The sequence below is a fragment of the Buteo buteo genome, chromosome 21, assembly GCF_964188355.1.
Source record: "Buteo buteo chromosome 21, bButBut1.hap1.1, whole genome shotgun sequence".
Classification (NCBI taxonomy): Eukaryota; Metazoa; Chordata; class Aves; order Accipitriformes; family Accipitridae; genus Buteo; species Buteo buteo.
Window position 1 is genome coordinate 24,771,785 of NC_134191.1, and position 72,089 is coordinate 24,843,873.

The window sequence follows — 72,089 nt, forward strand, 5'->3', positions numbered from 1 at the left end:
CTTGTGTCAGGTCTCAGGGAGGCTTTGTCACCACTAGGCATTCATTCTCCCCTCAAACCAACACAGAAGTAATGCATATATAATGTGCTTCCTGACACATGGTTGCTGGTTACTGCTCCGTAATGGATGGATTCCTAAGGGTGTTACTGCAGAGAGCTACTGCATGTTCCACTAGTGCAGCTAGGAGCAGCTAGCGTGTTCATGCTAATGATCAATATCAATGAGTTTTCAAGGGTTGTGGCAAAGATTTCTTGGTGTCAGGTACTGGATGTTGAAATGCGTGTGTATATGTGTGTGAAAAAATTGGATTCTGACTATAAAATGCAACACTACTCAACTCCCCCAAAATACAAAAGAGCTGGGTTTCACAGATTTTCTTAGCGAGTGTCCTGGTTTCAGCTGGGTTAGAGTTAATTTTCTTTCTAGTAGCTGGTACGGTGTTGTGGTTTGGGTTCAGTATGAGAAGAATGTTGATAACACACTGATGTTTTCTGTTGTTGCAGGGCTGTGTTTAGACTAAGTCAAGGATTTTTCAGCTACTCACGCCCAGCCAGCAAGAAGGCTGAAGGGGCACAAGAAGTTGGGAGGGGACACAGCCAGGGCAGCTGACCCAAACTGGCCAAAGGGGTCTTCCAGACCGTGTGACGTCATGCCCAGTATATAAACTGGGGGGAGTTGGCTGGGGGGGATCACTGCTCAGGAACTAACTGGGCATCAGTCAGCAGGTGGTGAGCAATTGCATTGTGCATCACTTGTTTTGTATATTCCAATTCTTTTATTATTGTTGTTGTCATTTTATTATTATTATTATTAGCATTAGCATTATTAGTTTCTTCCTTTCTGTTCTGTTAAACTGTTCTTATCTCAACCCACAAGTTTTACCTTTCTTTTTCAATTCTTTCCCCCATCCCACTGTGCGGGGGCGCAGTGAGTGAGCGGCTGCTTGGTGCTTGACTGCTGGCTGGGGTTAAACCAAGACAGTGAGGTAGCTGGGTCTCGTGTTTTTGAAGACAAAAATCATGTCCCAGTCCCATTCTCTTGTTAGTGGTATTTATTTATTCAATAGTCCCACTGGATGCGCTGAGCCAGACCAGATTTTATGTGGTGATTCTGTCCACAAATCCTTTCACAGGATTTGAAAGTGATAGCAGCAATAATAGTCACTACAGAGTGCATCTAATTTTGAAAGCATTTTGCCAGAATACCTGTACTAATGCGGTGTTAATGTCTTCATTGCTGCTGGTGTTTCAGAGCATTTGTAATGCACGGCCTGGCTTAAACAGAAGCTCAGTGCAGAAAACTGCTCACAAGAAAGAGCTTGTTGGCTAGATTTCCCCACAAGAAACTCCAAGGTGCCTTTGTAATGTAACCCTTTATTAATGATAGAAATTGAGTCAAAGGACCGTATTGCAAGCCACTGAGGTTAACCAATATGCCACTTAAATATAACTGTAGTTTGTGTTATCTGTAACTGAAGAAGGTCATGGGATCTATCGTTTGCAGTGGGAGTTTGCAGTGCCAACAAATTAGCATCAAAAGCTCTGGCTCGGCATACAGAACAGGGCAATAACTGCAGCCTCTGAAAACTTCTCAAGAGAGCTGCGAATGGAGAGGAACAAGCTCCCTCAAGCTTGTGATCTTACTGTCATTTATTACAACAGCCCCGCTCTTGTTGCCAGCCTTAATGTGCTTGAGAAACTGTCAGCTGAGCCTTAGGAAGCAAATGGCAGAGATGACAATGCCAAGGCGGCCAGGGAGAAACTGAACCCACATGAAGCGCGCATCTTGGAGGAGCCGCGCTGTGGCCGCTTGCGGAGGGGACGCAGCGCTGGGGGTGACCAGACATCTCACCTCTTTTTGCTTTAAGGATGAGGAAGGCAACAATGGCATAAGCCCGGAAGAAAAAGGACTTCTGAGAGGGTAGAAAAGAAAACCAATTTACTTTGAGAGCAATGAATTTAAGTGCTTTTGCCCTTTCTTAACAAGACTGGCTAAGAAGGAGAAAAAAGGAAGAAAGTAAAGTCTCCTTCTTCTTCCCCTCCCCCCTGCAAAATCGTACATGCCCTTTTGGCAGAGATCCATCATTCACTTAATGTGTCCTGCTCAAATCAATTCATGTGTCAGGATTTGGAGAGCTAGAACAAAATTTGTTTGCTGATCCCATCCACAGATCACTCAAAAGGATTCATAAAGGTTAGTAAAAAAGCCCAACAAACCCACATTCAATTTGCTATGTAGTGTAATACATTAGAAAACAACAGATTCCAACAGGGAGGAGAAAAAGTCTGATTGTACAAACCAGTTGGTGAAAGTCCACAAGCCCCTTGAAGCACATGCAATTACACAAAAGGGGATTTGCCTCCTTTGGCAATTGAAAAAAACTGCCCCCTTTATAGTGAAAAACAGTGCACTGTTGAGCAAGAAGGTCGGGACTCGAGGAGACACGTCCCGCAGGGGCAGCTCCGTGGGGTGCGCAGGGGCAGAGCCACGGCCTGCGGAGGAGCCGCACGGCAGCGGGGCAGGATGGTGAGCGTGCGATGGAGCACACGGCAGCGTGACGGGAGGGGTTCCCTCGGCCGCCAAAGCTAGCTCCATCCACTGCTGTCTGCGGGGTTTGGGAGTGTTCCTATCTCCAGATTTCTTCTGGGGCGTGCGTGGAGGGGCTGTGCCATTACATACCCCCATCGGGGCAGGTTGGGAATTTTCTCCTCCAGCTGCTTGTGTTCACAGAGCTTAGGCAACCTATGAAACAACTTGTTTTAGGATTCCCTGGGTCTGTCTGCACTGACATGTTCAACTAACCTAGAGTAAAACTAAGAAACAAAGATTCAGTCCAAGTGTCCATAACTGTCTGGTAACGAGAACTTCTCGGGATACAGGCACGAGCTGACTTGGCCACAGCATGCTACTTTGTCTGCTGATGCGCTGAGAGGGTTCACTTTATGCTGTTGCAACAGATACAAGTAGGACCTTGCTTTTTGAAATTATTCTTAATTAAAATACCATTAAATGCTTTAAATAGAAAGCAGCTTTCTCTAATCTCGCATTTGAATAAAAGGCATTGCTATAGAAGTTATTCAGCAGAGTGTTCAGGAACGTGTAAGCTCGACTAACAACACCCTTCTTGCTTTCCTAGGTTCACACAGTTGCAACTTCATCCAGAATATTAGATTGGGAGAGTAGAATTATTCTAGCTGAAGATCACACCAACTACATTAACCTACTCACAGACTGATGAGCTATTTTATAGCCTCACTGTATGTAGTTCCTCTGGTAAACAGTGTGGGGCATGATGTCACACTTGCTTAAAGCAATTTGTTGAGTTGTAAATATCACTAATCAATTCCTGTGACTGAATCCTGTGACCTTGGGTGTAATCCATGACAGTGCTGACTTTAATGTATTTTCTAGCCTTAGCAGAAGTACTTATAGCTGCCCTTTTCCATTAACTTCCCATCTCGCTAATAAAATACTAAGAGAATTATATTCACCACTTCTGCCAATTTTAACCGGAAACAATTCTGACTAAGGAATATTAAATGGTGCACGTTGACAAATTTGATCTCCTAGCTGTTGCTAGGATTGGCAGCCACCTCCTTGGCCTTTTCTTGAAGCCAGACATATTTTGCAGCCCAGGGTCTCTTGACCATAATTTCAAACTTAAATTTAAGGAGTTTTTATTTATGCCTAAAGCAGCACAGAGTACATGATCTCTGTCTGTGTGAGAGGTTTTATTGTGAGACTCCTCCAAGTTGAGAAGTTACTTCTTCGAGTCCAGAGCCTCCTTCCTGCCTCTCCTCCACTCCACTAAACTTGCACGCAGACACTTTTGAAAATGATTAGTATTTGTTTCCAATTGGTCATCTCCTAAAGCAGGAAAAATACTTTACAGACTGATTTTTTTTTTTTATAGGTTTCTGAAGGGCAGTTTTGGGGAGGATGATTGAGGACAGGACACAACTATCTGACAGGAAGGATATTTGCACTCAGAGGGGTTTTTTTCCTAAATGTCTGAAATGATTCCAGTGATACAGGCCCACATCCTATTAACTGAATTGCCTTCACACTGTAGATCACGGGTCAAAAATCTGTGCAGAGAGGCTGACCTGGCCAGGTTTCTCTGAGTCAGGGCTGCTGAGCTCTGACACTATTGCAATGCTGTGTATGTGCACCCTGTGTCTGAAGTAAGGGCGAGAGCTCAGGAGCAGAATGTGATCTGCCAAAATCTCTCTTGCTGTCTTTCTGTAAGGACATGAGAAATCTCTGCATGTTTGGTTTTTCTTCTAGGCTTGTGATAGGAGTATAGGCGTAGTCAGTAACAGATACAGCCTTGTGGGACTCTACATCTCTGTAGTCCCCATGGAGATTTTACACTTGTAATTCTCAGTTCTGGGCTTTAACTCTCTTGCTGGCTACAGCAAAAATCCTCATTGCTTCACAACATCTTGGTGAGAACTTGATGTTGCAAACTTGTCTTTCATCTTATTCTGTGCTGCTGCACTACCTTCAGCACCTCCAGGCCTCCCAGAAATTTAATTTCAAGTGCCTTGGCACCGTAGGTTTCAGCAGATGCATCAGGCCCGTTTTTGTGTTGTGAATGTGATGGGCAAATCTGCAGCTCTGAGGCTCCCTGTGCGGAGTGACATGGGCATGTGGGTGGCAAGGAACTGCAAGCAAAGGCTGGCAAAGTTGTTGGAAAGTTTGTTCCCTAGAATCTGAACTTCAGATAAATAGTACATACTGGCTGTAATTTAAATTCAATCAATATTCAGTTAAAAAATAAATAGAAAGCTTTTTAGATCAGTGAGGTAAGGGAATGTTGGTTCAAGGAAGTAATTACATATTATGTAGAAAAAGTCAATTTAAGTTCTCAATAATTTACTTAAGTGATTTACTTGACTGATGTGTTGTCTTGACCCAATAGGGCAGAGTAACAGACACTAAGTTATGGCATAGTTCCAGCAAAAACAGCCGTTGTTACTGTCCGACATAAATCATTAGCTACTGTCTTGTTCCAGGTGTACACAGGTGCTATTTAAAAAAAAAAAAAAGTGATAAATTTTATGTTTGTAAACATAACTCTGTCAAAACTAATCCTGTTTCTGGCAGATGAAGATGTTATCCATACCTCTTGGTAAGGCACTATACATTTTCAGGAAATAAAGTTCCTAGTATATAATTAGCTGAAATTGGCAGTCCATAGGGCAGTAGGGATATGTGCTAGTTTTTAACTGGATAGCTGTGAAAGAAACTGCCCTCTTTGCCAATCCTGCACACACACACGGGGGAACAGCCGAAAGAAGGGCCGTTGGTGTGGGCTGTTGGTGGCTGGGTGAGGATGGCACCCGTCGGCCCTGCTTTGCTGAGCAGATTGGCTCCGGGGCTGAGCCATCATGACCGCCTCTGCTTCTCGCTCCGGGCTCTGGACTGTGATCAGATGTTAGTGGCTTTTTAAGGATGCTCTTTGGACTTTTCCCAGATTACATACCGTACATGTGGAAGATAGAGATTTCAATTTGTAGTCATGACAACGACACTGGCCAATACTGCTTTTCTCTTTGCTTGCTGTAACTGTGATACACAGAGTCCTTTTAAAAATTACCTTTTGTGCTGTACTCTTTCTTTAAAGTTGAGAGTGAACTTTAGCCTCTGAAAAGACGAAACCCCCAGTGAATCACTGGTGCATTGGGTAGGTGTGCTGAGCTGCTGAACTTAGTCTTGAACTGCATTAAGTCTAAAAGAACAGCACCGAGTCCCATATGCTCATTCCAGATATACGTGAGACCAACTGAAATCTGAATTTAATCAACTGCTCAGCTACACTAGAATGTCTGCTGGTATTCCTGGATAAAGTTGGGAAGGTATGATCCAACATGTTAAAAAGCTTCAAGCAACCCATGAGTCACCTGTTACACACCTGTTTCCCTGTTTTATATTTACTCTCTTGAGCGCTTATAGCAGCAGTGCTAGAGGTATGTCTCCTCTCGTGCTTCAGAAGTGCCTTCCCTGGGCAATCAGGATAGGCAGTGCTCAGAGAAGCAGGCTCAGATGTGCACAGCAGGTATGGATTCCTGCAGCCATCAATTTCTGAACACAGTTTTCCACTGGCACTTCAGAAGCTCTGATTATACTATGGACTAAACTAAAAAAACACCAAAAAACCAAAATGCCAAAAAAAAAACCCAACAAAAAAAAGCCCCAAACCACTTCCCAGTTGTACTCCCTTGAAAATTAATATTGCATTCAAATATAATTCAACTGGTGCTAATTCAGCACTAGCACTAGTATTCATGATCTCTCTTTCATTCCCATGGACTGAAGATTAACAGTGCTAGAAAGGATCTCTGGAAGAAGCAGAAAGCTCGAGACCGAGGAGGGAAAACAGACATATGGTAATTGGACAGTATGGTGGTGAGCAGCAAAATATAGGCGCATTCTTCATTTAAAAATATGGTTTTGCGATCTTAACGTGAAAATGCCTATTGAAAATAATCAAACTGGGAGTATATACAACCCAGTAAGCCACTTTGGGGACGCAACTATAACAAGTGTTTAGAATGTAGCAAAAATGGTAACTGATGATTTTCCACATATATTCTTCCAGTAATCAGTAGCTTAAAATTTCTGGAGCTTGGTTATGTAACCAGATCATCAGATTAATATTCGGGACCTATTTACAGAAAAACAATACACCTATGATCTATTGTGGGCTGGTTTTAGATTTTGAACTTCAGTGGTAAATAAGGTTGATAAACTGCAGTTAAATTAACGTGATAGCCCTGAAATACTAGTAGTATTTTGTCTTTTACAGATGAGAATAGGTGTTGAAATTAGTTCTCAAAGAATGAACCTGAACTTCAGTCCTTTCAAGTCTTCAGTCTCTTGATAAAGCCTATAAATACCACAGACAGGGCTTATGTCATTAATCTCTTAATGTTATAAACATTTAATGAAGTTAAATTTGAAGTACAACACATTATAAAATCGATCTGATCTTGCTGGGGAGACAAACAGAAGAAAATTGTTTCAGTCATTTGGAAAACAAATTAAGAATTATATTCACTTAACTTTGAGGTGGATGAAAAATTATGACCAAGACAGATAGACCCATTCTATTTCAAAGGAAAGCAGGGATCGGGAGCAGGGGAAACCTCTCTCTGTGTTAGATGCATCCAATGTATATTAACACCACCGTCAGTGGCAGGCAGCCCGACATGAATCACTTGGGAGATGACAAGCAGCGCTTTCCTAGAAATTGGAGGAATTTCACTCTAAACATTGCAGCTTGGACGCCTCTTCCCCAAAGTAGTTACTTTAGCAGCTGGAGATTTCAGTGCTTTTGACCATATGTCTTCACTATGCCATCCCCAGTTAACTTACTAGGGGGACGTTTACCTGCTCCCAGCATCGCTCCTGTTCCCTCAGGCATGACATGCCCTGTTTGGCTCTCAAATGCGATGTTGCATTCTTTGGCTGGAGGACAAAGCTATTCCTCCTACAAATGCCTGCAAATACTTTCCTATAATTGGCTTTCTAAGGAATATGTTGGAGCATGAGGTTCTCTCACCTTCTACTGAAGCGGGAGCAAGGGACTTTGCTGGCAGCCAAATCAGTTTCCTAGCATGGTTTAACAGCACCTAGTGTCTCCTCACAGTGCTAAGTGGGAAGAAAATAAATAAATAAAAATAAATGCAACCCTATTAGCAAAGGATTACTGTGTAAAGATCTAAGACAATGAACAGGAAAAGTGAAGGGGCAACGGACATGTTAAAATGCTGCAGACAGCAAGCAGCTCAGAGGAAAGTGTATTTGTTCTTTCTTTTTAAAACTCGTTATTTATTTTCTCTATTCTTCAGGTCTAATGTCTCACTAATGAATTCCAGGGGGATTTTTGAATCATGGTGATATCATGGGTTAAACCCCTTCTCTACTTTTTGAATGTAAATTCTTTTTGACATTCTTACTTATTGCGGAGCATTGACTTCTTTCCTACAACAAAACCAAACGCTCTTTGGTTTTGCATAGTTAACATTTTGCTAATGGGTAGCCAAGATTCTCTCAGCAGCTCAACAACATTTTCTAAAGCACACTGGCGTTGTTGTAGCAACTGGTGGCTGATCTGTGAATAAAGCAGATGTCATTGTGGAGGGATAAAGGGAGAATAATCTATCACTCGGCCACTACCACTCCTGCCCAAACAAGTCATCAAAATGACAACTTTGGTGTGTAGTCACTAATTAATGTCTGTGTACCACCTTATCTCATCTTGTTATTATATAAACCAATGTTATGTTATAAACATTAAGACTTTCTTAGCCCCTCACTGTCGTCTTTCTCATGGAGGAAACGCAGCTAGGATGTGCTGAGGCACTGACAGTTTGCCAGCTTCCTTTTAGACTTTGATTGATTTTGCACTTTTGTCCAAGCTGGTCTGGCCTAAATAAACACAATATATATTCTGGGAAGTTTTTTTTCTTTACCGTTTAATCTGAATTCAGGTCATGTGGCTTGCAACTAAAGATGGGCAAGCGTCAAAATATTCTGACTGGTACCCCAGCTGAGTACAAAAGCAGAGACAGAAGCAGATAAATTGCCTTTCTAACTTCTCAGAAAGGCTTTAATCCTTTTATTATTTTTTTTTTAGCTTCTATTCTAAATCTCACAATTTCTACTTATTTGGTACAACTCATTGACCCAAGTGAGTCACCTCACATCTCCCTCTTTTGGTGGCAGAAAATACGATGCGGTTTAGCACTGTCCTATTAAACACTTTCCATTAGAATTTTTGCTAACTTTTTTGTATGCTTTCAGTGATGAAGCATCACAGCAACTTGCCCCTGCTTTATGGAGACCCTTAGACTTTGCACTGAGTTTCAGCTTGCCAGAGGCTATTAGTTCCCTCTGTGGAACTGCTGTCCACATCTTCTGACTTTAAAAGCCTACTCTCTGCTACCTCCTTTGCCTCACATCTTTGTTATTCATTTGACTTAAGGAGACAAAACATTAGACCAGGTTTCTACGATTTCCCTGGTGCATGACTCATACTTAATGTGGAGGCTATATTAATTACTGTGTGCTTAGCATTTAATGAGGTTGAGAAGGAGTCTCCTCACTTCAGCTACACAGAACACGCAGTGAACCTACTACATACAGTGAATACATTTCCAAAACACTAAAATCTGGATATGTATTTTATAAAAGGAGGCAAATCAGTCATTGCTTGAGTTCCTTAAAATAGGATGGCAAAAGCTGAGAAATCTGGGCCGTAGTCCTAATTCTCTCACAGACTTCCTTTGTGCCCACTGGCCAACTCTCTTGTGCTTTGTGTCTCCCGATTTCCTGTCTGTTTGTGGGGATAATACTGGCTGACCGAGGCCAAGCTCAGTGCAGAACATTTGCACAACTTGACACCACAGCATTATAGAAGGCCAAATGGAATTATCCTGATATTTTTTTTATATATATATGAAAAAACTTTTTTTTGTAAGAAATTATATCTTCCTGAGTGATGGCATTATGGTCTAACACTACTACCTGTACTGTATCTTCTCTGTCCCTCTTCGTTAACTTGTTTCTCAAGATGCCAGGTATTTAATATCCTCTGTAGTTTAAAACAGTTCAGATAAATTTCAATCGTTTCAAAAATAAGCTATATGTGGACAGATGGGATGCCCATAGCGCACATTTCCATGGGCCCACATGCAAAAGAAAAGTTCTTGGAAAGAAATTAAGTACAAGAAACAACTCATAAAACAGGTTTCTTGTTGATTCAATTGAGTAGATGTTTGGATTTGGCTTGAGCCAAATGAAATTGCTCTATGAGCTGTGTAACAACTAGGCAGGCTTAGCTTTGGCTAAAATCTGTCCATTTAGCCAAGCCCTTTCTGTGTTCCCTGGTAGACTCAGTAGTGTGCCTTCCATGCACTGAGTTTTTCAGGGATTTTCCTCCTTGTGTGCTTTTTCCTCTGTTTTCCAAAGCATTTCTGGGCAGCACCCTATCTGTAATAGGCCATTAGTTTCTTTACTTGTCTCCTAGTTAGACTAGTTCTTGTCTAATGAACTGCTTTTCTCTGACCATACTAAAACGCAGTCTGATGGAGTTCGGTAGAAATCATTTTTCTTCAAGATACTGTTGCCATCACTTGGAGGATCTCTATGCTTCCCAGCTGAAAATGAGTCAAAGTATGTGACAGTAAAATGCAACCCTTGGGACAATACCAGAAACCTCTCTAATGGATTTTGGTTTAACTTTCTAAACTCTATGAGGCCCAAAAATAAGTTTGGGGGTTTTTTTTGTAATCAAGGCATTATGGCCTCTTATTGTGTAAATAATAAAATGTTTTCAGGGTAAAAGGAGAAATGGCATAAAGGATCCAGGAGACAATCTGCCAAACTAATTTGTAAAATATTAATAGGTAAAGCAGTGTTTGCTGACATCATGTGAGTGAAGCAAGCTCAATAACATTGAGAGAATAAGAAAAATTAGTGACTGGAAAAGGGTTGTGAACAATGAGTAAATGTGATTAATGGATAATATTAAGCACTATCTATAGGACTGTTCATGTGAAGTCCCACTTAAATTGGTAAGTCTGCCTGATAAAGAACAAAACTCAGCACTGCCTCTTTACAGGTTTTTGCTACAATTTCTTACGCAAGTTTAACCTATTAGAGAACACCTCTTCCAGTTCACTCTCTTTAACTTTGTTTTAAAAAAACATCAGTGCAGCTTTCCCAATAATATTGAAAAGGTGAGTTAGGAGGACATGGTGTATTAGATGACTGGAGCAATTCTGTATTTCTTGTATTGGTCTGAAAAATTAAAGGTACACTGTGAGAGGATGAGTGTTTTTTTGTGTTGAGTGTCCTCCTCCTCTGTTGTATTGTAGCCCCACATACAGACCAAAAATCAAGACACACAAGCCGTCAGTGACTGGGAATGGATCGGAGAGCTTATAAATACTCTATAGAGAGCTAAAACTCCAAGTGGTTGGAGAGAAGAAAATAAGAAGCACAAACATGTTGCAGGCAGGCATGCTTGTGAAAATCAGAAAGCAAAGCACTGCAGTAACAGAAAGTTGTGCATAATGTGCTGTTCCCAAGAAAAACTTCTGTACATTAGAGGTGCACAGGGTTTTCTACACTGGTAGTATTGGGTTTCTGATGTACTGCTAGTGAATTTTTTCTATTGGCAACCACAAAATCAACTGTGGATCTGGTATGATATATGCCACATGTATTTGGGGGATATAGGGAAAGGATGCGAGCTAGCATAGGAAACACAAAAGCTAGGGTTAAGTTTTCTGTGCTGAGAGAGTTTGGCTATGTGTTAATAATCATAGGTAAGTGGTGCAATTTTGATACCATCCTCTTTACCGCATTTTTTTTTTTTGGGGGGGGGGGCACGTAAAATCCTCAAAACATTTCTCTAAGGTAAATATAATCTCTTCTTCTCCCAGAGATATCAAACCTCTTTACAAAGCCGGCATCTTTCCTAACAAGAGCATGATGCAGTGACTTTGCTAACAAAAATACAAGCAAGGAATTATATGAACCTGAGAGCAACAGTAGTAAATATATTGTGCTACACTTGGAAGTGAGATTTCTCTGCGACTTGTTTCTGACCTCCCAATTGCAAATTACATATGTGCTATTGATGAATCTATGAATATGTAATAACAACAAAATGGAAAAATCAGTGATTTCATAAGACTCCAAAGCATCAAAAGGAGCCTTTAGGGTTTTACAGCACCACCTTTGGAAAAGAGAATCACAAAGTTCTGGTATCCTTCTTCAAACACTTGGAGTCCTTTAGATCCAAGTACATCTCTCCATCATTTTGACCTAATCATATGTTATGAATTGTTTGTTTCCATAGGTAGGATTCCCTTAATTTTTGTTCAAGATTAAAAAGCCCACCTTTGAGGAATTATTGGTATGATTTTGACCAGAAGAACATAAATTATGTTAGCAAATGAGGTCACTTGCTATCATGACAACTATTCAAGTAACGATGAATTAAGAGAGAATGTTTTGGAATCTAGATGAGCTTCATCATCTGAAGTTCTGCTGTGTGATAAAATTCCTGTACTTGGTTCAGTTTTGGACAGTTTTGGAACATTCAAGCCTGACTCAGACTGCACCGCTGTTGGTTGACAGCAACAGTATCTGCCATATTTGGCCAGCCCTGTTAGTCACTGAGCCTGCAGTTTAGTCCTTCTACCAACAACGGAGTTGGAAAGCTTCTTGTTCAGTTGACTTCTTGGGGTTACAAGTTGGGGGCAGGGGGCTGTATTAGTTAATACACTCATTTTGACGTTCAGAGTGCATATTTCCTGGTGTCTATTATAATGATAAATGTAAAAATGTCAGCAATACTTATGCGGAATCTTAATTTGCATATGTGCACCCTGACTGTAGTCTGCAATGTTTCTGTATTCAACAAATTGATTTTGAAGTGTGGTCAGTTAAAAACAGTTTTGTAATCCACAGGATAGTCCATTAAAAGCCTTGTGTAGTATGGTATGTGTCCATTATTTTCCTTTTCTAAGTAACTATGTACCCTTACAATAACTTTACCAAATGAGCCACTTAAGAGTACATTTTAAGGATGTTTTCAGTTTAATTATCACTGTTGAAAGACATATCTCCATTAGATTTGTGCATACATGGCAAAGAAAACTTAATCATTGACTGATTCATGTTTTATGTAGGTACTTCGAGTATTCAAGCTAATTGTATTCAGGTTAGTTGTCCTTTTAAAAAGGCCAAGAGATAAAACCCTTAAAACTTGCTTAGGAATCCCAAGGCAGAACTGCTTCATTTCCATGAATCAGGGTTCTGCTATCAAATGAGGAAGTGAGATTTCATAAATAATAGCTTCCCAACTTGCAATTACGCTTGTTCTCTTATGCTTCCTACTCGTCTTACTCTTCCTGCTTCTTGAATGCATGTTTTCTTTAAAAGCCTCAGCTAGGTTATTAATGTGGACAGCAATCCAGTGCTTCCCTTGGTTAGCAGAGATGAAAAGATGTATTTTCTTTTGAGAGCTGTATTGTTCTGCAGTTGTGTGCATTTCACTCCCATTGTGTGGTTCTTCACCAAGTAAAAACAGAGCTCTTCTATCCCTGAGGACAAAGAACAAACTGTTGTCGGGAGAGGAATATCTACAAAATCATAAATCTTTCTCCTTGCCCTGTTTATTCTTCATGCCATTCAAGCCCATTTAGAGAATGACCAATTAACTCCAGACTCATGGCAGATTCTGATGGGCCAGATTTCTCCTATCTAAGATGACACAGCCAAATTTCCAAATACTGTCTAGCTGAATGTAGTGTTTGGTTTTCCTTGCTCTTTAATTCATAGTTCCCAAACTGTTATTCCAATTATCAAACAAATGGACATTTTCTCTAATTAATGAACTGATCATCAGCAATATTGTAAAATATAGGGAAAATGTGTACCAAATTCATTTCATTGTGCATCCAGTTCTTTATTATTGTGAGTAAAACTGTTTAAAGATATTTGTCCTTCAATAATTAATCTGCTAGCTGTACGTTGCACATCACTGCATACTGAAATATACAGGAAGCAGGAGTTTCACAGATTACTTTTCTATGGTAAAAACATGCTGCAAAAGTAATAATTTTAAAAATAATTCTAATCAGTGAAGAAAACACACTTTTGACTATGATATGGTATCCACTAAGTAAAAATCCAATACAAACTGGGGGGGAATTCCAATATTAAATGTTAGATCTGAATTATTTAACCATAATATAGTGTTGTAATTAACATCCATACTGTATGTACTTCATTGCATTTTATGTCTTATCAATTCTTGATGTGCAGAATTTAGAAGAACTAAAAGCAATGACTCAATTACCCCCCAAAAATTGCTTTTATATTGCTTTATATTGACAAGTCATAAGTTTGAAAGTAAATTACGTTAATCATTTTACTTTGATATCCCATGCTGGTGTCTGAATTGCATAAAAATTCTATTTTGTGTCAAGTGGCAGGTCTGCAAAGAAACTGTATATTTAACCCTAATTATACATTGCTAGGATCAGGTGCTGCATGGGCTTGTGTTCTTACATAAATAACATATATACAAGAAGTGAGTTAAAAAAACCCACCATGCCACATTCAGACAAGTTCTAAAAGGTTAGGTTGTTATAGTGAAACTTCGCAACATCTTTTGTGATACTTCTGTTTACTTTCTCAGAAAACTTTCCCTGTTTTCGCAGTCTTAGGTGGGACCTTTGCCTCAGAAAGATCAATGGACACAAGATGTATCATCTGTATCATCTACTCCTTGTAATGCTTGCTGTTATCAACAGGAGTCAGTGAAATGCACTGCATGCTGGGTGGTGGTTTCTTTCCTTTAGTGGTGCCCCTCTTAGCCTCATTAAAGGCGTGAGATCCTGTAGTCTGGAAGTAGGGAAGATTCTGGTCTGTCCCAGACAGAAAACATGCAGTATCACTAGTAGCGCTGGGCCATTTTTCTTACCCAATGAAAAACAACATTAAAATTAGATTATTTTTTTATCAGTCATAAATGAGTCAAGCAGGAGGAACAGAATGATTCTAACAACAGAGAAATATTTACCACTCAAATATCTGAAGAAATTAGCAGTGATAAAAAGGAAATACCATAAAGAGAACGCAAAATGCCTTAGCTGGGCTCTGAAAAACAAGTGAGTAGTATTTAAATTTGCCTAGAAGCTTTTCTGGATTTTTGAGCTCTGGCCTGTTGGGGGCAAAGAATAATGTAAATGCCAAAAAGAGTTGGACAAAAAGTAAGCTTTGTATCCTATCTATGAGAATCAGACGATGTGTGTCATGCTAGTTTTTACAGTCATAGTCTACAGTCTTCCACTGATTAAAATCAAATTTGACAGTAACACAATATAGAGGTTTAACTGACAGCATACACAGCACATTTGCTAGTCATAACGCCACAGTTTAATGACTGACGCATGTGGGAAGCTAATTCAGATTTTTTTTTCTTGAATGGGATAAATGAGCATCCAGTTAATACCAATCATGAATTCAAGCCATGTGACAAAATTGATGCTACATACCCTGTTCTTGTTTTGCATATTCTGCAAATTGAGCTGCAGGAAAAGAGCCAGTTTGTACACACATCCGGAGAGAAAGTTCATTCTGCTTTCTGACACATCCACCAGTTGCAGCTGAATGTATCCAGCTTGCTGCTGTTGTGTCCACAAACTAATTACCCTTTCTCTGTTAAATAGTGTACGAATTACAAATTGTATGCCTGTTTTGAGAAAAAGCACAGGTTGAACAAGCAGACGTAGTATAAATAAAATATTTATATAAAAATAGTCTCTTACAAAATATACTCTTTTATCCTATGGTTGATTTTTCCAAAAGAAGGAAGTTTGTCTGGATTTTCTTATTTTTAGACATATTCCAAACAGGACTTTATTAATGCTTCTTTCTTTAATTGAAAAAAAAAAAAAAACACCACCAAAACTGGTAAAGATTTGTAACCCCTACCAGTTGACTTTTGTTCCAGACAACTAGCAGCAAACAGGAGAAAACAAACAAACGAACAAAAAAAACCCCAAAAACAACAGTGTGTGTCTGTGTATGTACATATATATAAAGATGCCAGCTTTTGTACTTAAACATCTAGTATTGTAGAACATATCCTGCAAGTCCAACTAATAGAAATATCCTAGTTAAGAATAATATATACAGCTCCATTTTTCCTTGCTGTTTCTAAAAAATTATTCCACAAGGAAAGCCAGCTATCTACTTTAATTGCAGAATAGTTCCAAAAACGTTGGTAGAGTTCTTTTTAATTAAATAAATTAATATTAGTTTTATCTGAATAAATTGTTAAATATTGCTATTATTATGCCCAAGTGTCCCAAATCCCTGTGCTAAAATCTGCAGCACACACACACGAAAACGGCAGATAAAGCAGTGTCTACAGAAAATGGCAACAGTTCTACTCGCTGTAGCAAATGGTATGAAGTGGAAAGACGGGCAAGACCAGCAGAAGCTTTTCACAAGTGTGGAAGCCTAAATCTGTGTCATCCACACACTCACATGGGCAATTCACGATGGGCACTGTCCATCCCATCCTGTGCAGAGCCCTTTTTTGAGGATTTCTCCCCTACCCCTCCCTGCTCCTTATACACTGAAGTTTTTGACCATCTTTTTTCCAAACCAGAAGTTAGTTGCCACGCTCAGAGATTTTTCTCTGACCAGTGTCTCTTCACAAGGCAGTCAATGCTTCTCGCTTTAGAGGTGCAGATTAACTGAGATGATCTTTTTCTCTCTGTTTTGTGTGTCAGGTGGCTCGGGGTGGGGTTTGTTTGTTTTTGTTTCTTGGCTGACTTTCATAAGAGTCTGAAATGTGTATCCACATAAGCAATGAAACATGAGAAGAAAAGAGAGGGCTCCATTCATCAGCATTTCTTCTGGGAGAGCAGGTCTTTCCTACAGTCTTGTGTAGGTACATTGAGTGCATGTGCAAATGTATTCATGGCCAGGGACATGTCAGCCTGCCTAGCCACGTATTCACTTACAGGTATATACTTCTGTTCTTTCACTGCATGTGTTGCATTTAACATAGCAGCACCAATGAAATTTGCAGTTGCACTGCCACACTCTTGAGTACTGGTGCGTATTGTAACCTCGACCACAGCACATCAGATCGCAGCCGTTAGACTGCTGGGCTGTCTTGTTGCACATCCTTCCCTGCGTTCCCACGCTGCCAGTGACAGGGTCTTCTTCACAATAATTGGGAGATTTTTCTATGTACACTAAATCTGTATCCATGGGCTTGCGATAGGAAAGTGGCTTCTTTATTTTGAGAAAGGTTGGACGCTTGTTACGACTTGCTCTCACTGGTTCGACTTGAACAGCTTCGTTGTATTTGTCCTTAAGGATGTAGCCCAGCTCCCGGAATTTAGGCAGAGTTGTCCAGCACGTTTTAGTGGTACAGGATCCCGACACCCCATGGCACTTGCACTCTAACTTCATGTTTTCTTCCAGAATCTGTATTTGGAAGAACAAAGAATGATGCGTTAATACAATCTAGAATCTCTTCAAAAAAACAGTGTTATTTGATGCATACTGAATGAATCCAGCCTAAGTTGCCACCAGACATAAGCCACGTTCCCACCAAAGCTGTGGGTTTTGCTTGCCTGGTGACACTGTTACCCCAGGTAGCAAGTGCTCACCAGTGTCAAAAGAGTCTTGCCTGCAAAGCTGATTCCCCATTTGCACTTCAAGTTAAGCGGGAAAGATAACTTTGCCTAATTTCATAGCCCACAGACAAAAGGCAAAATGGGACCCCCCTTAGCCACAGCTTTTCTTCACTTTCAGTTGCAATATGATCGTACAGTGCTTCAGATTTGCCTGTTGTTGCAATTTTTGGCATATGGCAGTGAAATTAGGAACTGGCAGAAAATCACACCTTTACATGAAATGCCACATGCAGGATACTTTGAAAGTTCAACAATAGGTACTAGAACTTGATTTCTGTAAACAGAGGTTCAAAAATAAACTGCATTTCAGTTCTTGCACCTGAAGATGACATAAGCTGGTGCAATATGTGATTAAGCTGATAAAGTCTATCAATGCTTATCTTCCTGTTGGTCTCACATTAATCAACAATGTAGAGCAGATGATAATTTATTCATACAGGCAGCATCTGTTCTAAATGTTTCAAGTTAATGCTCCAATTTGGAAAACTTATTATTTTGATACACCATAGTCTTAAGTTCTTTGCACTTTCTGGAGAGTTTGAAGTGTTTGGGCTCCTCTCACGTGGATAATGGAGCATAAAAAACACCCCAGCTACTTTGCAAGAAAACTAGGTCTGTCTTAGAGCATAAAGGGTAAGAGTAAAGATGAGGGATTGGTTTCATGTTTTATCACCAGTTCTTGTTAAAAATTTTCTACCTCCTTAATACTGTAAAAGCATCTCTAAGAGCTAAACATCAAGGCTTGCTCCACCCTGTCTCCTGTTCTCTTCTTTGTAGGGGTCTCTCATGCTTATGCCTGAGTTGTCACTACTTTCCTTTTGAAGGTAACAAGCTTCATCTTCCCTTCAACCTTCACATCCCTTGAAACTTTATCCCTGTATCTTCTCCCTCTTGCTGTTTGTTTACCAACCCAGTCTTTGCCAAATAAAATTGGAGACCAGCTTCGTCCCTGCTGTCTGTCCTGAGCCCTATAACTGACCCCCTTAGTAGCTACATTTGGTTAATGCTAGAAAACATACCTAATTCCAGCAATTAATCTCCCGCTGGTCTTTGCTTGAAAGAGAACATAATAATTTTGATGACTAAATTCTGCCTAACCTGCCAGATACCAGCAGTGGAAAGCCCAGCCAGAGGGATTATTTGGGTTCAGGGAGTGGCCACATAATTTTTCCCCTGAGAAACCCCAGCTGATCTGTGCAGCCCCAAGCCTAGGCAGCTTAGAAGGCTGGAGGGAGGTCAGGGACGTGGAAATTGAACTAAGCCTTTGCTATAACCCCCCACTTCAGTTTTGGACTTTTGGAAAACTTGCCATGCAGACACCATTTGCCTTTCCACCAGCTGCTGCTGAAAATGGCAGCCTGCACTGGAGAAGCCAAGTCCAGCTCAAACGCTAGACACATGTGCTGGGACTTCAAGTCTAAAATCTCAGCATAAACTAGGGGTGGCAAGGAGAAAGAGCACATCTTAAGTTGTGCAGCCAGCAGATCATAAGTCGTGCACTAACACTGGTGAACATAGCTCAGTCCTGTTCTTGGCAGCCTTAAAACAAGTAACCTAAAGACTACACTTAGCAGCTTATTATTCTTGTACCTTTTGGTCTTGAGGCTGTTCCCGTGTCACCTAGGCACAGTAATTGCTATTGCCTAACCTTAGGATAGTTTGTAGCTGCTTCATTACTCATTGTTCTTCCTCTGCTCCTTTTCAATGAAGATTGGGATTTAAATGGCATTAAAGTAGCTTTATTTTTATTTTAGTCTATAAGTGAAGTGTCAGCACTTGTGGTCTGAAGACTGGATTAAAACCCCTAGAAAAAAACGTCCAAGATTTTGACAGGTGAACTTAGCATATATTAGGTCACATTTTGTGCTACTGGTTTTAAATTAGTTTTTCATGCAAACTGTCTAATGACTGCCCTAAAACTCAGATGTGAGAAACTTTTATACTCAGATCTACATCTTAACTTGCACTTCTGCTCAAGCTTTGGCTTACATTTTGCATTATCTTGTTATCTTGAGTTTCTCTCTCAGCCACTGCATACTTCTTTTATTGCTCACTCATTCATAAGGTAGTACACTTAGAAGATAGATGAGGAGATGGAAAAGGAGTTATAGCACAGAAACCGGAAAAATAACATAAATTCTTTTAGCCTCATTTGTACCTTTTTAAGAGCTCACTTTTTTTAATTTGAAACTAGCCAGGGATACATTTCTCAGCCCTAATTCAATCACTGTTCTTGTTCAAGTGGCTGGCCTTATATCCTGGTACGATGTTCAAACTTGCAACAAAATATTTCTAACTCGTCTTCCATCAGGATCTGCCAAACTGACTTGAAACATTAATACAAAATGCATCATGGCTTAGTGTCATCTATCCAGGTAGGTCTTTTTTCCTGAAGTGTAGTTAAATAGCTTAAATTGCCTTTTGGTTTATTTCGTTAACATCCCATCTACAGCCAGCAATCTCTGAGAGAACGAGTAGTTCCACTGGAAAGAGCTGAGCAAGCGGCTGGAGCAGTTCAGCAACCGGGCGGCCTCGTGTCACGTGTTGGTGTCCTGCTCTGGGTGACACGATGCCAACCAGAACGAGCTTCTGCTTTTCTGGTCTCAGCCAAGGCTGGGCACAAGCAGTTAGGCTAAAAAGGTCTGGTTTTGTCTGAACATGAGAAGTTTGGACAATACTAGTTGAGCCCAAGTGCAAGGGGTCCTTCTCAGATGACCAAAAATGCTTGGAGAGGGGTGGGAGGGGGCAGAGGGATGAGAAGGAGTTTTGCCTTTTAATGCTGTGCCACATCTATTGTTCTCTCTCTTTTTTTTCTTTTTTTTTTTTTTTTTGGAGGTAGCACTTCCTAAGTGTTACTGGCTAACCCTCCCTTTTCTCTACGCACTTGTTGGGGGTGCGCTTCCAATACGCTGTGCTGAAATCACTCCAATATATCTGCCTAATCTGGGTCCACTGTAGTCTGCAACTGAACTTCCCCTTCCAGTTCTGCCTTTTCTAACCCAGCCTCTCTACCTTTTGCTCACAAACCCTTTTGTTGGTTCTGTTCTTGTATATATATCCTCCTTGCTGGTGCTGTCTTTCAATGGGGTGTTTTGCAAATTCAGCCAGAGATGAATTGACTCTGTAGCCTTTAGAAAATAGGCTACATGTAACTTGAACCATCCATCCTCAGCAAAAGCAAAAGCCTGCAATGGTGATTTGATAGTTTTATTGTACTGTGATATCAGGTGCTTGGACTATTTGTTTTGCATTAAAATATGTGGATGGTGGTATCTTAATACCGTTAGATTATTCTAGTAGCCTCTGATAAATGGGTGCCTTTATAAATTCAAGATGAGAGTTGAAAAGAGAAGGAAGAAAATAAAATAGGGGATTTTTTTGGGTAGGGACAGGAGGCCTCAGTCTTTCCCTTGGTTTCCGTGAGCCAAAAGAAGTGCTCTACCCCTTAAAAACTTGGTCTGTGTTACAACCAGAAAGCGTTCTTGACCTCTCAAGATCAGGATTTGTTTCTTTGAAGGTATAAGCCAGCAGCTCACACTTTTTGCATTAGATTAAAACTTTACATATGTTATAGACTGACTTTTCCTAAAAAGTAAGAGCCTGAAGGGCACAAAATTTAAATCCTAGCTCCTCTGTTTCTTACCAAATTACCATATCCAGCTCCGTCAGCCATGGAAAGTAAATCTGTATGCACCAGTGAATGCTCTGAACTGGATTAAATGTGAACAAAGAGCTGGAGTTCTTTTAGCTTTGTCCACTTTTTCTTTGAGCTCCTACAGTAAACTGTCAGTACTTGTTTTTCTCTCTCTCTCTCCCTCTTGCCATTAGCCTCTGGGAAATAGTTTGTGTGAAGAGAACTTGCGCTGGCTCTCCCTATTGATGTTATCTTCAGATACAGTACCTTTGGGCACTGCCATTAGGAACTTAACATGTTTTTTCTTCACCTCCAGTTTTGCAGAGAATGCGTAGGGTGGCAAGCCGTAGCTCTGGAGAACCCCGCAGCCCAGGAGCTGCATGGGCTGGTACCAGCACTGTGGTCCTGCAGCGGGCAGGCTGGCTGGTCCTGGCACCCTGGCTGGGAGCTGGCTAAGCCAACAGCCCTGGTTTCCAGTGAAACCAGCAGAAAGTGCTGCCTGGTGCGACTCGGTGTGGGAGTGGCATTTGCTTACGAGTGCTGCCGCCGCTGCCCTGCAGCCATGCGGGAAGTGTGTCCTCAGGGTGCTGGGACAGGCGCTGTGGGTGCTCAGAACCACTGGTGACCCTCGCGCGGTGGGTTTTCTCAGCTCAGCATCTCTGTTACCCGAGTTACTCGGCGGTGTGTACCACCCTGCGTTTCCAGCATCTAAAGTCAGCTGACTTTCCAAATGCATCTGCCGGGGCAGTCTGGGACCCCACACCCCACTCACATGGGGTCCAGGTACTGCACAGCCCTGGGTTCAGTCACCAGAACTCTAAAGCACTCGATGCCAAAGCTGTCCCGAAGGACTTACAGCACGAAATAGTGACCATTGCACCACCAGTGCATTCTCCTTCACCAACAGGATTCCCATGGAAACGAAATCCTGCCTCACAGTCAATACGCTGCCAATAGCACAGTGCCTGAGGCCAGGGACCCTTTACTGCTTCATCAGAAATAACTCGGTCTCCAGACTACATGTGAAGCAGATGTAATTAGTGAGACAACAGACACCAATTCCTATCCCACCGAGGCCATAATCACATCAGATCATCTGGGTCAGGAAATACCTGTCTCCTACAAGTGCCTGCACACATACCTTTACTATAGGTCAAAGAAAACACAACTATTGGCAAAATGAGAGTGAATTTTTCACTCCAGAGAACATGGCAAGGCCCGGAGAGTGGTCACAACATTTCTGTGGGCTGGGGAGGCCAATGGACAGATGCAACCCTGCCCTTCTCAGCTTGTGGCAGATGAGGATTTATGATTTATATTACTTTCAGAGGCAATTGTAGCGATAAGACAAAGCTCCTCAAACTTCAGGAATGATATTAGAGATACGGGTTTTGCTTTTGAAGAAGGATTCATTGAGTAAAGATATTGTTTTAAACTAATACAATAAAGTCATCTCACATTTAGTCTTTCAACAAATGAACTTACTCGAGAACCAAATCATACTAGAGCAACAGGCAGTGAGGTTTAGAGTGAGACTAGGCATTGAAAAGGGCAGTGGATGTATATGTAAGATTGATTTGACAAGCAGTAAAAGGACTATGTCTAATTAAAATGACTAGGAAATTACTCTGCCACTTGTTTTATTCAAGTGTGACAGTAATCTCAAAAGGATGTTACTGTTTAAGTAACTTGTAGGACTGTCTTAACACCAGAGGTCTGAAACTTGAGGAAAGTAGAAGTAATATTTGGTGCTTTTTGATTGGAAAACAAAAATGAGCATGAGAGAGTATAAAAGAAGAAACACTGCTGTTGAAGACAAACCCTGTGAAATCTTTAATATATGAGAGAAACAGCATAATAAAAAAGTACCCAAATGCAAGTTTAAAGTTAGCAAAAGCATATTTAAACAGAAAATATTATTTCCCATCAGTGGATGTTCACTAACTATATTAATATAGCTGTTGTAAAACCTGTTCCATAGAAACATAACATATTTTGCATTGATATCCTATGGCAAACTAACTGTGGATGAGTTTGGAACCGATTGTGTCCCGTATTAACAGTGACTCATTCCAGACAGTCTTTCATATTTCAGTTGAACATATTATGAAGACCTTATTAAGCACAGCCAAAAGATTTTTTTTCTTATGTTTTTGATTAGTAAATCTGTACAAAAGAATAATATCTGATGTCAGTATCAAACAAATTCGATACGCTGAAGACTGTGAGCCATGACTATCTCAGAAATACTATGACCCCTGGCAGGTTGAACCATTTTTCTGATAACAAGAAATTTTTTGTTTCAAATAAAAAAAAGGCTGGGAAATCACCACAGCATGTGACCTACATCAATCAAATCACCATTGCACCTTCCTAGGAATAGGTGTTCTAAAGAAAATCAGGCAACATGCTGGTCTGAGGACTAACTATGAAGACAGCCAAGAGAATGCTGATAAATGACATAAAGCTAGAAACATCACAGATGGGTGGTATTTCCCTATATCACCATCTACCTTCAATAATGGATATCCTATTTTAAAGCGCAGAAACACTTTTTCCAGATTGTAACTCATTATACCCTTAACAATGAAGACTTCAGAAATGTTGCGCGCTCATAAGTTTAACCTTTTGTGTACTGTTTCTGACTTTTTTCTATGCTGCCACAAAGCAGGAAGTTCCTTACATTTCTTATATGCATTTTTTAGAGTTTCATAATTATTTTCATACATTCTGTCCTGGAATATCAGTTGCCCTTTACTTCGGCTTTATAGAAAAGTTGACTATATGCAGATATTATTTTTAAATGCAGCTTCTATTTCCACAATATATCAAACAAGTAAAGAAAAAAATATTAGTTAGTCTTTCTGTATGGTCACAGTACTCATGCACTGTTGTCAGCACACACAAACTGAATGAGATGTTCTTCTCTTTCCCTGGGTAAGTTGTATTCTTTAAATTAGAGGACAGAAGACCTAATACCCCTCATTCAATGACTGGCACTGTGCAGAATAGCAAATGAACACAGAAGTCTGAGAGCAAGGGCAGTAAAAGATGAGAGGAATGCAGAAAAAAATATTTTCTCCTGCATATTTTTCTTATACTTCTGATAACCTTCATGACTTGCCATGTGCTAAATCAATTTATCACTACTTCTGGGACCAAAAAACAAAGAGCAGTAGAAAATAAATGTCACGGGATGCTTTCATAATTGTTATTTTTGAAGAGTAGTTGGACATAGCTGTTTTTAAAAGGAGAGATTTAATGCAACAGATTCTCACACAACCTAATAATGCTCTTAAATTAAACCATAAGGCATGGCCCTTGCCTTTTTTCAAACTGTAGGAACTGCTATGTGAAACAAAACAAGGTGTCATAATACTTTAGCTTTCTGTCAGTGAGTCGTCTTTCTAAGAGAACACCTTATATCCCACCGTAGCTGCTCCTAGGATAAACTTCTGCCAAAACTCCCTGTTTTGCAAAAGTAACTATGAAAGTAGATTTCATGTATGTGGCTTAGAGCCTGTATCTAGCTTGCTCATTCCTCAATATTTTTTCTCTGACAGCTCTGCAAATCTAATCATGGCCTGTGAAAGTCAAATAAGGTTCTTAAGTTTTTATTTATCTTCATCAAGATACTGCTTGCAGAGATAGTGGGCATGATGCGGCAACACCTGATGTTAATAGCTCAGCAAAATCTGATACGGATTTGAGAGGAATGATACATGCAGAAATCCACACTGCCACATCAGACGGTCCCTCCTCAGAGCAGGTCTCATGCCAGGTATTCTCTTCTCCCTCACCCCCTCCCTTTTCCATCATATCTGATAACAGCTGCGAGCTAGTCTGTGGGATTCCTTGCCTTTTTACATCTCTCATGAACACATTCCAGTTTTCCCCAGAGAGAAAGTACCTGCACCCTCGTCTCTCTCTCTCTGGTCATCAAAATGTAAATCGAAACCATTAATTCACAAGCTGGAACTGCGAGCTTCAGGTTGAGTTTCGCATACTCTCAAGGGACGTGGTGGGTGACAAAGTTTTCTGTGTAATATCAAATACAAAACCTTCTTACCCACTCTTGCTCCTGTTAGCAGGAAGTCCTCTTATAAAAGTTTTTCTCAACTACAAATTACTAAACTATTGCTTAGGCAAGTTTTATATCAGGAAATAGGTTGAAAGTAGCATGTTCCTCCTGTCTATTGGCAAATAGGCTGTGAGATGGGGGCTTCCTGGTGTGGGACCTTCTGAGTTGCTAATGACAAAAGCTCAGTACTTGAAAGCTGGCTTGACAGTTTATTGAGGTGTTACTGCTGTGATGGCTTCTTGGTGCATCTGTCTGCAAGACCGGTCTGACTTGCATTTTGGTTTTGTGGATTTTTCTATTTAAAAGCAAGGCAAATATTTTAACCGAAAAAATGGAAATAATTTGAAAACATAACTGTCAATGTGTTTGATAAACTACTTGTTTTTAGAAAATAACTCTTGGGAGACCCATTATCACCTAGATTAGACTGGATCAATGCAGCGCCAAGTAAGTGTCATCATGTAGGAAGTTTAAAGATCAGTCATAAATAGGAACTTGGAAAAAATAGTTCTGAAAAATATCTGGTTTCTTTTAATGTGCTTTCACCCACTATTATCGGAATATAGCTGAATTGTCTTAAAGACATTCAACATGTTATTTTATATTCTATATTTGTTTAAGTGAAAGTGTGATTTCCTTGCCCCTTACTGAAAAGGGATTGTAAGGTTAAGGGAAAATTTATCTAGAATCGTTATTTGCTGCTGTCCAAGCAAAACTGATACTGTGGATATGATGGATTTTAGCTTGTGAAATACTGAATAGTCTGGTTGTCTGGCCTACCTGGGCACTTTGTACAATGAAGCTAAAATAGACTGGAAAGGGGTGGGGGGGCTACAGAGTTATGGACAGAGTATCTAGTTCACCTTCCTATCACTATGTAAGTTTTCTACAGTACATATCTTCCTCTCCAAAAAGATACTGGATAGCATGTTCATGCCAGAAGTGAATGAAAGATGATGATCAAGGAGTTTTGAAAATAAAGAAACAACATGGTGTTCACTGACACTAAGAGAGTTTACAAAGAAAATGAGACAGCAATTTTTCTGGATTTGGACGTGTTACCAACATAACATTTCTTCTTAGATCATATCTACCTTCCTTACATTCTGGTCACAAACTAAAAATCCCTCCAAAATTCTGATTCTCCTAAAACAGGCCTCTGTGCTGTATTTCGCCATGTATTAAAAAGATGATGAATGTCCATTGCTTAAAACGCCATTTTCCCTAATCCCTACTTCAGTCTAGGAGCCCAATGCTGCAGTCAATGTATGGATCAGAGTAATAAAGTCAATGAAATCTTAACTGAGTGATGTCTGCCGACCTCGACCTCTTCAAAGTCAATATAATTCTTCCAGCATCCTATGTCCAGTGTGTCTGGTTTTAGTTTTGACCTTGGGACAGTGATCTTCATCCATACTCGGGGCTTCTAAATGTCAATGCATCAAGCTGTCATTAAAATATAGGATGGAGTGTTTGGGGTTTTGTAAAAAGAAAGAAAGTAATTGTGCTTATAGTTTATATTTTAGCATGCTGAATTTCTGAAGAAATTGGAAGTGCTGCCAGATAAGATGAACTAAACTTATTTATGCTCCTCAGTTTGGGAGCACAGTGAGTTAAAGGCTTGGGGGTTATTCAGGCAGGGATGTCATTGCTGCCTATCACTTTGGGCTATGTCATGGAGCCTGAGTCATTCTTCATGTAAAAACTGTAAGGAAAACAGGAAATGACACAACTGGAATTCACCCTTGTCGCAGCTAATGTACACAGAGAGGAATGGTACAGGGTTGACTCATTCTCACTAAACTTCATCTTCCGTGTAACTCTCCCCACTGGTAGTGAAGCACTCAAATGAAGTGGTGCTGGCATTGTATAGTAAAGAATTGGGAGCAACCAGGTAGAGAATTTTGACAAATGCTTAAGCTGTCAGGAGAAAAGTTTCCAAAGAGTGATAGAAACCAAAAGAACCGTCTTACTTGTTCCAGACAACTAATCAGAAAACACCTCTTGTGCTAAACTAATAAAGCCAGGTACTGGCAGGAGTACTAGTTGCAAAATAATATCACTTCATATTGCTTCCAAACATTTTTAACCAATAGCCACACACAGTTAATTATAGGTTCATTTAGTTGCATACCAAACTATGAGAGTTAACCCTTAGGTACTCAGCAGATAATACGATGCAAGGCATATTTCTCATGCTGAAAAACTTATATAAATTTTGGTTCTCCAAGCCAGTAGTTTAGTAAACAAGGGATGTTTTTCCTTTCTATCAAGCTTTTCAGGTGATTTTAAAGTACTTCTACTTTCATTTTTCAGTACTGCCTTTATAAAAACGCAGTATTTCTTAGCTTAACTTCTTATTAACTCCTTTGGTCTAGAAAGAAGCACAAGGTATCTTCATGTTTGATTCACAGAGAGACATCTTTAAGATTCAATCCTAATACTTAACATACTGTTCACAACTTGGTAAATGACCCCGAAGGTGTACCCATTGCCCGCTCTGCCTACATACCCTTTATTCAGCAGGAAAGAGCACCTGAGCTCTCTCAAACTCACTTCCATTCCCTTCAGTCGTGCTGTTTTGCAGAGATAACATTGACCTAGACCGTGGCAGAGACTACAAGCCCATTGCCAAGGATGGTTGTACCCTGGGTGGGATATCACCATGCTGGCACATCAAGCAAGAGCTGCTCAGGAAAGTGATAGCTATTCTTGTCATTTTAAGAGAAATTTCCCATTACTCCTCCAGCTAATCAGCAGGCAATTATTTTAGTTTTCATAAGGCAGAAACTTGATCACAATAACACATTGTGTTTTGTGAACATATTTCCACACACTTTGTGTTTACTATTCAAAATATTCACATTATCATAAAGTAACATGATTTTGGTGTTAATTGTAATATGCTTGTGAGAATAATTGTTCCACAAAGATGATTTTCAAATTAAATTTTATACATTAGAGTTTTCCCCCTCCAGTTGCAGTTGGGACAATAGATCCACACTTCCATGTTTTCAAATAGCTTCCACTTATCAGAGATAAGATCCTACCAGCAGAGCCTATCTCTGTAGCCTAGCAGCTGCCAAGATCAGCATGCCCGTATTCAGGCCAAGAATTTTAACAAGGATCTTCTGGCCTGTTGTCAATGAAAATTTCCTCCTATACAGAAGAAAGTGGAATTTCCTAATTTTATGCATAATGCCTAGTGCAGTCTAAGCAAACCTCTTTGGCTTTCTGTCTTGCTTACCCGGCTTATTAGATTTTCTCCTTTTCATTCTAACAGGTATTTTAAGCAACAGTTGAAGCTTTTGTCTTACAGGCGAGCAATCACGTATTAACAGGAATCTGCTTTTGAGGTTTACTGTATTGATGCATGTAATTCCCCTCAGTCAGCTCACCCTCCAGACCAGACATAGCTGTTGCTTTTTGTTAATCGATCTACCTGTTTACTACTTATAGGTGAGTTAAGTAGCAATATCCAACAATACCATTAATAGTTCCTCTTTATAAGCCGTGTATAAGTGAGTCTTGATATCAAGATTGATGTTTTTAACAGAGGGCTACCCAACTGCTCTAGGTCTTTAGTTCAGAAGGTCATAGGATGCCTGTAACAATAGCTTCTAACCACCAGTTTCACCAGTACATAAACCCATCAATAAAAGAAACCACGCATGTCTGCAGCACACATTTAATGTATTAATCAGATATTAATTTTATAAATCTCTCTTTAAGAGGAACCTTAATATAAAGTATAATTCTGTTAAATAGAATTACAAAAAAATCTTAATGCAAAGGTATTCCTTAGCATAGTTATTTAAATTTATAATGTCCTGGAAAATATTTTAAGACTTTGATTGCACCTTTTAGCCTAAATTTGCTCCAACTATAGCAAGGCAGACTTCTCAGGTTGATTTCCTGAGAAAAGAAAGTCTAAGTGCATGCTCACTTGGTCTCTGGCTCCCTTCTGCCTTCCTATCTTCTCATGTCCCATTGGTAACGGCTGCACCTTTTTAGTAATTTCAACCAAAGATGACAAAGGGTAGACATCTTGAAGCAACTTCTGTGAAATAAAAGACCATAGGGAGGATACAGATCCTCTAAATACTCCAGGTGGCAGTGTGAAGGCTAGTGTTGTTAGATCCCGGGCAATTCACAAACAAAGAGTTTGTCATTGCCTGTAAGACGTGCTTTTGCAGGAGAGCATCTCCACTGTTTCATTGTTTACGTTTCCTGGAGCTTTTCTTTTTTAGCCAAGGTCTTAATCCAAGCCTTTTGGACACATATTCTTGACTCCTTATTGAACTTCTTTATTTACATGCTAACTATTGTACCATCTCAATAGTTAATTGTTTCATGACTGCAAGATTTGTACCCAAAGATAACAGTATGTGCTATGACTCAATCAAAATCTCATGTGGGAATAGCCCTGTAAGGGAATACATGGTTGTACTCATAATAGTGTGTGGTCTTACATTTAGTTTAAGATCTAGTATGCTTAAGGCACGGCTAGTTTCCTTAGTCTAGGCCACCAGCTGATACTACCAAGAGAACCCATTGCCAGAGCACTAGCAATACATGTTGGCTTAGATCTGATTTAGAGTCTGTGAATACTGACACTTTCCTTCTGTTTGTCCCAGAGGACCAAATGTAGTCCATTAGGTACATCTCACTTTTACATACCAGAAGGCTCAGGGTCATTTCAATAACCAGTTGTAATGCAAATTAATACTAGTGCCTTTTGGCCCTAATTGGCCACGCAGGGCCAAACATTCTCTCGGCAATTACCTGAAACCCTTATCCTTTAATAGATCCATTCTACATTCTTCCAGTACCAAAACATGCCTTGTTTGTGTCCTTGGACTAAAAGGTTGTTCTCCATTTAATTGATTTTTTAATTGTTTACTTCAAAAATACCTGGAAATTCTTTCCATTAAAGCAAGAGTCTGTTCCATTTGTACAGCAAATGCTAGCAATTATTGCTTTTGGTAAGTGTTCAGGGCTTCATGACTTCAGAGTTTTCTGCCACCAAGTGTCTAATAAAGCATTTGAACCAAACCTTGGTTTAACTTTCATCTTTACCAAAACCTCTGCTATGTATTGTTCCAAATGTCTCTGCTTAGCCCAGGCAACTCAGTTCATGTTACTGACTCATCATTGCAAGGCTCTTCAAATGTTCCTGGAGATACTTTCAGCTCAGACTCTAGCGGTTTATGTTGTAACTGTAGAAGATTCCACTTTCTGTCCCTGTTGACACAGCACGGTAGAGGAGATTCAACCACGCAAACCTCGAGTTACGTGATGAAGGGGTATACTTTGTCAGAGATGCAATGAATGAGACTGCACAGTGCAAGATCTCCAGCATAATTCAGTGTAAACTTTATGTGTGGTATAAACACTGCCTGTTTGTGTATTAAAAATGTTCTCAGTGAGTAGCCTGGCCTAACCGTTAGTTTCCTGCTAATTTGGCTAATACCTACCTGTATTCTGTTGGGTTTTGCTAAAATTGCTGAAATATGGAGACGGAAGTGTCTAGTTTTATGCAAGGAAATCAGTCTTAAGTTTGGAAAACTACATTTGAAGTGTGATAAATGTCATCTGGGGAATACAGGAGAAGCAGAACTGTGCTCATCAGCTATTTCTGAAAATTTTGCAACAACTTAGGCCTAAATTTAGGTATGAAGCTCAAAAATTTTGGATTCTGATTGAATTTCTCAATAAAACATCAAAAAGCACAGGTTAATAGAAATAATACAAGGCAAACCAGCCATGCTCATAGGTCAGAGTTAAGGCTAATAGGCACTATGTTTTCTCTTTCTTACAACTTTTATTACATGATCAGCATAAGATGTACAATACCCACACATAGCACGTATTTGCTTTGAAGGGATTATGCTTTGTGACAGCTGCATTTGTTTCAAGTCAGTAATGTTTGTTTAGAAATGAGGGCTTTTTTTCTGCAACATGAGACGCTGAAGACTCTACCAAGGGTCCCATGCAAATGTGATGAAAACACTAGGAGAACCAAATAATCTATACAGCAACTATTTTCATCTAGATGATGTTCCCCTCTGAGTACTGACTGACAAGTGTATGCCCTGTGGGAAATGTTGCTAACTGTCCAAAGAGAAAGACCGAATTAAATTAGAAAATGTCCATAAATGTGTAACCCAGCCAGTAGCTTTGCTGAGCAAATTAATCATTATAGCAAGCATCTGATTATTTCAGTTATAAAAGGTGCATGATATTAAATATGGAATTTGAGATCTTTGTTATTTATTAACAGACCCTGGCCCTCAGTCTCAGCTATCTTTGTCAGCAATATGACAGACTGTCAGCTCTAGTTATCCTATACATGAAATGCATGTTTTGCTCATAATGCCAGAATCCTCTAAAATTGCAACTGCAGGTAAGTGATAGCATTTATCATTCCCTAATCTTCAGTGTAAATCAGGAATTCAGTTTTCAACCACATAAGATATAGGAGGGAGTTGAAAGCCAAAATACAAGTAGGACCATGTATCACAATTTCTGATTAGCTGAAAGTGGAGGACAAGTGGAATGAAAATTCATTCTTGTGGATTACAGTTACTTGTGCAGTCCCATTCCCTCTCATAATTTAGACTAACATTAATGTTCCCTTTATCTTTACCCTGGGCTGTTGAGAAGATGCAGAGCTTGTCTGTCAAGTTTGGACTTGTTTTAAGACTATTATCTTAAAAAAGTAGGAAAGCCATAAAATAGAACTTTGATCCTTTCAAATACAAACAAAATACTGTAAGAGTGCACAGAATGTATATTTTTTTTCACACCTAGGAAATTGCCCAGCAGAGTCTTGTTGTGCACTGCAAACACTCAGTAGGGATGGGGTTTTTGGGAGCACTCAGCTGTGTTCTGTGGTCCCACCAACTTCAGTGGGAGTTTTCCTATTCAGTGACTTGGACTTCCTCCAACTTCAGTGCTTGGCCTTTCTGGAAATCCTGCTGCCCCCCAGCAAACATGTGGTGATGAAGTTGCCAGGAAAGACTTTGTTGCACCTAATACTCCTTTTCTAATTGCACTGAACTACAGCTGTGGTGCCAGGCCTTCAGGCTGGAGCGCTGGGAGACAAGGGAGGTTCTCTGAGCAGGGGGGCGTGAAGCGCAGGAACTGTAGGGTGGGACGGGACTGGGTTTACCTTGGATAACGTGCTATTACTGGATGGACCCAGGTCTGTGGGTGGACACTCCTCTTTGCCTGTACCTTACAGCCATGTCAGGGAGATTTGTCAGAAGTGTTTTTTACGTATTCCATCTCGTCACAGCGAGGCACAAGTCACATGTATAAACCTTCTCCTAAACCTTCTTCATCTGCCCAGTTTAATCTAGGCAAAATATTGTACAGCTTAATTAAGCAAGCCAGCTACCAGAACATTCTACATCGGCATACTTGGTGCACCTAACATCAGATTTTCTAGATGTTACGTGACATTTTAGCAGTGGAGACACATTTTTCATTTGTTAAGACTACCATTGCTTTGTGAGTGGAAGTGCTGTGTGTTGCTCTGGCTGAAGATTGTTTGTGTGGTGTTTTAGGCATGGTTATCTCCATTACAGTTGTGCCACTGCTCTGCCCCGTTCGCCACTGCCAGGCTCCGTGTTAACATGTCTGCCAACCTCATCTGTCAGGGATCTAAACAGCTACAGTTGAAGTCTCTCAGAATTGCTACGGCCACTATCAACAAGGGGCACCTCCCTGCCAACAGACCAAGCTCCCCATCTTCCTGTGGGAATGGACACATAGGAGGCCTTTTTCTGGTCTCTTATCAGCCAGGCAAGAAACCTCGGAAAGGGCTCAGTGAGTTGTGTGTTGCAGGTGCAGCACAGGGCTAAGCATTGTGCTCATTGCTCTTAGGTGCTCAACACATCTGTTGACGATGGAGGGCCAAGTGCAGGATTAGTAAGGGGAACTGGATGTAAATGAACAAGCTCTTGAGCAAGTGGGCATCACAGCTAGTCCTGGGTATGCTTCTCTCTTCAGGATCCCTCACAGGAACTTGTAATTAGAAGTAGAAAGTTACTCCTGAAAAATGTTTTCCAACTTCAAGCCACTCTAAATCAGGAATGTACCACAGCTTTGATTGCTTCACAAGTAGTTAGTATCTACCAGTAAAGAGGAAAATAATTCATCAGCTTTGTATTTAAGGACCATCCCTAACATTAAGAACTAGAAGCTTCTGAATACAAAAATCAGGAACATTTCTGTGCCTGTGCCAAAAAAAAGAAGGGGAAAAAACATTGGAAAATGTTAAGTGCAATTGCAAAGGCACTGTTAAGTTCTGAACTCCGAGAAACATGTGGCTGTGCTGATGATACTATAAAATCACTTGATGGCTGGTGCCAGGAGTATCAGGGCAGCCTCACCCAGTTCTGCTCTGCTCGAAGCTGGTCTCCTAGACTCTCTGGAGTCTATGGTAATTTTCAGCAGCTCCAGACACAGGCAAACTTCATTCTGGTGCACGTGTGCCATTAGAGACGTTCCTTCCGATGGAGCTGAGAGACAGCTGAATACAGAAGTGCATGTCTTTGGTTACTATTAGCCAATTGCGCTGTGTGCTGAGATTGCTTAGGGCCAGATTACAGCTGGTACATCTATGTGGGAAGGAATCTATGGGCCCTGTGTCCTTCTGGCACACCGACTGTACCCTGCTAGCACTGCACTTGCCAGGCAGTATGCATCTCTGACCATCTTCTGGAAATGGAGCTCCTGCTGGGGTCCCCCTGGAGGGCTGTGGTCTGCCTTGGGCAGGGCCACCCCAGTGGGGCTGCAAGCCCACAAGCTGCACTCCCTCTCCACTGCAGGCAGCCAAACTGAGACATGGGTGCAAGCAGGGATAATGCCACGTTTTCCCATGCTTTAAGACTTAGTTCAGACAGAACTAGTAAATCTCCAGAATTTCATGCCTATTCAGAAAAATTATAAATATTAAATTGTTTGGGAGCCTCTTTTATTAGTCTTGTGTCTTTTCTAACAAAGCACTAGATGCTTACAACCTTTCAAGTGGTTCATCTGCAAGAGCTTGTGTTCTGTGCTGCTGCTTGTAGTCAGGCTAATAGGCTAGTTAAAGTAAAAGGTATCTTGAATGAAGTAGAAAGAGCTTTCTCCTCTAGAGGGTAGTTAAATTCTTGCAGTGGTGTGGTGATTGCACACTATACTAGAACTGGAAGAACTGAGGTCAGAGATGCTAACAAGTAAAGGGGGTGAGTGTCGTAAGTGTAGGCTTTACAGAATAGCTCGGGAGAACTCCTGAACTCCATGCTTTCCAAATGCTGGTGTTTCATGTCAACATTATTACAGTTTTCCCTAAAGGATAAACACTAAGCACTTCAGTCTATTATGATCATTGCATGATCCACTTCAGAAACACCTTCTGGTTTCTCATAGCTTTGTCTGATATTTGCAGCAACTGTTAGGCACGTACTGCACTTCTATGAGCCTTAGAGCTGAAAGGGAAAACTGAAACCCTACTGATTCAGAGGATGAAGATACATTGCAAAGTTAGTGCACCTAGGTATGCCTCCAAAGAGAAACGCTGAATAAAAATCCACCTTGGTGTGCTCTTGAATTACAAAAGCCTTCTAATGCAGCCTGTGCCCATGATTTATAACAATGACTCATAATATTGCATTATACTTAACATGATGTAACGCTGATGCAAGATGCCATTCGTGGAATTTCAATGTCACAGAAAAAAAGAGAGGGGAGAGCAATCTGGTCATGTACCTTGCCATGCTGTCAAAATGAAAAGTTTACAGCCAAAATATGTAGAGCCTTTCAGTACCTACTTTGCTATTTTTTAGCAGGATAACTTGAAAAATAACATTTTTATTTCCTGGAGCATAAATATCTCTCAGACATACGTTATTGTGTTACTTACAGTAATTTAATTAACTTTGTACTTGAGAAGACAAATTTGCTAAACAGATAATTCAGTCTTGCAATTATAACCCCTCACACAGAAGTTTGCAGGGCAAATCAGGATTATGCCTTTAAATTAATTCAAGCTTTATCTCTCTTTTCTGACCCAGCTGTTATGAATTCTCCTCCTGTTCTCCCTGTACTGCTTGCTTCTTCCTGCAGTGAATCAGCATTTCAGGAAATACTAATTCAAAGAGGAAAGACACCCTAAACTCTGTTTCTGGAGGTCAGACATAGCTGCTCTCCCATAGGTTCAACAAATGATGTGAGGCTTCTCAGGCTGCTTGGGGCCAGTTTTGTAGGGTGTATGCAACCCCTGGTTTGAACTCTGCCCCTTCCCTTCCAAGTAGCCTGGGAACTTTGAAGCTGTGCCTATGTGCTACGAAACTGAGTCCTGGTGGTTTGTCGCCAAGACAAAGAGAGAAACGGGGTTAGAGCCCTGTCCTTTAACAGTAAGGAAAACTGTTGCTCACTCCGCCCCAGCAGCGGAGGCATCATGGGTGCTCATTCTGCAGGAACCATTGGCATCACTGGCGCTGGTCTGCAGTGGGGGAGCCGCTGGAAATGGAGACGTTTCACAGAGGCTGATCTCAGGTGGGAGTGCTTCTCGCTGCATCCTGGGTGTGCACACGAGTATTTTTCAAGCATTGCACTACCAAGGCTGTTGAGGAAAAGGAACATGGGTGTTCTTCGCCTATGCCCTCCACATTTGACACAGTCAATTTTCGGTTATTTCTAGAAAGAGCCGACAGGTAATCGTACTATTGCTCTGACAGAGTCATGTATTCAGTAGGTTCAGAAAGATCGTTGTTGGCACCGCAGGAAGCAGAGAGACAGCTGCCTAGGTAAAACAAGACTATGAGAAGGTGGAAAGTCTTGAACTGAGATCTCCGAAAAGTCTGGATCAGGCCTTTCCTGGTGGTTCTCTGTTGGTTTATACCATGCAGTCCTACCTATTCTCAGTTTCCCTGGTCAGCCGAGCAGGCCTGCCTACTGCAGTGCAGTCTGTCATCTCCTGCTCACCAAGATGGAAGAGATGAATTTACCAGTGATTCTTAAGAAGACAACTAGATAATAAGATATGTATGATTTACTAGAGTGCACCTTGAATCACCTGCAGCTGGTGTCATCCTAAAGAAGGACCTTCTCACAGGTCATTCATGAGCGCCCAGGCAAGTGGGCACAGCACACAGTGCAGTTTCACATTGCAAGACCAGAGAAGTAGAGGGGACTGACTTTTGAACAGCATAGCAGTGCCTACAGGTGAAGATAACAAATCAATAAGAATTGAACATCTTCTTTATTTTTGGAAGCCCAGTAGGTGCCAGTCTGTCTCCTAGGTGCATAAGTATCATCAAAAACCTAGCCACAGGCAAGTAAAACTAGACAAGAATTTGTAGCCCAGAGGAAAGCCACCAAGAATAGATTGTGTGGAGGCTGATAAGATCCATATTGCTCCAAAAGGGAGAGTACCACCTCAAAACAAGACAGTCTTTGTTGTGAAAGGGTTAGGTTGTGAGAGACCTAGCTTGCCAAATACCCGTAATGGCCTCCCTCTGCCAATTGTCTTTAAATACTGTGATCTTTCACATAAGAGCAAAGCCTGAAAGGAATCTCTCTAGCAAAAACATCATTTATTCATTCTCTACAGGATGGTGGAGTAACATGCCTCTTCTCAGTAATGTTACTCTTTCTCTCCCCTGAAGATTTCAAACAGAGATTTGTTCGAACAAAGATCAGTAATTTTGCTCTGTAAGAGATGCAGGAAGAAGCGTAGAAATATCTCTAGATCAGAACAGTTCCTGAGCCTGCTGGAGGAATGGCAGATCGCCAGAGATAGCACACACCACTGTTCTCCCAGATAACAATGCGTAGAGCTGAATCTTCCGGGCATAATCTTTTAGGACAGCAAATTGTGCACATACAGGTGAGACGCACAAAGACCTCATGTCCTCAAGGGGAGGCTGCTCCCACAGGCCAGCTCCAGGACCAACGGCCCTCCTCCTCCTCTACCCTAGGTCCATACCTGGGTGATAACGGAGACAAAAAATGCAACTTCTTTTTTTGTCTATGTCTTTGAGCTTTGCCTTGGAAAAAAATTCCTAGGCAGTAGCCAGTTCCATCTATGTTTGCAGTCCTCTGTAGGCTGGTATGTCATTTCCTGGGACTCTTTTACTGCCAGCACCTATCAAATAAAAGCAGACCTTTCAAGGAAGTAGCTTTCCCACAAAGGTGAAACTCCTCTGCTACTTTTTATTTCAGTGGATTTGTGCTCATGTAAGAGAGCAGACTGTGGGCCTTGGTGTTTTACCAGGCTTTTCAGTATGTGTCTTCATGCTACCAGAAGCCAAGTAATAAAGATCTCAGATCATTTGTTTAGCAAATATTAATGGTTAGTCCTTGAGTTATTCTCAGAATTCAGTGTTCATTTTGCTAGTATTTTGAAGTACCATGTTTGCACTAGACAGCCGGACGCAGGCATCGGGATACTAGACAGAGTAAAACCATAATCTCACCTGTAAAACTACTACAGTAGCAATAAATAAAAGAAGGGTTAGGCTTTTGTTTGGGGTGGAAATGACTTCTCTTCAATACAATCTGCTTGGCTCCAGCATAAGTGGAGATGTCTCAGAGCCTACAGGTAATTACCAGAACAAAAATAGTATCCACAAATTAACTGCTGTTCCTAACTTCCTTCTCCCATTTGCTTCTAAGTCACACTAACATAATGCTAAAATCAGTACTAATGCACAGGAGCGCAAACAGTGGAGAAGGTAAAATAGAGAGCTAAGAAAGCAAGAAGATTTACATTCATTCCATAAGATGTGATCAGCAAAACGTGACTCCCGTATGGAAAGCAGCGCTGGACTGCACCTGCATGGGGCTGTATGGGGAGCACACGGACATCCCGGGCTGTTCCGGTGTAAATCAGAGCCCCTCCACCGCTGAGACCGCTCTGAGGTCTCTGGGGAACGCCTGACCTGCAAGGATCTGAGGAGCACAGATCAGATTGGGTCTTGCATCTGCAACAGCTGCCACTGACAATCAGAAAACTGGCCGAGTGCAGCAAACGGCGAAGGCAGAAACGCAGGGCACTCGGTGCCCAGGATCCCAGGGAACGTGCGTGTTGGAAGCTGCTGAACTCCCATCTTCCCGCGCGCTGGTTCTGCAGTAGCTGCTTTCAGCTACCCAGTCCCAAAGAATGGGAAGGGGGCGGGAAGCTTGCTGTGCAAAATGAGAAACCAAATCCATATCACGGTGTAACAGTGAGTCAGCCTGCGGTCTTTTTGCTAAAGTATTTTTCTCCTCGTAGAGGTAGTCCTCGCACAAAGAGCAAGGTTTAAACAGTTGGGTTGAAAATGATCCCTTTTCAAATGAGTGCGAAGTTCATGTCTGAACCTGACGAGAATCCCATTTACCCACACAGTAGCAGGCGAGCTTTTTATCATAAGTACCATTTGACTTTCCAGATAAAATGTTTGTTTGCTTTTTTCTTTTTACAGCTGTAAAGAGTAACATTTAGACAAATGTTTGATGGACAGATGGTCCAACGAGCTTGTATAACTTGCAAAGGTGCCTACTTGTCTACTGTAAAACGAGGTGAGCATTAAAGCGCGCTGCAGTTCTCATGCACTGTACGGGATCTAAGCCCACCTCCAACCCTCGGCCGGAGCTGGCCGCGTCTGGGGGAGGGCAGAGGCACTTACCTTCCGCCCGGCCTCGTTGTTGTGCAGGTTCATGAGCGTCCTTGCATTTTGCTTAATCTCCCGGGCATCCACAAACACTTTGGCGAATCCTATTCCATATCTGATGTCAGCAGAGCAGCCTCCCCATTTCCATCCTTCCTCTTTATGGTACTGTCCTTGTTTTTCTTTGTCACAACCACAGTCACTCAGGTTGCCCTGTGTACAGGCAGCCGTAATTGCATGTGCTACTCCAGCAGCAATGATGGCATATGTGAACGCTGCTTCTCTGCTACCTGAAATTAAAACAGTGCCATAAATACATTATACAACATGGTGACATTAGTTAGAAAAAGATAGGCAAGTTCCTGCGGTGCAAATATCAGAAGGCTATTATTAGAAGTGCTGTAAATCTGCAGGCATAAGCAGGTCTCTACTCTTCTAAGTATTGATTTTTGTGGATGTTCACTCTCTAAAATGATAGCTCTCCATGAGGTAGTAGGAGATAAAGTATTATTTAGGCAACTTCCTATATATATATTTCCAGATAGTATTAGTAGTAGTCAAACTAAACTTTTAATAGCAAAAGGGTGGAGTGGCAAATGCTCTAGCTCAAAAAAAAAAAAGAAGAAAAAATAGGTGGAATTGGGGGTGAGATTGCTAAAACATCCATATTCAACTTACTAAAAAATCAGAAACTTAATTCTACACTAAAAGGTATTTTTACAGGAAAGCCACCTCTGCTAGAAATCTTGTTCTGAAAATATTTTAGCTGAACTGGAACATTTTTTTCACATTGTAGGTGTCACAAAGTTTTTAACACGGACATTTGTGCAAACTCAATGAAATAAGTTTTGTTTTGAATTTCAAAATTTCTCACAGGATGGAAAAAAATCCTGGCCTGTTGTAGTACCGTGACAAAAGCAAGGCAAAGTAACAGCCTCACCAGAGGGCTGTGAGGAAGAGGTTAAGCCAGTATTATTTTGTGCAGTGTGGCTATAATGACAGGCTTCTCTTTGTCTGGGGGTGTTCTCACTTTAAATCTATGATTTAATTTATCTTCTCAAAGCTTTCTTGCATTCTGGTGTGTGGATTTCCCATGTGTGAATCCTATGGGATCTGCAAGGCTTTTGGAACCAGGGGCCCCACGAACACATAAGGAGATTTGCAGAGGTTGCCCATCTATATCAAACAGCCCTTTAAAAATTCTTGGATCTCCCAAACTAAGAACTTACCCCTACTCTTACTTCTCCAATGACAAAATGTACCCTTGCATGAATAGGATCAGAATCAGGCTCTTCATTAGGAGAGGGCAGATGGGAAGATCAGCTTCCCTTGTCCAAACACCTGCCAGTGAAGTTCTGGCAGACCTCAACTGCTGGCAATAGTTTATTATACATGAAACAAGCACATTTCTGCTGTTTATTGGATTTCACAAAAAAATAATCACTAGGGAAAGAAATCTTACAAGCACTTCATTGTCAGCTACATCCCTCTCACATATATGATCTAGATTTCTGTACTTGTCACTAAATGGTTCTTTTAATGAAAAATACTCACTTCCTTATGGCAAGGAAGTAAAATGGAAAACAAGATAACATAATCAAAATCTGTTAATAGGCAACTTCGTGCCCTTTTATTAGCATAGGCAATATTCCTATTGATACTGCCATGCACTGTGTTTATTGAGGAACTTGTAGTAAAGTATCAGACTTCCTCAAAGGATTTCTTGTTTTCCCTTATTTAAAAAAAGAAAAACCATAAAATGTTGAATTGTTATGACTGTGGACTTTGCAGATGAGGCTTTCTAGAACTAGTGGCTTTTTATGAAAATCTGAATGTTGGACAGAAATCCCAGGCTTTAGGTGTTTTTGGAGTTGTGCTCTCAGTGCCTCTGTGCGGCCAGGTGGGGAGGGAAGAGGAGGCAGGTGGAAGTGGGGTCCCACTCCAGAGTGAATCCACGAGGACCAGCCAGGGCATCTTTCTAGTTCCTTCTCCAGTTTATCCTCAACAATATCCTCACTATTTCAAGTACGACACTATGAAAAACGCACTGATAAACAGGAGAAGGTACAATAAGAAGTCCCAGTTTGTCCGGTCAGAGGGGAGCAATGCATTACACCAGATTTCTGTTTCATGAAGCAGCAAATGAGACATCATCAAAAAAATATTTTGAGTTGAAATTTGCATGTAGTTCTGTTTTTCCTTTGGTTGGATGATTTCTGATCTAGCACAAGTGGTTTTCAAGATCTAGAATAAAAAACACTGGGAGATCATTTTTATCTGACACACTCAACATTGTAAAGACTAAGCAGTTCTTTTGCTTCTTAGAGGGGAGAAAAATGCAACGCAGAGAGTATAAAACTAGCACAAGCAGAATCAGAATCCAACGTCAAGCTTGGTCATAAAATATATTACATAAATTAAGTTATTTTATAAGTTTGTGTTGTTTGGGAGAAAAGTTTAGCAGCTTTTTAAAACTAAAAGTTAGGAGATTACAAGGTAAACAAAGCAAGCGTCTGGAGGAATTGATCCAGGTAGGACGTCCCTCGGTACTTGTGCAGTATTGATAAAATGGCACAGGCTTGTCACGTCTGCATCACACCGTCCCTGTTTTCCATAAATGATTCACTTTTTTAAAGCTTCATTACCCTTGTCCAGCTCATAGAAATGTCAGCGTACAGGGTAGGGATAAGCTTAGTTCATTTTGAGCCTCTTCTGTGGCAGTGCTTTAGATACTAAAACAGTGTAATAGGGGGGTTGTAACCAAATGGGATAACATGAGTACATGTATTTTCCTGCCACTTTGAAATAGCGAATACTACTCCTCTACTTCTGATTTCAGCAGACAGCTGAAATGCCTGGAGGATCTCAGAGGGAAACACTGCTTTAACAAGGTATGCTCAGGCAGCTGCTCCTTGCAGGCAATGGTTTGTTTCCTCTGCGCTTCTGCTGATGCTCTAGAGCAGGCTGACCAAGTACGTACTGCTCCATAGTCAGTCTAATCTGAAAATACGGGTTAGGTTGAAAGGCGCGACCCCATCACTTCTGGATTTCCAAAGATGAACAATTTGGAAAATGACCTGATACGATCCTCCTTTATTTTCTCTCTTGTCTACTTTTCAGCCTATGCTTTTTATGTGCATCTGACGGCCAACTTATACCTGTGCCTTACTTTCCTCTGAAAAGCTAGCAGTAAAAAATTCAGGATCTTAGCATTAGAAAAAGGTCAGCCTTTGATATTAACACAATACTGAGACTCTCTCGTATTTAAGCTGTAGGTGATGGTGACTGTAGCATCACAAAATACTTCATAGGTGGGAACAGCACTTCTGGTTCAGGAGGACAAAGAAAGTCAGCAAAGCAGGAGATAATGGTACAAAATACAGGGTAAGGAAAGAACAGAACTGGCAGCAATGCATCACACCATGTGAGACACAGAGCCCACTTCGGCTAATGACCAGAATAAGCAAACCACTTCTTTCCTAGCAAAAATAGATAGTTAATCAGTAGGCTGATAGTAACATCAATGGTTTCACTCTTCCATATAATCGAACAGAGTGAGGAAAATCCTAATCTGCAGTCATTACCTTCTCTAGATGGCTAGAAAGATCAGACTGTAGCTGGAAGAGTAAACTAGTATGTTTTCAGCAGTGAGATCAGAAAAGAGCTTTTGGAGAGAGTTTAAATAAAATGAACTCATTGCCATAACCTACTCAAACTGTCTCTTGAACAATTTTCTGACCCATTTGCTAGACACATTGCGTTGAGACCCAGGAATTAAATCTTCTTGCAGTCAATTCCCACTGAATCCATCCTTAATCTGGAACTGGACCCAAATCTATGATTATTTTTTTTTAATATTTGAAAAAAAAAAGTAAAAATTTAATTTAAAAAATGCATATAATGAACAAATCAGTTGATCTTTGTGGGAGGATTGGTGCAAATTGTGATCCCGGATGGTGGGTCAACTTAAGAGGTTTTTGTAGAGGCTTTTCCAGGCAGTGACTTGCAAGAGTGCACATAAAACCACCTGTGATGAGTAAACTGGCAAAAAAAAAGGCATGACAGCTGCCTCCTGAGACCTACAGGAGTTGTGGAGAAAGGTGGAGAGTTAGCTATATGTGTACAAGAATTGTAAGCCACCCTTTCATCTCCTGAATGACACGTTCTTCTCATTGTCTCGAATAAACGAAGGCTAAACACGCACCAGAGCTGAACTCCGAGCATTAGAAACTTCAGGAAAGGATCTGGCAGTCTGTCAGAGGTTGCTCTGGTCATTTACAAGGCCGGTGATCCGACAGGGCTGTCTATCCATGGCAGCATTTCCAGGTCTAACCGCTGTCATACCGTAAGGGATGTTCAAGCTCAGTGCGGATGCGCTGGGGCTGGTGTGGAGAGGGGAGAGGGGAGGCAGCCCCCGCTCCCGACCCCACCAGTGCCACCCACCAGCACCCGGCCTGGAATTGGGGTGTGGGCATGGATGTCTGCCTGGGTCTGCTCCCCCCATCCAGACCTGGGGCTGTCCTCCGTCTAAACAAGCGCTTCAGTGCTGTATGAACACAGGGGCTTTTCCTCATGTGTTGGACGTAAGTATCTCCGTGCTCTTTCTATTTTTCCCAGAATTCAATACGGCATGCAGTGTGTTGCGGCTCCATTTGCTTTGATGGCAGATAGCTTGGCATCCATGGCTTCCAAGCTTTCTGCAGCTCCGCTCTGCTGATGCAAATCGTCCTCCAAAGCACCGGAGTCCTGTCTTTAGACCCTTCACTGGGTACAACACGGCAATCCCAAGCTGCCTTTAACTTTGTCTCTGAGCTCTGCAGAGTCAACCACCACCACAGAGTGTCAGGTGTCATAAAGGGAAGCACTAAGATTATCACAGGTAAGTGCAAACATAAATATTACCAGCACGGGTGGCTGTCCTAACACTGAGCATAATTATATACAACTCATGTATATCTTGGAGCATTAATCCTGCAAACGCTCACATGCATGTCTTTGCTTTTGTGTATAAATGTTCCTGAGACTGGGCTATGGCTGATCAGCAAGTAGCCTGCCTGTGTATCAGCTGCAAAGAGTGGTCTGCATTCTGGTTTTAATTGAGCTAACTGAAGTTTAATCTTAAAATTTGAGCAGTTTGTAAAAAGCATTGTTCACACTGATTAGAAATGAGAACTTGGTTTTAAAAAGAAGCACAATACCTTGATGTTGCATGGGGAACAGGACCTAAGCCTGCAAGATACAGAGTGGATTTACTTGCAGGAAGTCGGTAGGTGCTCAGCAGTTCGGTACTTCTCAGGATCTAAGTATGTTTCTAAATAGCTTGGCCCACCCTACCAGTCCACCTCATAAATTGACTAAGCTGTGAAATAAAAAAGACAAATTTCTATTTATCTCACTGGAAAACATGGGTTGTATTTTCTGCTATTTAAAGCCAAAGGGTCAGAGAGGGAGTTATCTGCAGTGACATGAGCTGAAATATGATTGTGAAAATATAAAGATGGAAAATACAACGTACCTTGCCAATTATGTGCCATAGCTAACATTACTTCACATCTCTCTATAGAGGTCATAACATAGCTAGGAAAAATGAAGAACAGAACTCATCCTTTGCCTACTTAGGGGTGTGCCTTCTCCTTCCTCGGTAGACTACGTATGGCCTTGCAGGTTTCTTTATTTTTATCTTTCTTTAGCCTAGCATGTGTGATTAATAAAAATGGTAGCTAAAAAAAATCATTTAAGTATCCACCTCCTATTTTTCTTCCCCCTTCTGTAATGGTTCGGTTTTGAGGGGTTTGGTGCCTTAAAATATTGTACTGACTTGAAATGAAAAAGACAGTTCCCTGTAAGTCAGCAGCATGTTCTTTGTGAAGATTAGTACCAATAAATAAAATAAGTAGAGCTGCTCTAAGAGGCATTTGAGACTTTGGGGAGTTTAGTCACTGCCCACTTTCACAAGCTAAAGTTTGTTTCATCAACACGTGAAATTCTTGGAGACGAAACACTCCAGGTACAGTGATTATTTTTGAAAATACCCTCTTGAAATTTAGAAAGTTACTGCTCAAAGCATGTGCATTACCAAAACCACAGCTGGTATTTTGGAGTTCAAACAACATTTTCCCCTCTTCAGATGACTCTGATCCCTCCACACCACTGCCTTTAGAAAATGCCACATACTGACCCTGCGACAGAAGATAGCTCTTCTACCTTTCTGATGAAATGTAATCTTTTTGTTTCTCTGAGACATGTACTCACAAGACACATCTGAAGGCAGGCATGAAAACCTTCTGATGGGAATTCCAACTGCAGTGACCTTGGGGCAATGTTTTATCTTACTGTGACAGTCCCTGCTGAGAAAGATTGACTTTTTGGCATAAAACAGCATGCTGGGTTTTGGATGTTCAGGCCATATTTCAGCCTGGCCTCCGTTTTGCCTGCAAATAACTGTTCTTGTGCAAGATACTGACATTAAAAACTGGTTGTAAGGGCTGGAAACTTAGCACAGAAATGCAAATTCTGACCTTGCTTGAGTAGATAGCAAGACTCCTGTTAATTACAGTATTTCTTTTCTGAATATCTCAGGGGGTTCACAACATCACTGGTTCAGAAAACAGAGTATTTATCAATCTTTCTTCTAAGTATTGACCACACTGAATAGTGCAACAGCACTTAGAACCTAGTTTCCCCACAGACTTGTGCAGGTAATCTTCCATGCAATATAAAAACAGCAAGCATTTTCATTATGATCTACCAGTGGTTATTTACTTGGTCTGTTATTTCGTAATTCAAGAATCAAGTTTTACTCTATTATTTTTCTTTTAACTCTACCAGACCAGTTAGGAGAATGAGCTAGATCTTGTTCTCTTTTGCATACTAGCGAAAGAGATAGTTCCTGATAGCTACTGAACAAGCAAGTTAAGTTTGTCTTGTAAGATAGTTGTCATTTGTTTCAATAGGCAAGAGTGGGAATGTCCCCTCTTCCTTTACGTTGTTGAAGCCATAGAAGAAAAGTGTATTTTAATATATGGAAACTAAATCACTGCTAAATTCAGTCCAACGGGCAGTGTAGAGCTAACAGTGTACTGCACAAAGGAAAGCTAACAGCCTCTCCTGTTTTAATACATCTAGGTACGTCTGTAATGATCCCTGAGTCAAAGGCATTGTGCACAATGTACGTAGGTACTAAGCTGGCCCGCTACGCTCAAAAGTTTTAAGACTGGTTTGTCCATGTGGATTCTTGTTTTGATTTCAGCTTTCCTTATTCACATAAGTAATGTCAGATGTATGAAGGTATCGGCATGATTATACTGAAACATCTTTCAGTGTAAAAGAAACCAAAGAATTGATGCATTTTAGAAAGACCAGGATGAAAACTTGGTTGAAACCAGTTTTGCTGTAATGCTCTTTGGAGACCCACCATATGTCTTCATAGCCCTCGGCTGATTCCCTCTATCCTCTCCCATGCAGGGTCCATGACAGCTTCTGCAAGGTTGTAGTGCCTTTCTTTTCATAGATCTGCACTGAAATGAGTTTTCCACTTTGCTGTGTCACTTTGTAGAGATGCAGTCAAACAGCTTGTATTATCTTTACTTGGCAAGTCCCATTGAATAGTGGCAATGCTGCTCAGTTATGACAAAAGGACGTAGTTTTTTGCTTTCGCCCTATGATGCCAATATGGTGCTGTCCTCCAGATACCATGAAATGTATGCATATCCTACGGCAGTTATTTGAGCTAGTTACTCCTTGGCTTGTGATTATCACAAACAGCAAAGTCACTGTTGACTACCTGTTCACCAGGCTGCACACTGCAAAATGGGCTACTAAGGCACCTGTTGAAAAGCCTTCGCCATAGCATTTGCTCTTTCTGTGATCCATCAGAGCCCAAATATGATTTTCAGAGTCTATCAAAGGCATGTCTGGTTGCTCAGATCTTTAGGCCTGAGACACATTTCACCTGAAGAGAGCTAGGCAGGAACTTTTTGGCCTATCCTGCTTTAAAACCTTGGTTTTGATTGTGGCTGTCTTCAGGAACAGAACTGCTGACCACTGTAAACAAGTATGTTTGTTTTTAAAAGTGTCCATAATTGCAGCATTGCGTCATCTCCACGGTTATTTTAAAAATTCTCTTTGTGACTTTACATTATTAATAAAGTGTCTACAGAATTGTCTAGAAAAAAAATCCTTGTGTTGATCTTGATTGCGACTTTATCGTTTCCTGTCTTAAATGGACTAAGTCCTCAGCTGGAGTAAACTGATGTCACTTTTACTCTGTTATTTCACTTCATGTTATTGGCACTACTGTCACCAGCTCTCATGGAAAGATATCCACAGTATGTCAGTAGGGAAGAATCTCACTTTTGAAGGACAAACTAGGTAAAATGACACAAGAAACAGCGAGTATATGCTGTGCACTGGCTGGAAGCATGCTATAACAAGCTGGAAGCTCAAGCCTGTGATCACAAATACACCGTATGAAGCATGGATGAATTTAAATGGTTGCTTACTACAACTCTACAACTAAATTATCACTAGAAGACGGATTATATGTGAGTTTGTTAAAATACAGGTACACACATGCTACAGATCAGAACAGGAAAATTTTGTTTGATGCTTTCCTTCTACTGACTTCAAAGTGTTTCACCAAGGCCAGTATCCCTGTTGCCATTTTAAAAATAGGAAAGGAGAAGCACAGAGGAGAGTGCCACGGTCCCGCAGCCACACAACGGCACAGCCACAAGGAGAACTTAGGCCTCCTGCATCACCCTGCAGTGTCAACAAGAGAATTTAAATAATCTGGGTACATTTGCATAACATTCATAAAACAGATTACCCAGTAAAGGTGAAAGTAATGAAACCTGGTTTTGAAGAGATTTAGCTTGGTGTGCCATCAAAACCATGGGTTGGGAAATAGCTCGCAAGAATCTGTGGTATCCAAGGGAACTTATTTGTATGGACTAACACACGCAAATCCTATTAGCATAAGAGTTACTTAAGCACATCCTCCCAAATTGATATTAGACTTCACTCGCTGCACGCGTTCGGCAGTGCAGTGGCAAGGCGAGCCACATTACTGTCATTCTGAAGTCATATCCTAATCATAGAGCGAGTACATCAGTGCCACTCCAGAGGCAGAGCGAAGCCTCTAATCGGGAACGCGGAATGAGGTCATGTGTGGCCCACTGACTTTATTGCAAGCGGCAAGACAAAGGTGCCCCGTGTACCTCTGAGGTAATAACTTTAAGGATGCAATTGGCCGAGAAATATAATCAGCCTTTGAATACTATAAAAGGTACTAATGTACTAGTCGCTGTTGGAATAGTATTTTGTAATACACCCCATGTCAAAGAACTGAGAATCTAGAGCTGTTGCTGCTAATTAAAAAAGCTACAATGGTGCAGTATCTTTGCCCTAATGTTAACCTGGACCATTCTTGTGCACAGTGACCTTAAAATAAGTCCTATAGGGTATACAGTCCTTCGTGTCACACATCTCTCTCTCCAGTTTAGCGTAAGGCACACAGGCCTGATCTCCTCCTGTCTGTGGGCACCAAATTTGACTTAGGGCTTTATGGCACAAAGGTTTTACCCTTTTTAACCAGAGCGAAATATTAGCCTTTATTTCTCTGAATGGTAACCTAGAGCACACCCCAGCACAGAGATATTAGGGAAAGAGAGAGAAATGTAGGGAACAGATGCTTTTTCCTTACAGCCGTGGAAAGATGAGCTGTGTCAGATATTCTAGGTTTCTATACATGCTGATAGGGAAGAAGCAGAAGAACGAGGAGACAACCTGAGCAGGAGTGGTTACGTTATAATATTTCATGGTGTTTGAGAGCCTAAGTATTTTTATCCTTGAGACACGGTGCATGTCTTGCATGCAAGTAAAATTCAACATTGCAGGTTTCAAACCTGCATAATTTTTATCCAAATTAATTTTCAAATATAAATGTACAACCTGTTTAAATTTGAAGTTTTTGGTTATTCTTTAAATGAGTTTTATAATTTGGATGCCATTCAACACTTGACTGTGTTCCGAAACCAGCGATGAATTTGCCCTATCCATCTTAGCCTCGTAATGGATAGATAGAACGTATTAAGAGTTATCACCTCAAAGACAGATCAAAGTCTACTTCCTTTAATATTGACTTTCTTTAAAAGGACCTAAATATAACCCGCTAGCTAAATAATTCAATTTTGGGAGGGGGGGAGGAACTGAGTGCATGTTTATACAATAGACCACAATAACTCTGCAGTTTTATGATTTGTTGGAGAAGAAGAAATCCTTCTCACATTTTCTGTTTAAGGAAATGTTACTCTTAGACTAAATGAGCCCAAACCTGTCAGCCATCCAAATGGACTCTTCACTGACATAAGTGGCAAACACTTGCATGGATCACTGACAGGAACAGCTCAGCTCAAGGAATAGAAACAATGAGCTAATCTGAATAAATGGTCCATTTTCAGATGTTTCACAATGTCGTGCAGGGTGGTTTTTACATTCCCTACTTGACTCACTCTGTTTGATTATCAAAGGTGTTGAAAGATTGGTAACTCACACGGGGCTTTCAAATTTAGTCGTCTTGTTCTCTTTCTGTTCTTTCCTTAAATATCTCTAAGTTTTGGAAAATACGCACATTGGCGTGCACATATGTGATAAAATATATGTTCAGTTAATGCCAGGCGTTCTCGGGAGTTCCAAAGCAGAGTGGCAAGGCTGTATCTCTGCATTTCATGAGAATGCAAGGAATGAGGTACTAGGGACGTATCCTGTCTGTATATGACTAAACGGTGCCTGGAGCCAGTCCAGTCCAGAGGGTTTCCTAGCAAGCTAGAAGCCAGGACACAGCTGCTGTATGACTGCTTGGGGCTCTTCTAGCTTCTGTTCTCAGTCACTTATTCTGTTCTCATTAAATATCCATGCTGTCTATCACGCTAAGCATTGTTTGATGGGTTTTCAGTTTTTGCATCTACATTTTGGGTGGGGAGGAGGCACAAAGGCCTCAAGGCTGGAAACCATAGATCCCAACTTCAACTTCTGGATGCGGACTGCTGTACTGCGAGTGATTAGCTTTCAATATTGGCTCTAAAAATGGCTATACCTGTATTTGGAAAACACTTTTCCTCAGTCTTTGTATCTTAAGTGCTGTGGAATCAACAAACACTGAGTAAGCTCCACTACAACATGTTTTGCAGCACAGGGTTAACCTCAGCTCTGTTTCCCCAGGTATTTGTGTTTGTCATTATAAATGCTGCTTTAGTTAAGAATTTTGATGTGTTTTGTACTGTTGCGATAACTGGAAAAAAAAATGGAAACTGGAAATGGGATCTTCTGCCTGTTGACGGGAACGGTTTTTGTAAATGCCCTGACATCTCAAACCAGAACACACCCGTTCTTTCTGGTGAGAGAGAGGGCACTAGGTGTAGTTGCTCTACAATAACTAACTGTTCTATGTGGTGGAAATCTCTAATAATGAGACGGATGGCTGGACCTTAGTCCCAAGGGGTACCAACATCAGGCCAGTATCACCAGGTGCCTGCACCCCAGAAGCATCATTCTAAGCCCACTCAGCATTCGGTCTCTGACCACTACCTGTAACCAGAACCAAACACCTTTTTCACATCCCTAAGTACAAGAATAAGGCTGCTGTCCTGAGCGCACAAACGGAAAACCTTTCAGAAAGGATTTGTGGCAGGGGGACAGTGAAATACTGCGGTGGAAGCTAACGCACGGGGAATTGCTTTCCTGAATGCGGCAGGGGCCACGGCAGATACCCTGCGAGGAGGAAGCACGGGTGCCAGTCATGTTGGTAACAGCAGCCACAGCGTCCAGGTGAACTCGCTGAAGGCGACGGTCCTGCCCTGGCTGGCACAAGCTATGCAAGCCAGCCAGTCTTTCTCGGTGCCAACCCCGTGAGACTCCCCGTGTGCCCCCCTTTGGTGTCGTGCGGGTGGGGGGCCGGTCGGTAGCGAGCAGAGAGGCAACGTACCCACTTTCAGCTCCTTCCCGAAGACGGTCCTCTCTCCCAGGGCTGAGCAGTTCCAGCGCCCGTTGCGAAACTGGAACTGGCACTCATTGATGCCCATCTGGGACCCTTCCCCGATGACGATAATAGCGTCGGGCCTGCTCTGGCAGATCGCCCGCTGCCGGGGGGCGAGACCCGGGATCTTGTTGCAGATGATGCTGGCTCCCAGGGCCACCACAGAGGAAAAACCCCTGCAACGACAAGACACCGGGGGCGGCTGGGGGGAGGCTGGTCCCGCAGGCGGCCACAGCGCCCCGCCGCCTCCCCGCGCCGCAGGGCCCGGCTTTGGCAGGTGCCCCCGGAAAACACACGCCTTTCCCCCCGTCCCTTCCCTCTCCCCCTCTCCAGAGCCAAAGCAGAGATAGGAACGCGTGGGCTCCTGCCGAAACGGGACCCGACTTCCTCGTTCGTCAATTAAAGCACATGCAGCGGCGTTGCGTGTCCGGGCCACGCACGGCAGCGGCCCGCCGGGGTTTTCCCTCTCCCGTCGAAGACCCGGAGGGAGGGAAGGGGGAGAACCCGAGCTCTCTGCCCCGGGGCTGCGCCGCCTCCCCCGCAGCCGGGCGCACCTGGCCGGGCCGGGCCGGGGATGCTGCGGGAGCGGAGAGCCGCCCGCCGCCCTCTTCCCCGCTCGGTGCGGGCGGCGGCGGCGGCTCCTCCGGCTGCAGCCGCCGAGGGATTTGCCGTGCGGGGAAGCGGAGGCCCGCCCCGAGCTGCAGGCGGCGGCAGGTAGCGGCGGGAGCCGGGCGGGGGCGAGCGCTGCCGGCGGTGCACGGCAGGGCCGGGGGCGGAGAAGGGCCGGCTGCCCCGGGGGGGTGGCGGTCCCCCCGGTGCGCCCCGGCGGCAGGGGCCGCCGCCCGGCCCTTCGCGGCTCCGGACATCGCCGGGGCCGCCACCTCGCCCCGCTGGAGGCTGCGCCCCCGAGGGTCGCTCCAAGGTGCGGGGACAGCTCTACCTGTCCCTTAGGAAATAATCGTGATCACCCACCACCATCGTCTTCTTTTCTTTTTTTTTTTCTTTTCTTTTTTTTTGAGCCTTCCCGAGTTAAATAGTAACAGGTCTGGGCAGGTTCGGCCGAGAGCGAGAGAGAGCACAATTGTTATAAAAGAAAGACCTAAAAAAAAAAAAAAAAAAAAGTTACTTACCCGATCTTGATGTACACGATCCCCAGGCTCAGGAAGATGTGGAAGATCCAGCGCCTTGTTTTCCTGTTCATATTCCTGGCTTGCCGTGCCTCAGCCCAACGTGCGAAACGATGCCTGCCACGCTCCCGGCCCGCGGCCGTCTCTGGCGGAGCAGCCGCGGGTCACGGCCGCGCGGCCGAGAGGGGCAGCCCCCGCCGCGCCCCACGCCGCCCGCCGCTGCGCGCTGGCGAGCCCCCGCGGGCACTCACCATGTCCCTCTCCGGGGCTCTGCGCTCCGGCCGCCCCTCTCGCTCGCTTTTCCCTCGCTCCCGGATCGGTATGCCTGTCACACGGAGCGCTTTATTGCCGGCAACGGATGGGCTTGCGGGATCCTCCCGAGCGCCAGCGGCTCCGGGCGCTCCCCCCAGGTTCAATGTTCGCTATCTCCCTCTCTCTCCCCCGTTTGTTGGTTGTTTTTTTCCTTTTCTTTTCCTTTTTTTTTTTTCCTCCCTTTCTCTCTTCTTCAGCTACTTGGGCGTGTTCTCCAAAGGAGGGAGTTGTCCAGCCGGGGGGGGGGGGGGGGGGGGAGAAAGGCGGGGGAGGTGGGAAGAAGGGGAACCAGAACTGGCAGACGGATCACCTGCCTGCGAGGAGGCTCCCAGCGATCCTCCTGGGGCCGAGAGCGCGGCTCCTCCTGCGGGCACGGCCCGGGGGAAAGCGGCAGGGGCTCCGGGGGGTCTCACCGGGGGGCGCCCCCGGGGCTGGCCCCGGCCCGCCGGGCGGCATGGGGCCGCCGCGCTCGGCCCGCACCCCGCGCTGCTCCGCGCCGCCCGGCACCGGGGAGTCGGGGCGGGGGCGGGGGGGCTGGGAGGGGGGGGTGAAGTTTTTACTCCGCGATCGCCGCCCGTTCGCCGGGGCTGCCGAGCACCTGGGGCTGGTTTTATGCGTTCGCCCCGGCCCCCCCCCCCCACGCTCCTCCCCTCGCTCTGCCTCCCCGCGTGTAACGTGCTGCCGCTCTCCCGCCCGGTTCCCGAGCCGGGATGAACCGGGGCGAGCCCCCGGCGGCCCAACAGCATCCCCGGCGGCGCGGCCGGGGGCGCCGCTCCGCCCCTCACCGGGGCGGCTTAGGCGGTACCGGCAGGTACGGAGGGGCGGCCGCCCCCCACCCACCCGCGGGCAAAGAGAAAGCCCCGTGTAGCCCGAACGCCCCGCCCGCGTACCCGCAGTGCCCTCTTCGCTTTTTTTTTTTTTTTTTAATTGATCCTTCTAACGACAAAAAGAGGGACGCTCAGCCACTCGCAGCCGGGCCCCCTGCGTGGCAGCGGGCTCACGGCAGGTGTCTGCGGGGCTTGGTCGCGCCGGGTCCAAGCCCACGGGGGAAGCCGCGGCTGCCGGGGCGCTCCGCGGAGCCAGAGCCGCCTTCCTGCCGCGGGGGGGGCGGCCCGGCCGAGAGGAGTATCCCGGCTCCTCGTTGCGGGAATTGACACGGATATGGTGACTATTTTATTATCCACTTAAAATATTTCAAACAGGGAGGTTACCTAAAATGATAACAGGGGTGTGGTGCGGGAATTGTTCTGCTGATAGGGTTCTTCTGCAAACAAAACAGCGGCGGCGGGACCTCAGGACCCCTCCTGGAAGCCGGTCTGAAGCCCCTCCGGCGGGGCAGCGAGAGGAGCGGCTGCCCGACCCCGCCGGCTCTCCCGCACGGCCCCGCCGCTCCCCCGAACCGCCCCAGAAGTGGGGGGGGGTCGGGTCCGAGCGGGGGCGGGCGGCAGCCCCGCCGAGGCTGCCTGTCCCTGCTGAGTGCCCGGGGCAGGGAGGGGGCTCCCCCGCCGCCCCCCACACCCCCTCCGTCTCTCAGTGTTTCCCGGTCCAGCAGACGCTTTCGCATCACCTTTACGCCCGGCAGCCTCCCACGGCGGGCCGGACCGTCCTTCCCACGGGCGGCCGCAGCCAGCGACCGGCCGGCCGGGCCCAGGCCCTGCGTGGAGAACGACACGAAATTTGGGGAAAAGCCGGGGGGGGGGAATCCGAGCCCCGCGGGCAGAGCCCGGCCCGGCCGCAAACTCTTTCTCAGAGCGTCCCCTGGCGGCCGCGGCGGGGGCAGCAGCGCAGCCCGGGGGGCAGCACCCGGCACCTGCGGGGCGGTTGGGGCGGCGGGAGCCGCTGCCCCGCGGGTTTTGCAGCCTCGAGTGGAATAAAGCGGGCGCCTAGGCCTTGGAGCGCGCCCAGGCCAGGGCGCACAGCCTATCCGCACGAATATAAGGCAGCATATTTTAATGGGAAATAAACTCAAGGCTTAGCGCGCGTCCTCTTTTGGAGGGAGGGAAAAGGAAAGCGCTGGTAAGAGATGGGCAGAAAGGCATTACTCCAGTTCGTGTTTGTCTGTCATCGCCTTAGGTCGGCAAGAAACATACTGTGTTGATGCTAAAAGCGAGCCCAGCCCCAGCCGTCCTGCTGGGACGGACACCTTGCGCTGGGCACCGGCACGGCTGCGGCTGCGTGTGCGGGACAGCGATGGGCACAGGTTGTAACACCCGGAGGATTTTGGAGAAGTGGCGTACCCTGCACACACCGCGCTCCTACAGCAACACAGAGCCGCTCACCTAGCTCCTGTGAGGTATACAGGCCAGTGGTTTAGGCAAGGTGGGGTGGTCCTGCATGAAGCAGCAGTATGACCTAAGTTTTATCAGTTCTGTAAGGAAATGTGGATGTGCTCAGCGCGCTGCCCTCTTTGCACATCAAGCAGAAATTTTCCAAGTGTCAGAACGTGCCCTGTCATTGCAGCCAGTCACTAAAGCATGTATTTTGCCTGTGCGGATTTGTGAATGAAGGTTTTTATGTTTTGGTCTGTATATAGTTCACACAATGATGTCCTGATCCACCACGTGGGCTCCTGAGAGCTAGGGCCATCCAAAACAGCCACCAAATACTGCAGGTGAGCAATAGAGCTGCTGCTGAAGAGGACTCGGGGACACAGGGTGGAGGTGGGGGTTATTGCTTTTTTTGCTCCTCTTAATGCAATTGGTCACGCTGGTTCAATAGTCCTTGAGAAGAAATGGGTGCAAAAAGTCTCAGGAGTCTCATCCAGAAACTAAACCTGCTTTCCAAAGAACAAATCTACCCCCAAAGTGAACCTCTGAACACTAAAATAATGGGGAGGGCATTTTAAATTTGCTTCAGAGTTTCGGTCTGTGTTGCCCGCTATGGTGATCTGGCAGATAATCATGGTCTACGACCTCTTTAGGCTTCATTTGTGCTTTTTTTTTTTTTTCTGATGCTGAAGCTAGAGATATTTTGCCTAATTCAACTTCAGCAAGTCATCCGTTTAAACACAGCACAGGGGGGTGGGATAGGTCAAGGCTGAGCAAATTGTTTTCTCAGGGTTCAGTAAGAGCAGAAAATGGCAAAGCCTCCTCAGAAAATGAAGATAAATAATTTACTGGACCAATCAATGACTTTCTCTTACCCTGCTCCTAAAAAAATTGTGACCTAGATACATGTGAGCCTGTGTGCATGTATGCGTGCGCATGTGAAGCATACATAAAATAACATTCCTGTGCAGATTACAGAAGGGTGGTTTGTCTTGTTTGGCAAAGTTTCTCAAACATTTTAATCACCGTTTAAAATGTTGTAGACCTTAAATGGTCCTTCCAACCATGTGGTCTTTCCAGTGTTCTATAGTAAGTAATCTTTACCTACCACCTGTTTTACAGTGCATGTATATCCAGCTTCCTTTTTTACACTATGTACTTATTACTTTCTAATCTGCTGCATAATAAAATCAATATGAGGCATTATGATAAATTATTCTGTTTCTCTTAACAGAGTACAGCAATCAGTTTTAGGCAAATTGGCAAATTAATGCAAAACTTGGAACAACGATTAGAAATTAATGACAGAAAAATAGGAATCGGGAGATTGCCCGTGGCAATAGACATGAACTTGAAACCGTGGTCTTAAAAGGGTTAAAGAGAAATCCCAGAGCTCCTGGTTCATAAGAAGAAGTCTGCAGGTAGAAATACAGCTCTCTGGATTCTTCACTTGGAAGAACTCTGTGGTCTCTTTGCAGGAACTCACGAGGCAGCTCTCGCTACTCCATGAAGCGCAGTGGTCCGCATCGTCAAAGGGGCAGGCACAGTGGTCTGACCCTGCAAGAGAGAGCCGGAGGCAGCCGGGGGAGTCAGGCTTACCCTGCTCCTGGGGAATGCCCCCGGTGTGTGGTCAGCAGCCCTTCGAGCAGACATCGGGCAGCCTGGCCGGACCGGGATGCAGCCCTTGCTTGGCGCGGGCTGGCAGACGGCCCGGGATACCCCGCCGGGCATTCACAGTGGACTCCGGAGAATGTGGGAGGCCAGGGCGAGGCAGAGGGTCTCCGCCGCAGGTCCTGAAATTACAGGTCCTACGTACGAGTCTTGTGTGCGTGTCCTGGGAGAGAGCAGTCCGCCCACCCCACCGCCCAGCCTGCAGGCCAGCGGATGCCGTATTTTGCCCACAGTGGACAAGGAGAACCCTTGAGAGACTGTTTCATCCCAGGCTGTGGCAGAAGGAGGGTTGGTGCGTGGCAGTTTCTGACTTGTAGCCCGCTCTGGGCCACGGTGCTTGCCTGTCTCTCCTGAGATGCTCACTGCTGTGAGGAAACTTACCCTCAAGCAGAGCGAATAGTTTTATTCCAGATATGATCTGTTCGCTCTCACCTTTTACTACCCATGTCTTTATTTAGCAGCAGCAGCTTTCTTCTGAACAAAGAGTAGGCCCAAGCTACACCCTTGAGCCATCCATCACTTGTTGCCACAATGGTGTTTCTATTGTTAATTGTTAGGGTTGCTTTTGGGGGTTAGGCAGTGCAATGATTTAGTACGCTGGCTAATCAGCTCTGAAAATGTACTCTCAAAATAAATTGGATCAAAAAAAGAAGCTTGAAAAGTCTGTTGGTCTCAATACAGTCCTTCTGCACGCCCCTCACAAAACCACAACTGGATCCAATAGTTCCCTCTAGTTCAAGAGAGTCACTGCTGCTTCTCCTTTTCGTAGGAGATTCACTTCTATGAAACTGCTGGTTTCTGCACTGGCATGGGTTAGTGAAGCAAGTAAGGAAGTTTGCACAGTGCCTGTCTGCTCAGTGTGTGGTGATGGTCAAGGTTATTAATGTCTCATTTTTCATAAGCATAAAGAAATACAAGAAACATACCCATGTAAGATGAAAAAGAAAGGTTGTCTGTCTTTTTTGTTGGGTTTTTTTTTTTTTAAGATGGCCTCTGATAACATGAATTCACAAGGGAGAGTGTGGTTAAAAGCCCATTTTGTAACTAGATCCTAGATGCACATACCATCAATACTCCAACTCTGGCTCCCTTTTATCAGACTAATCATAGCCGCACTGTTTTGTTGTCAAAACATCTCCTGTAGAAGTCAGACTAGAGAGTCCTTTCAGCAGCAAAAAATGTGAGGTTAATATGCCGATGCTCCCTGTATTAAGAATCTCCTACCTCCTAAAAGGGTGCTTAAAAAAATACAATAAATAAACAAACAACATTCGCAAAGCCAGTTAATTTCCTGGGCTCTTCTTGGCCCACTCCTGCAATACAGCATATCATCAGCAACCACAGTAACTTCTCAGTTTACAGATGTATTCGTGGGACTGCAAAATGAGCAATAAATAGCCCTCTGCAGGGTTCCTCTCTGCAAGGAGTAGATTACATGAGGAGCTGCGGTGGGTCGGAGCTCAGGAAGGGTGAGAGCCGCCTTCCCTGCCTGACCGCGCTGCCGGAGCGGGGCAGGTCTCCAGAGCAAGTCTTGTCTGGTTTTGCACCCTTGCGGCAATAAAAAGGCGACACGTGCCTTGTCGTGGTCAATCGCCTTGTGATCAATTGGCTCGGTGATGTGAACAGGTATCTGGCAAGCTCAGGGCAGGGGTCTGAGACACCCGGAGGAGGTTTACCCCCTGGGAGAGGGAAGCTCAGACCCCCAGGTCTGCTCCAGGTGGGCCCCAGCCAAGCCAGGCAGGTGGTGACCTCAGCAATTAGTGCAAGCCAGCAGGCAGGAGTAGTTTAGGCAAGCACATGTATCGGGGAGCTAATTACCTGCAACTTCATCTCATTAGTAACTGATGGGCTCGGAGTGTTTTAGGAGCTAGATGAAGAGGGAGATGGATGACCAGCAATTGGCAGAGGATTTGGGGAAAGGAAAGAGTTGCTCTGTTTGGGTGATTTGGAGAAACAGACCTCTTTTTGTCAGTCATTCTGAGCCAAGTCCATGAATCCCACTAGTCTGCATCTCCTATGCCCTCAAACAATGTGCAAGTGTCACCAGGTGCCCACTGAACACCACATAGAGACCTCCAGTTCTACAATGGCTCATTTTTTTCTCTTTTCACCTTTTGTCCTCTGACTGGTATAAACACAGCTATTTGTTGACAGGGATGCTGCTCATCCAGGTTTTTTTTTCTTTTTTTTTCCTGCACAGTTTCTTTGGGAGACTTTTCTGATTCTTCCCCATAACAAGTTACTCGTTACAAACACACTGGGGAATATGTTGCATTTGAAAAAAAATAATATTCCTTAGTTATCACAACATGTACTTAGGCAAATACTATTTTTGCCTTTTTTTGGGAAAAAAAAAAAAAACACACCAAAAAAACCAAGCCCTGACATTTCCTTTATGCATTTATTAATGGACACAGAGGTGAAAAGATGAACTGTCAAAGCAGATTATTTGTTGCCAAAGAAAGGTCTTAAACACCATGGATCTGATCCAGCAAATATGACACAGTCTTCCAGGCAGCGTAAGAACCAGAGAGCGACAGATGCCGTTAAAAGAAGGTATTTCCAAAGCCCTCAGAGTCTCCCCAAGCCGACAGAGAGATGGAGTAGGCAATAGCACACATGGAGGAGAGAGCTGCGTTGCAAAACGGGATGTGAAACGTGCGTCTTTGCGAGCCTTGAATACAGAAGTCCTGCTGGCGTATCTTCTGGTGACAAAACCTGCTGGGTACCAGTGCTTTGCCACAGAATACGCTGAACTCGTGACAGTTGCTCGCAGCACTGGGGCAGCGAGTGGGAAGGATGAAGCAGAGCTGTGTTTGACGCTGGTGGCTGCAACGTGAGCTCTTTGTTGGACAAACTGACCGTGAGCGTGGCGATGTGCAAAGCAGATAGCTCGTGTGGCTGGGTGGAGAACAGCAGCGTGGACAACAAGGGTGTTGTCTATTCCCCGAATGTGTGCAGGGCGGAGTCACAAAATTGTGTATGGGAAGGGGTAACAAATAGCATGAGGAAATCATGTGGAGATCAGGGGAAGCAAACTCCTGTTCATGGCAGGAAGAAGAGAAAGGGTGGAGAAAGTGGAATGATGGGGAGGAAGGCACAGGAAGACACAGGTCTACTTTTTGTTCTGATGAAGATTGACCTTGGACTAACACATATTTACAAATATGACAATCAGCAGAAGTCATTTTGAGACTATTACTACTATTGATAAGATTAATATCACTAAAATTACAGCTAGAGTTAAAAGGATAGAGCTCTAAACCTGCCTTTGCCTTTTTCCAAAATGAAGCTTCCCTTTTTTCCTCTATACAAAGATTTGAGACACACTTTTACAAGGCTGATGTCACAGTGTCACTAGAAATGCATAAGGCCACAGTAATGCCATGGTGTGAGAGTTATGAGCAAGGCACATAGACTTTATGAAATATTGTCTTTTTTTTTTCCCTTCCATTTTAGCCATTGCCTAAACTGTAACCATAAAACTGGTCTTAAAATAGCACAGCAGGTAAAAAAAAAAAAAAAAAGAAAAAGGGAAAAGTACTGAACTAGATTTTGGTTTCCAGCCAAGTTTGTTCAAACAGCCTTTGCTAATAGGAGAGCTTTGGGGGAATTCTGTGAACCCTAGGAAAGGGTATTGGATTGCAGATATCAGGGCTCTTATAAATAATTTCCTATCTGCTTGCAAAGCCAGGAACTTTTCCCTATCTATCTACACAGAGATATATTTTATGTCAAGATGTAAGGCAAAATAGGCTTGCAGTCAATATTTAGTTTAAAATTATGTAAACAATATTAACTGATCTGTCAAAAATGCGTTCATGGAAAATGCTTGACTAAGATAATTCATGTTTTTGGAAAGGTTGCTTGTACAGACACTTAAAGCACATCTGTTTACCATGGGCCTGGTAATGTCTTCAGAGTGAGCCACACAGCCCTCCAGTCATACATTTCCACGCAGCAGTTGTGGAGTTAATAAATTACAGGTATTAAACATATAGCTGTAGACTGTTGGGGGTCCAGCAATACAGAAGACAATGTGATCGAGTCCTAGCATGTACTTTGTACAGTTGAGAAGATGTAACGTGGAGGCAAATCAGTACCAGGCCACAAGGTCTAGGGATTATCTGGGGGGGTCTGGGCCAGGGATTTGGTGGTCGTGGGGTGTTCTGGCCTTACTGGCTTCAGCTGAGTTTGCTGGCTTAAGTCAGATGAACAGACTCAGCATTAGGAAACTAAAGTTTCTTTACGCTGCATTAGCAGCGCTGCCCTGCCCTCTTGCCGCAGCTCTTGTGCGGCCACCCCGATGTCACTGAGGCTGGAACTAGAGGTGAGGTCATAGCTCTGACAGCCAGGTGAGGACACTCAGCAGTTTAATTATTGGTTCCAGTGTCCACCTGCCAAAACTGCTAATTTTTCTAATAAGCTTCATGTGTTGGCCCAAGACTGTCATATAGTCACAGAGGATAAGCGAGACAGATACGTGGTGTCTGCTCTCTGAGCTAGGAGGGACTGTCAGACATAAACTTTAACTTGTGGTTCAGGTTAAAATGGCTTTCCAGCCATGTTCTAGCTGGTCTGGTTTGACTGAGTGCCCTTGTCAGTAAGGGAGTTTGCTGTGCTGCTCACCAGAAGGGAAAGGCAGAAAAGACAGCAAGAAATTCAGCCTTTACTGGAGCATTCCTGGGAAGCATTGGGAGCCATGGCCATGGGGTAAGTAAGGGGACACTGAAGGATGTTAGTGAAGAGCAAATTGCAGAATTCAAGGTTAAATGAGGAGACTTAGGGATAATTAGAATTGAGATGGCATGGACATGCTATTGGAAGGGAGAACAGACCAGTGCCCTACCACAGTGTTGAGGAAAACCAGCCAGCTCATATTTTCTGGGAGAACAGGGGAGCCAGGAGAAGAAAGTGGTTGAGAAGTGAGAAGTTGCATCAGCCAGAGTTGCAGATACACTTCTTCAGGTTCAGCTGGATCTTACAGCTGCTTAGTTGGTATGAAGAGGTAGAGAGAATGAATTTGCTGTTGTGTTAATAGCTTGGGGCGGGGGGGGGGCGGGGGGGGGAGTGAAATGAAGTCAGTAGGCCAGACTCTGGGAAGGCAGTCTAGACTGGACTGAAATGAAGCTTGAAAGCAAATGAGCAATTTTCAAATTGAGAAAAGGACAGGGAGGAGAGGTCTGCAAACAGAGGAGGAAAGAAAAACTAATTGAATTATCTGGATGAGCAGTGACCAGAGGGGGAATTTGCACAGTGGAGAGGTGAGGAAGAGCAGTGCTAGGTGAAAAACAGAGCAGATTAACTATTTCAGAGTGACTGAGAGAGTCAAACAAGAGCTGTAGATCAACTGAAGGCACAAGGATACAGAGATGCCAATGCAAGAAACTGGTTGGGTTGTCACGTCAGAACCCGACACAACCAAGAGTGGATGTGGGAATCTGGAAGGAGGAGAAAGAGCTTTGGAAGCAGCATGAACAGGCAGGATCCCCAACCATTTGCACCATGTCTGCTCCTGATCCAGGACACTCAGAGAAAGGAAGATGCCCAGAAGAGGAAGAGAGCACAGGTGAGGTCCTGAGAGCTGGAGGAGCTGCGGGTGCCTGGGACGAGCACGCCTAGCCCCGAAACAGCCGGGGGGGAAAGAAATGCAGTGGTGGCACTGAAAAGCAGGTGGCGGTGAGGGGTCAGTGCAGCTGGGTGGAGAGGGTGCTATGCCGGGAGGACAGGGACATGATCCAGAGTTGTTAAAGGAAGGGATGAGGAGCATGGTGGGAAGAGGATAGGCTTGGCATGGAAAATGGGAGGGCATAAGGAAGATAACAGGGCCAGATGCAGCTACGAACAAAGGGTGAGGTCAGAGCAATGGCCGGGTGGCAGACGGACACATGTACAAAAACAGAAAACAACAGGCAGCTCCTGCCTGTGGTTTCTAGGTACGCTGTTTGGCTGCCTGCAATCAGGAGTGATTGATTACAGAATTAGGCTTGTGCTATTTTGGCCCTGTGACTTCAGATGCTGTAATCTAAGACCACTGTGTGCTTATCCTTGCAGCAAGGATAACCCTTTAGGCATAGGGATGCTTTTGGGGGGGACATGTCAGAAAGCTTTTCCCCAAACTGCGTTTGTAATCCTGCCACTCCTCTCATCAATCATCAAGCTAATATAAAACTGGCAGTGTGCTTCCTGTTACAGTGTTGTGAATTTTCAAAGGCAAAGTGCACTATTGTTTAATAGCCAATTATTCACTGGCATTGATAAACAGGCTGCTTGCGATTACTGCAGCAATTACTCACTCTCCTAATTTAGACATGAGGAAAAATTAATTCAAGCTTCCAGTTGATCATTTATATCTGTGGCTTTTGTAATACACATCACAGTGCATTGAAAACAACTCCACCAGAAAGGAAACTGATCTGTTCAGATTGATAACGTGTTTTACTCTCATTCTGTCACTAAGTGAGGCATGACTGAGTCCAAGCTGAAGGGCAGTGGCTAAAGATGGGGTTTTTTATGCTTTGGGGACATAAAAATATGAAAATCATTTTGTTAAACCTTAAATTAAAAACAGAGGGGAGAGATGTTACTGTGGTCAGAAGGGAACTCCATGTACAGCTAAACAAGCAAATAAAGTAGTAGGATGTTTAAGTAATTTGACCTCACCTTACCCCCAGACCACCCTTTAAGTGCTGATGGACCCATCTCCAGACAACAGACATCCAGGATGTTCAGGGAAGGCTTGCGGGGAGCAAGGAGAGGATGCTGGCTGTCTAGTTGTGGCAGAAGCATATAAAACCATTAACAGTTTTCGTAATGGTAAGTTGCAACCACCGTATTTACTCTTTCTCATAGTTCAGGAGCAGTGAGATGGAAAGGCATCCACATAACACTGGAACAGGGAAATGCTTTTATTTATTTTATTATTAAAATTATTCCACAAATTGGCTTTCTGTTGCAAAGGGCGCAAGAATTTTGTGGTAACTGTAAGCCTGAGCCCTTAATACCTGAGTGGAAGAGCAGTGCCCGAGAAGCACCTTCTCCAGGTTTTCTCTCCTCCTCGGCGGTGGTTTCGCTTTCCGTGGCTATCTCCTCGTTTGCTGCTGGCAGCCATTCAGCTGGTCTCCGAGAAGAGCAGGAAGAGCCTTTCCTCAGTGTAGGCTGGTGTGAGTTTGACAGCGCATTCCTCATAAGCACAGATTGCGGGCAAGGTGGAACCTCTTCTGCGTCTGGTGGGGAACGTGCACGGGCAGATGAGGCCTCGTGCTCTGTATGCAGCAACCTTTGCCTCTGAAGCAGAGTACAGGTTGCCTGCGGTTTCGTCTTCCAAATTCTGGTTTATTTACCCCAAATGGTGTCACTGCAATCAGCTTTTCTGTTCAGGTGCAGTGCAGAGCTTGAGTGACCCCAGATGGGTGTTTTGCACCAGCCCTCGCCCCGGGTCGTGCCTGCCAGGCAATGTTTGCAGAAGTAATGCCGCTGCTTTCGCCAGCCCAGGAGGCGGATGAGGGCAAAGCACAGACAAGGGCTGTGGCAGCTCTGATTCAAGGCAGAGTGGAGGGGGATAACTGGTTGAAAAACGGAAAGGCAGCAAAATATTGTCTCCTCTGGGAGATCAGCTCTGTTTGACAACACGGTAGCTAGGAACTTTTAGCTCAGGTAGCCAAGGCTGAACACAACGTTGGCTCATTAACAAAAATTTGAATATTGTTTCACTTGGGAGACAAAATTAGGCTTTACTTTTTCCTCCTTCAGTGCAGCGGATGTTTGATTAGCAGCAGATCGTTATTACCAATGGTTTGCCTGGGCAGGGTCCCTGCACTGGGGCTCTGCAGCGGCTGGAGGTGCTGCCGCCTTTCCCCATCTCCGGTGGAAGGTCGTGTCCTGTCTCCCTCGCTGCCATCACAGCTCCGACTGTATCTGGGATGCTTGAAGCTCCTCTGAGCAGTTCAAGTGCCACGCAAGCAGAGCTATCCCACTCCTTCAGGAGGCACTGATGCTCTTATGCCTGAGCCAAGCAGCAGGGTGGGCACAGCAGCAGGCCTGGGCTGGGGAAGGAGGGGGACACAGCTCTGGGGACGTGCTGTGGCCAGGAGGGGCTGCCTCCAGGGACAGGGAATAGGCATAGCCCTACAGCGACTCTTGAGGGAGTTGCTGGCTGCGAACCCCCTGTCTGCACATCACAGTCATATTTGGTACAACCATGGGAAGTGTGTACCAGAGACTGCAGCACCCTGAGATTCCTGGCTTTGGTGTTCGCTCCAGGTGTGGAGCAATCACAAAGCACTGACTGTTACGTTATAACTGAGCTGATCAGAGGAAAGAAAAGAAATTATCATTTGGAGTGCATCTTATCTGAGACTATCATGCTCAGGAACTGTGTAATTCAGTTGCCCTGCTTAGCCAAAAGCTAAAGAGTTCCTAAAGTTTATTTCCTGTCTTTATAGCAACTGTCTGTCCCTTTATTTATTTTCACTGAAAGCTATTGGTATGCTAAAAATAATTTTTGGAGCAATTCTTGTGGCAGATTGTATAACAATTGCAGGCTGAAGTCAGAGCAGTTGGGAAGTGGAGGATGCCTCCTTGGCCAATCTCTTCTTACGAACTTCCATAATTTTTATTTTTATGTTTTGTGCTAAAGCATTTTCTGTTCCTCGCAGTTGAGAAGAGCTGACGGCTCGCATTGTTGTTACCTTGAAAGGGCAGTTATCACAGTTAATCCACCCTCCAAGGTTTTTCCTCAGGATAATTATTGTTTCGGTGATTCATCTTGCAGACCCTGCCCTTCCTTATTCGCACAAAATATCCTACTCCCTGCAATATTTCTGGGTCAGGCTCGTGCCACACATGTGATTTCCTCTTGGGCACGCAGACAAGACAAGATGGATTTAAAGGTCAGCCATCGCTGAGCTGGCCAACCTCGGTGCGCTGTGCAGGCGGCTCCATGTGTCACCTATGGGACATTATCCGATGGGTGAAGGTTTGCAGGGCTGCACGGGAGCGGGGTGGTAAGGTAGAGTTCACTCGCGTATCGCGCGGGGCGAGGGGAATGGTGCCTCTGTTGTTATGCTGGAAAATTTCACTGCTCCTGTCTTCAGTGGAAAACATTATCACCAGCACATCCTGGCATATAATTTTGCCTCATTTATTATTGTCTAGCATTGGCTTAATGCTTATGGTGCATTTCTAAGGTACTTAGAGAGGGTTGTGGTTTTTCAAGGAAACATAACTCATGGGGGACAGGGGAGGGAGAATCCTGAAAGTTTTTGGCACAAATTGAGTCAAATTTTACTGAACATGAAAAATACAACCTGTGCAAGCTTTAACATGAGTTCTGCATGGTCCAGAGGCTATGGGGAAGGGAATATGCCCAACAGGCAGGATTACCACTCAAGAGACCTGGGCTCTGCTCTTCATGCCAACCTGCTTGTCAGGGTCTGTTCATACATCCCGTGCTTCCCAGTTTGGGTGCAAACCACCACATTTTTGTAGCAGGCAGATGTTGCCCAACACTTGTAACTATCTAATCTCAGGTTCCTTCTCAGGATACAGAAGCTGGGCGAAACCCAGTGATACCACCAAAAAGGCAGATCAGAAACGTGGTTTGGTTTTGGTTTGGTTTTTTTTTGGGGGGGGGGGGGGGGGTGTCACCTTTAGCCTTGGCGTTTGTGCTACAGACATGGGCTCACAGCTCATCAGCTTGCTCGGTGACCCTCCCCGACGGTGTGCCATAGCAGAAGTGAGGGAGGACTGTCAAGGGGAGCGACCAAAAGCCCTACCAGGTGGTTCCATCGTGCTGCCCTTTGCAAGGCCCCCAGCACCAGCTGTTTCCCAGCAAACTGGGGCCAGTGCTTGCCCCTGCTGCTGAGCCGGGAAGCTCCACGACACCCTCCAGTGCAGGAGCGGACTCAGGGTGCCCCCGGCTTCGCTGCCTCCCCCCACCGTGCCGAAACAGCCGCCCCGTGGCTCCACAATACTGCTGGCTGCAAGATCACTGTAAAATTCAGCCACCATGTCTCTCATCTCAGAGGTATAGCACCCTAATTAGTGAGATTGGTAAGTCAGCTTCAGGTCTGTAACTTCCAAGTAGGATGGGAAATGCTTATTAGCAGAGGAATTTTATGCAATGCTGCTTTTAGCCAAGACCAGCGAAACCTGATGGCAGTTTCGTGGCAAGCTGCTACCACCAAATTCACTCGATTTTACTTTAGGTGCTTTGGAGGAAATCAAAGTCTTGAGTAAAGCCCCTCTAGGGACAGAGGAAATAAGAGAGAAAAAAACGTAAGCTTCGAACTTCATTTCTTTGTACGCTGAGCATGAAAGATGAAAGCGGCAACAGTTGCAACTGGACCTGCTACCCTTTCAAGGGTAGTGAGTGAGTTGTAGGCGGTTCGCAATACATCAATGTGCTTGCTAATGCAGCAAGGAACCGTGCTTTTACTAAACCTATCCCTTCTGCTTTTGCGACCTGGCCGGCTGAGCTGGCCCTTTGCTCGCACCCGAGAGCTCCGTACAGACTCTGAGCACCTGCAAAGTCATCATGCTCCCGGGACTGGGACACTTGCTGCTGGGTGTCTCTGGTAGCACGAAGCTGTGCCCGCAGGGGTTGCCTTCAGCATGTGCCTGTTGCCCCTCCTTTAGCCAAATTCATCCAGTGAATTGGATTGCATTTTACCAAAATCACCCAGTGAATTGGCAGTGTTTTTAATGTCACCACATCTGTATACTCACGCAGCAGAATACTTTTCCTGTATACAGGTGGAGCACGATACCTGTCTCCAAACATGGGTGTATAACTTTCGGTATCAAGAAATGACAGCCAGTACACCTTGTGTTGACACACACAAAGTGAAAACCTGCACAAGTACCAGCCAAAACAGGCTGGTAACACATTCCTCAGGGAGTCTGTCCTGCAGCCACTACCAGCCAGCAAATTGTGGGAGGTACAAAAAAACCCCCAAACTGTTGCCTGAGGTGCTGTACCTAGTGACCAGCGGTCAGTTTATGGGATCTTTATGGGACAGAAGTGTGGTTCCTTCTGACTGATGTTACTATTTCAATACCAAATTAATTTTGTACATGATGGTATTCTTACTGCCCTTCATTGCACGGTATATAGTTATGAACTCTTTCATTTAAAAAAAAAAAAAAAAGGAATATTATAGTGATTCTTATTCTCATGTTTCCTTGAAAAAGTTAACATCAACAATGACCACAATGATTTGTTTTGAAAATCTTCCCACAAGCCTACACTTACATTTACAGTTTCTTTGAATGTGTAACACCAATGGTTCAAAGAACTGGGGCTTTAGTGGCAGAACAGAGATTCAATCTGTTACTGCTTCCTTGACAGCAAAATACACTAAATACTTTGAATTGGCTTCAGTGTGTCTAAAATCTTTTTTTTTTTTTTTTTTTTTGGGGGGGGGGGGCACAAGAGTTCTGGAACAACACTTCAGAGAGCAGTTCCCTGGGCAAGTAAGGCTGGTTTCAATGCCCAGAGTATCAAAATCAGTTTTGTTTGCTTGTACAGTGCTAAAATGAAATCACTCATGTTGTATAGGTACATCTTGTATAGAGTTGCTAAGGTTTTTACTACTGTACAACGAAAATACCCAAGTAGTGTCTGTGATAGTAGGCTGGTGACTGGACAGACGCACAAACCACCCAAGCAATAACAGATCCAGTAAATATTGTGTACAGTAAAAAGTCTAAAAATCTGAGGGAAAAGAACTGGAGGGGTATATTCACCATGGTTTAGGCTCAGGCAGTAGAGAAAACAGAGTTTTGTTTGGTCACTTGTCTCATGGTAGGTAACAGTTTTCAAAATGCTTAGTTGGAATTAATTGAGTTTTGATGAAGTTCTCAAAGATGCATATTAAAAGAAGCTACCTATCAATTTTATGTTAGGTATCAGATATAACACCTGAATTTAGAATGCAAATCCATATTGGTGTTTCTTTTAAAAATTCTGCTGACCATAAGCGGAATTGTGGAAACTCAACGAATCACCTCTTGAAAAATAGCATTTGTGCATAATATTCTCAGAAGACTAAAAATAGAGCTCTGTTTGTTTTCCTTTATGAAGTGCCTAACTGTAACACTCCCTTACCAACCCTAAAAAAGAGTTTACATAAAAGATGGTGATGTAAAACCTTATCTCATTAGCATATCTCATTACATCACCTATGGTGGTGAAGAAATGGCATAATTTTTAAAGTCTTTTTCCCATCTTCCCTGACCATGAACCAATTTGAGAAAATAGTTAGGTGTGTATCTGTACACCAATCTGTTACCTATCTATTCATATTGCAAATCTGTTTCTTGAGCCTACAGTAAAGCCTCAATTGTTAATCATCCATAACGTAACAGTCTAAGGGGGAAACTTTCACACATGCAGTCATTTAACAATACTTAGTAATATGCTGTCTAAAGGGCATGGTATTTTTCCGGGTGTACTGAGCTCCACATCTTTAAACACTTTGCTGAACAGAGCTTGTGGAGAATCAAAGCTTTCGGTTCTATTTAATTATTTTTTGTCTTCTAACTCTTATTTTATTATAGGCAAAATAGTTGTCATGGCTTATCTGTCCGACAATGAACATGTTCAATGCTGGAAAGTTAATGTCTGTTACTTGTACTGCATCTACTGATGGCACAGGTACAGCCTGGAATGGGCAAGAGGTGAAAAATACATGAGTTCATATATTTTTCTCTTCCCTTAAAGACAAAATTTAAGGCTCAAATCTATCCTGCAATACCTAGGCCCTCAATATTTATGGCCTCTGTTTTTAACAGAATCCTACTCCACTTAGGAAATAACTGTTGTGATCTGAGAACGTTAACTTTCAGCAGAGAGTATTTCACACACTAAACTCTTTCCAATTCCGATAGAGTGAACTCTGCTAGAAACACAGATGGCATGGGATAGTTGTATAAAAGCATGTAAAGGTACCACTCAGTTTTTCTAATGTCTTCATATAATGAAAGTCTCTCCTATACAGAAATCTCTAGATATTTGGGTTGCTGATCACCATTTTTTTTCAATTAGGGCCTAATTTAAAACACTGTAGTAAAAAACAGTGCATCATGGATGTACAAATATTTCATTGCATCTTGATCTGTCTCAAAATAAAGACAGAAAGAAACAAAGAAATGTGGCAGTTTGTATGATGATTCACTTTTTTCTTCTGCTGTTGAAGGCTCTGCACAGGAGAGGTCTAGTAGTCATCTAGGCACAGAATTTGTACTGAATCTAGAAGCAGCATTTGATTATTTTCTGTTGCCAATTTTGATGGAGGAAACTGGATTAGAGAGGGACTACACAGTGATCAACCCAATACTTCTATCCATCAAGTGAAACACTGTGTTCAGTATCAAATTTGCTGATCAGCACTTAGGATTTTTTAATTTTTTGTTTTTGGAAATCAGTTCCTGAACACTGGCATTCCCACTAGTCACCCTAAAACTAATAAACACTATTCAAGACCAGCTCAGATTTGGCTACTGTCACAGCTGCATACAAATGCAGTTTCAACATACCTGGGATATCTGACTGTTGAGTCAACAGTGAAATGAATTGGCAGAGAAGGTAGAAAGGTTTGTGTACAGCTGTGCTACATGTGGATCCAGAAATGGACTCTGAATTTCACAGGACCACAGTGCTGCTCCAGAAACCAAAGGAAAGGGAGTAGAGCAAGATTGGGGAGGGCATTTTAATTTCTGTATTTTAAGAAAAGTTGACAGGAAAACTCCTGTGTTGCCCCTACTTGAAATACAACAATCTGCAGTCACTGAATGAGATTTGAAGGGCAAACAATACAGCAGATGATACTTTTTCTTTAACAAGGTAATCTTTGGAAGGAACTTCTTGGCAGTGTTTCAGAATTTCTGAAACACAATGGAGCGTGCTGAGTCATGGCAATCCAGTGGGGACACAGGTCCAACCAGGGTTGAAATGCAAAACAGAAATCAGGTATTTTATTAAGAGTAAAAACTTCATCACACACCTGAGAAATATTTTTTAAATGTCTTTGAGAATTTCCAGTACCTAAAGGGAGCCTACAAGAAAGCTGGAGAGGGACTTTTTACAAGGGCGTGTAGTGATAGGACAAGGGGTAATGGCTTTGAACTGAAAGAGGGTAGATGTAGATTAGCTGTAAGGAAGAAGTTCTTGACTGTGAGGGTAGTGAGGCACTGGGACAGGTCGCCCAGAGAGGCTGTGGATGCCCCATCCCTGGAAGGGTTCAAGGCCAGGTTGGATGGGGCTTTGAGCAGCCTGGTCCGGTGGAAAGTGTCCCTGCCCAGGGCGGGGGGGCTGGATCTAGATGATCTTTAAGGCCCCTTCCAACCCAAACCATTCTATGGTTCTATGATTCATATGATCTAATTCACTTCAATATGAATAAACTAACAATATTGTAGTAATTAACTCTGTATTAATTAGATGGTTACTAACTAGCATCTTACTATTCTTGGTTAGAGTAAGCAGACATGGTCAAGCTCCTTAAAGGAAATGTCACTTCTGAAAATCATCGCAGTCTTGTACCACAGGCGAGCAACGATTGTCCACTGAGCGATCCAGGCCTGGCAGGGTGACTCTGGAGAACAGCTTGCTGCATTTTCCACACCACCACCTTCATGCAGCTTGGCTACCCACTCAATAAACAACAAGCCTTTCCTAGCTGTGAGTAGATTTAAAAAAAAAAATACTAATACTTACCAATCTCTTATCTAATAATTATCTCAATGTTGATTCACATAATAATGAATTAGCTGTTCACCTTACTTCAATCACTTGTGTAAAAAATGTACTTGGGCTGAAAGTGAAATCCTGCCCTGAGATTAAGGGTAGGATTTCCATTGACTTCAGCTGAAATAAGGTTTAAACATGTCTGTTCCCATCAAAGGACAGCTTTCCAGAGCTGCTTGTTGGTCATTCATCCATTTAAAATATTTCCACAATAGTGTTTTACACACTTCATTGCAAATTTTTGTGACAGCTGAAATTTTTTAACAGCATCCTAACAAGAATCATATTTCCTGCATTTGCATCCTTTGGATACTCATATACTCTAGTTATTTCACACTATTTATCTATTCATTAGTTATTATCATGCCTAATGCTTCAACTGTTTTACTTACCTTTAGTTTTTCTCCATTAGTCTGATTAGGCTTGACCTACCTCTTTCATCTGTTATAGCACAAGAAATATCATATATGAATTGGTGCTAAACTGTTGTATCAGAACGGCATCTCCAGTGTTACTGTACAGTAAGTACAGAAGTGGGATGGTGCGGAGCAGGGAACAGTAGAAATACTGTTCTATTCACCACTGCCACCACTGGAATAGACACCAGTCAGATGTGTTGACTTTGCTTATTTGCACTGCAGTGGTAGCGTTCACTGCTGGCTCTCCTGTACTCTCCACAGTAGCTGCATTTAACTTGAAACAGGAACAGAAAAAGGAAATACACTGCATTTGCTCAAAACTGAGGAAAATTTTCTTTGTGCTGTCTGTCCCTCTATTGATTTCTGCAGCTATGCATCACCTCTTTCATTACAGCACGTACTGTAAGGCAACTGGGGCAGCATATGCCAGCTGATGAAGAAATGATCAGGATGGTATTACATCAGTCTCTAAAAACAGCTTCAAGTCTTACTTTCTTGTAAAGTAAGTATCGAGGAAAGTCTTTGACTGTGCTTGTTTTGCCAAAAGGTATGCTTTAGTTTTATGTACCAGGTCCTAATAGCATCAGTCACGGCTTAACTGGGGAGAATGTTAGTCCCAAGTATTAGCTCTTTTGACATTGTACAAATTTACTTTTGCAGGAGCTGGGAAGTTCAAACTACACCTCTCTTTCTCTTCCTTATCCCTCTTCATTATAGGGAGCTACTGCAGGAGGAGCCACTTACACACTAAAGATTCTAGATATGAATCAGGTTTCATATGCGACAGCATTTTGGGATACTGGGATTGATTTACTACTCCTTACTACTTTCACCTAGCAATTTATGGGTAGTTGTTGGGAGTACTGAGACTACAGATATCTCCAACAGTAATGTATTAAAGGGTGT

The 72,089-nt window shown here is 43.3% G+C and overlaps 1 protein-coding gene across 1 annotated transcript; it reads right to left on the reverse strand.

Moving 5' to 3' along the window:
- Positions 1 to 15,816: 15,816 nt before the first annotated feature.
- WNT7A (Wnt family member 7A) lies at positions 15,817 to 51,839 on the reverse strand. Its single transcript, XM_075052571.1, has 4 exons — positions 51,769 to 51,839; positions 50,588 to 50,814; positions 38,623 to 38,894; positions 15,817 to 17,034 (listed from the first exon to the last, which is right to left on the reverse strand). The coding sequence occupies exons 1-4, from the start codon at positions 51,837 to 51,839 to the stop codon at positions 16,555 to 16,557; spliced, it is 1,050 nt and encodes a 349-aa protein (XP_074908672.1). The 3' UTR covers positions 15,817 to 16,554.
- Between the last annotated feature and the right edge of the window lie 20,250 nt (positions 51,840 to 72,089).

Excerpts from the sequence above, each read along its gene's own strand:
- WNT7A (XM_075052571.1), bottom strand. The coding sequence starts at position 51,839 with ATGAACAGGAAAACAAGGCGCTGGATCTTCCACATCTTCCTGAGCCTG. Across the intron at positions 50,815-51,768 it reads ATCGTGTACATCAAGATCGG|GGGTTTTTCCTCTGTGGTGG; the intron begins GTAAGTAACTTT and ends TTGTCGTTGCAG. Across the intron at positions 17,035-38,622 it reads ACAACGAGGCCGGGCGGAAG|ATTCTGGAAGAAAACATGAA; the intron begins GTAAGTGCCTCT and ends TTCCAAATACAG.